Here is a 61,163-nt window from a genome sequence, read left to right as displayed (position 1 = left end):
CGCGGCACCGGCAGCGCCCGGCTCGTCCCGTCCCTCGGGCAGCCGTCCCGGACCGCTCCTCTCGCTGAGGGGATGGATGGCTCTGTGGGAACCGGCCCCTCGGGGTCGGCCTGTGCCTCTTCGGCCTCGGCAGGGCTTGGTAGAGGGGAAGGACCAGTGGTCCTGTAAGAAACATGACTTTGTTTTGAAGTGGATGAAAATTCCCACTGAAATGCCAGCGATCGCGAAGAGAACAGAACTCGGGAATTACCCTCAAAATGGTAATTGGTGTGAGACATTCCAGTTATCCCAGCTGCTGTGATTTTTCGCTGTCCAGAACTGTACATTTCAGAGCTAAAAGCATTTAACCAGAAAGAGAACATCGTGCCCGTTCATACAGTTTGCATTTTTAACCTGAAAACAGATACTCAAGACAGAGGTTAGCACTCGGCAAACCCTGCCCAGCATACACAGGATAATCAGAATGCCTCATCTAGGGATACAGAAGTTTCTCGCTTGCAAGTACTACTTTGCCTCTCAGACGCAAGCTGCGTGTGCTGAGAATTCAAATCCAGCCTGAGCAGGATCGGAGCGAGTTGTTCACTCAAATTTAATCCATTGCAGCTGTGCAAATCCACAACCTTCAGTGGGGGCTTTGGAGAACCAGCCAGAGCAAGCAGATTGCGCAGGTGGCTTTATGAACACCAGTCCCACCTTTGCTTGGGTCCCAGCGGTGGCTGCCACAGCGATGTGCATGCCTTCAAGACAAGGGTTTTGCCGTAAAGGTGTATTCTGGAGGAAGAAGAGCGTGCACATAGGCTGCGTCCACAGCTGCTGCAATTAACGGTGAATGCAGCTCAAGGTCAGCAAGTACATAAAATACATTTTCTTTCAACAAAGCTGCTAAGCCAGAAAGGTTTGCCTGAAAAATGGGTGGGTTTACGTAGTTAGTTGCACACAGGTGTTTGTACTCTGAATTCTACCAACCCTCTTGTAAAGATCAAAAGGGAAAGATCGTGTGCGAAAGTTTTCAGTACCTTTAACTCTTGTTTAACACAACAAGGAAAACATGGGTGTTTGTTCTGTCTGTCGAATATTTTAAAACATAGGGGTTTATGTTGAGATGTTTTGTTCAGTGTGCAAAATTAGACAAAATAAACATTTTATTCCAGATTGATCGTTTCCTTCATTTTATTCATTCACAAATGAATTCTACCGTGACGGACTTGATTTCACAAAACATTTTCATTTTGCATGTATAAAGTGCAAAAGTTTATTGAGCTGCTGGACTACTGAGAAATAATACTTTAATTGCGGGGCTGAAAGGAGGATGAAAATAGATGAAAATGGTTTAAAAAAAAGCAACACAAAGAAATCTACCATTCTGCCTACATGATTTGACCTTTGTGTGCACAGAGAGTTTTGCTTTGCTTTTTTGGATGTTCATACAGATTTTTTTTCTCTTACATTTCCTGGAATTAAATCCCAAGCTTTGACCCCAACTTCCTTCAATTAAATAGCCAGCTTTTACTCTTCCACTACACCAAAATCTTTATTGCTATCTATCTACTGAAGTGCACGTTTACATTAGAAATGTTTTCCTGTCCAGAGACAGTAACACTATGTTTCATAACAGGCACTATCAATACTAGAGCTGTTAAGATCAGTGTGGGTAATTTGATTAGTCATTTCAATTGTCTAATAATGCCTTTGTGATTGTTGCAGTTACGGCTAAAACCTGGGGAAGTGTGTTGGCCATTTCACAGTCAGTTACTAGAGTCGTGTTCTACTCTGCCAGTTTTGCAGCTGATCTGAGTTTTCAGAACAAACTGAGCTCAATCCTTGTTTCTGATTAGATTACTTGCTTGGTTTGGGAGGATGTTTTGGCCCAGGCTCCAGCAGCCTGCAGAGAACAGCAGCAGCAGCAGCTTTTGGAAGGACTTCACCAGCAGGCTCATACTCAGAGCTCTCGCGGGTGTTGGCTGAAGGAAGGTGCCAGGGGGAGCAAGGAGGGTGGCTGTACACAGTATGTCTCATCTTACCCGGTGGCAGCTCTGGCTTTTAGAGAGGCTGATATCCTTAACACAGCAGGAAGAAATCAAAGGTTTCAAATCAGAAGAATAATTAACCTGAAGTTCATTAGGTGACGGTCCCTTCCCCCCACCCTGCTTTTTGAATGGACCTGAAGCCCTCATGGAGACTTCTGTTTAACAACAACATTATCTGAAAGTTACATAATGCCTTATCAAGCAGCACATCTCAGTGCACCAGCAATAACAATGATTTAACTACAACTCTGGGAATTTCATTAGAAGAGAGCCGCAGCTTACTGAGCGCTAACCCTCCACTGCCTTGCACAGGGGCAAGGGGAGGAAATGTGGGTGCTCGGGAGCAGCTAGCACAAAGCCCCAGCCTGGCCCTGTTTGGCCAGAAGGGCTGTTCTTCTGGAGAGACCCCTCTGCTCCTTTGCAGGGGAGAGCACAAGAGAGGATCCCTTGCCCTAAATGGCAGCAAGGATGAACTTGGTGTCTTGTTCCCCGGTGTCTTTAGCCCTTGAAAAGCCCTCCTTTTCAAAATCGGTTTGTTAGCATCACGTCCTGTAGAAAAAGCACTATTGTGCTTGCCACCTGGTAGGAATATTTGGGGATGTATTTACAAAGCGTACCTCAATAACAAAATCTCCAGAAAACAAATGTATACCTAACATGCTATTTTCTGGCCTGCTTGTTGTCCTTCAATAGGTTTCTTGCCTCATCTCCCAAGCCTCACGGCTCTTTAAATAGCACAGACAGTTATTACTGCTTCATTCTTCACATAAAATTTCATTAGTGGGATTTGGGGTTGGTTTCCACTGTTTAGGGTTTTCTCATTTTGGCTCCTCTCCTTTTTCTCTGTTGCTCTGGGTGCTGAGCACCATAGGAGCAGTGGCCCATTTTCCACAGTGGCTTTTCTTTGATCCATCATGTTGTCTCAGGGCCTGATACAAAATTGCTTCTAATTACCTGACATTTATTCTTCTATTCTTCAAATCTTAACTAATTCACTAATCATATAGTGATGAAGGAGATTTCAAAATTAAACACTGACATCTTTAAGGATTTATATAGAACTGTAAAGGAAGGCTCTCAGATAGTAAATACGTTGTTGCATGAAGACAAAAACCCCATAAATTAAAGCTGTTCTGTATTAATAGAAAGCATTAAAACGAACACACAGTGAGATGTTACTTCATGAATAGGGGTAGCATCTTATCGCAGTTAGTGTCATCCTGCAACAGACCCCCTTGACAGCAGGAAAACAGCACCGTAGAAGCCTTGTCACGTGCAGAATTTAATTTAGCTTCTAATGTGTAACTGCTGGGAAACCGTGGGGCAGGCAGGGAGGTGGCCAAGCGCTGCCTTACTGAGCAGATTCAGAATTCACAGTACTTGCAATGGAACATTTACTCCTTGGGAAATAGCAGGGCGGATTTCTACCGCTTGTTCAGTGAGATAAATTCAATTATTCTAGCTAATTTAAAAGCCATCGATAAAAAGTTTGACAACCGACTACCAAACTTGCTAGTTAAAATTAATGTTTGTATAGATGACAGATATTTGAACATAACATCAAGCCCATCACCAAAGCCACAATTGTCATTGCACTTTACCAGCATTTTGGATAAACTTGCTCCCTTTAATGAGAGAACTGGCATTTGAGCTTATCTTTTATATGCCGTTGCTGTTCACTGTTAATGGCAAAGTAATTTAAACACAGTACCACCCAACACTGTACAGGCATAGAGGGAGACAGAAACCCTGCATCACGTGCAGCAGTTATGAGCAACCTTTCCTAACAGTGTTTTACTGGGATCTATGCTCAGCTGTAGAGCTCAGTGGTAATTCTTTTTCTTTAATGTAAAAGGTACTGGCTTGAAAAGTAACAGTTACTTGGAAAAATTTGCACTTGAATTTTATGATCATTGCCAAAGAAAGTGATATATGTAACATATCCACCATACCTTCTGTTTTAAATCACAACTACCACATTAGAAACTCGCATTTGGCGTCCTATCCTGATCAATAGGAACTGCACTATATCCCGTAACAGCTTTAGAGCAGTTTAGTACACAGTAGGTGATGTACATCAATGAAATGAAAAATGGGCTTAACATGCCTGGTTTTGGTTCTCTGGGTCATGAAAAAATGTTTAACAGACATAGGTGACAACAACAACCTTTAGAGCCTGATTGTTTTCTGGTTATGCTAGAAGTGAATGCCACAGGAGCTAACGGGAAGCAGCACAGGAGCACAATCTCAATTTTAAAACTATACTAAAGCTGGTTGCTTAACATCTAAACAATTTGCTCTGTTTAGACTGCTGTTCTGAGACATTATGCCATTTTTGAAAGGAACTGCATCAAAGGAAAAAAAAGCTCCTTCTTGCGTATGTTTCCTGAGCAAAGTCCTTTCTAAAATAAATCTTAAGGACTTTGACATTATGGCTCACACTTAATTGGATTTCCAAGACACACACAAATGTAATGAGAATTACATCATGAACAGGCACTAAGGATGGGGTATAGTAGATGCTATCTACGTATCTTGGCAAAATCATAAGATCCTAATCTTTGATGTAATTTCCATTAAAAAGAAAACCTGCACCTGAACAACTCTTCATAGCCAGCTTTTCCCACGCAACAGATAAAGCCAGCAGCACTTTCCAAGAACATCCACTTTTGCCTTCTGCAGTAACATCTCTGCTTTAACACTGCTGACACAAATAGGCTGAAGAATGGAAAATGCTGGGCTAGCTACATCTGAAGGACACCTTCTTTTCCCCTGAGATAGGTGGCTACTTTCAGGTTCTGGCAGCTATTCTGCCCTGTCTTTCATGTCAAGAACTACCTCATTCCTATTTTCTTCCAAACTTTCACCTTTACCTCATTATTCATTTAACAAATATTGATGAACTCCTCTAATACTTTCAAACACAAATTTTCAGGCACTTCCAGCACTACAGTTGTGCCAAGGAAGGACTGATCTTCCCATCTCCTGCATGCCTGAGGGTGGAGGCTGGAAAAGGATAAGAAAATGAAGTGTGCTAAAGGGAAAATCCAGAGCTACCCAAATGATCACTATCACATAGATTGCTAGATTTGACCAAAACTAAGACTTACCTTCTGATAGGGTGTGAGCTTCCTGAGGTGCAAGCACACAAACAAGGTGGTGGTCACCCTCACGCTCTCTGGGGATTGTGGTTGCTCAGCGTGTTGGGGTTTGTGCTGACACTCAGAGTGAGCAATATCAAAATAGGCGAGTGAATAAAGTAGTTATAACTGCAGAAGGGCATTTGCAGCTGGTCTGAATATATTTCAACACCAGACTTGTTACAAGGTTTCTTGTTACTCATGCGCGCACTTACCAGCACATCCCATCAGCACAGGCTTCTAGTGCAAGATCAGTTATTGATAAAATTATTAAAATACTAGGAAATTTCAAAATTGGTTGCACTTGAGCTCAGATGTAAGTGCTGCATACTCTAAGTTACGTTTTTAAGAGTCCTGCATATGAAACACAATATGTTTTTGATTGCTTGTTTTATTAAGTGAAATGAACGGGCTAATTAAAGAAATTCCAGGAAGTTTCTGCTTTCTGTCTCCTAGGGACAAGCCTCAAGTGTCAAAGGAGATAATACTGATGGCTATAAAACACCCAAGTGTGTTTATACTGGCTGTAAAATGCAGCTTATAGCTTCTATTTAACTTTCATAATATTTCCTTTTTATACCATGCTTAGAAATACGTATTAAGGAATTATTTGAAGTAGTGCTTGTATATATTTGAAAAAAAAATAAAAAAGTGTAATTGCAAGTTAAAAACCAGAAGGCAATCCATTGGCAAAATAGTCTCAGGAATAAACTGTTATGAGTATAATTTCATCTATAAAGACTAAAACCAAGAACAGGATGGATAGCCATCAAAAAAAAGTCTGTAAGATACATCTAGTCCTGACTTTCAAAATGTCTTTAACCCTGAGTGGATGATCTCCTACTTGGATATAACTATGTGACATATAACTATGTCACAGCATTGGTGGTGGTGGTGGTTCTTCATGTAATCAGTTGAGGTATCTAAACCCCAGATGGCTTTGAAGAATTGCTGAAGAAATTAAACCTTTTCTAAGCAACCTAAACCTGCAATTCTGAAGTGCTATATAGAACTCGCATGTTCTTAGTGCAATTATTTGATTTTCTCATACCAGAGCCCTCACAGTGATTTCTACATTCTTAGAGAAGTCAATGTATGTGTTACTGAAGCCAGCCAACCATAATGATTTTAATGAGGGCATTAGTTATCCCATGCAACTTGCTTCTCAGACAGAGTTGCATCTTCAAGGATACTTAGGGTTCTTTGAAAGACCATCCAAGTTTTAGAAACATTTAAGGGTACTGTAAAGATCAATAATGTGCTTTATATGAACAAGGGTGTATGGACCCTGGTAAAGCAAACTGTGTCAGATTTGAAGCTGAATTTTATGTGATAGTTTAGAAAATGGACTATATGAGTAAGAAGTGAACTTTGGTAATGTTCTGAGAATTTCATGCTGTATAGATATACACAATCTAGTTATCAAGTGCCTTTGTAGAAAGAACTTTAATGACCTGAAGATACTCCTAAGTCCAAGTCTCAAAGTGTTGAGATAGCAGGAGCACTGGATAACTAATTTGAAGTTCAACATATCTCTAAGAGATGTGTGTTTTCTTTCACCAGGAAGCCTTTTGAAGGAGAATATAAAACCTTCCAAACCAAGGCAGAAAGCACACGCACTAGTGGTACCTTTCTGCTTTACTGCACTTACCACAGCCAACACTGCAGCAGGCAGGTAATGGCACTAGGGTGCAAAAAGCAGCATAGAATAACCTTGGAAATATCTTTCAAGACCAGCATTCTCTCTTCAGGATTGTAGAGAGCTGACATTAACCAAAACAACTTCAAAGAGCTCAAGGAGATTAAAGATTTTCCTCTTAATGATTCTGAAGTGTTATTGAAGGGATCAATAGCTTTTCCTGTTAAGCAATCAAGTATTCCTGGAGAGGACATAAACAAATCCTGGAAGTAATAGTGAGATTTAATTAAGATTTGAGATTTTCTCTATTCATTAATTGATCTGTCAGTCTCACAATAGTTTTAGTGAGCGTTAAGTTTACAACAGTAAGATTCCTTATGAAAGGACAAAAATGACCTGATTCCTTCTGAGCCCTTGTGTCTCTGACAAACCCCATAATTTACTATATGGCTCACATAGAAAAAAATCTCTCTTTTCTGTACTTGATGTCACTGTTTCTTCTGGGGAAGGAGGGGAAAGGAAAAGGAAGAAAAGAATATTATTTCCCCTTTCTTTAATAAAAAATAATTACATCCCATGGTTGTGCACATTTGCTTATTGCTAACCAAGACACGTGGAAAGCCCCTCAACGCAGCAAAACTGAATTAGTAGATATCCAGGTCCTAAACTGGTAATGCCATAGACAATTACTAAGACTTGGCAACTTTTCAGCTGTACATGCAGCAGGTTTAAACAAAATCAGAGATCACTCAACTGATATTGCAATCTGGCTTGCACATCACTGCACCCCTTCGGATCTGGAATTCAACCTCATGTATTCAATTGTAAAGTCATGCAAATTCCAATTCAAACAGATATATAGGAAACTTATTCCTAGTTTAGTCCTTCCAAAATTCAGTTCCCAGTGGTAGAAATGTGACGCCAATGCTTTCAGCCTGTGCAAATGCAATGACTTCAGAATTCAGAGTTTATCCGCAGCAGCAAGTCACTGATAAGAGGAGCAGTTTCCAAATACTTTGTTGTTGTTTTATCTTAAACCCCAGTAAGTCAAGGAAATAGGTGCTGAAAATATGCAACCAAAGTGCAACCACTTGGGCAAGCACTGTACAGTACTGTATGAGCAGGGGAACACAGGCTCTCACCATTTCTGTATGGGCTGCAGCAAAGTTTCCACTGCCAATTTGCTGCTTGTTCTTAGAGAGCAGCTTCTTTGGTCCACCAAGGGAAAACTGCTCCTTTCTGCTCCCAGATGGACATATTTTTAAGAAAAATGTGTCTTAAACTGTTTTAAGTGAACATGGAAATAAGAAACCCAATTAGTTTATTCTCTGAGGGTGTGAAAATCAAAAGCATTAGTGCAGATTATCACGTTGTACAGCATTAAAATGAATTTGCTCTTTATAGAATATAATGATTATCCATATAAAGATAAAAATCCCCATTAAAAGCAGCATTGCCTGTGCCCTGTCCAGCTCTTTGAAGGAATGAAAAATGTGTCGGCACTATACACTGATTCACATTTGTATTTAGTTTGGTAGTTTCAGAAAACATAGATGCAAAGTTCAGATGGATCATTACTAATCAGTCTGTTTTCACCATTTTTTCCCCTTTGTTTCAAGGTTTCATCACATGGCCACTTGCTCTTCAGATTTCTTTTCTTTCCTGTGCACACAACAGAACACCATCCTTCTGTGCGTGAAGAATCATATCCTCTTCAAAGCATCCTGCTGCTCTGAAAAGCTGAGAGTGAAGGGCAGGTGCAGCCCCAACACCTGCAAGACTGCAGTGGGTACTCAGAGAAAGCCACTATTGTAGCTTCAAGAAATTGTGCCAGATCTAGGGATTTCCTCATGTATTTTTAGCCAGGACAAACAAGGCACATCTCTTCATACTTTCCAGACTGTATTTGCCAACACTCCCCAAACTCTTCCTGTTCCACCTACCTAAACCTAAAACTTCCATGACAAATTACTCCCACCTAAACCAGTGCTGCTCTAGTCCTGTTTCTGCTCCCTCCTCTTTCTTTGCAGCTGCACTGGCTGATGTTCCAGCAGCATTCTGGAGGGCCAGATGAGTGCAGGAGTGCTAGCGCTGGCATCACCGCAAGGGAAGCAAGCCCACAGCAGGGTGAACTCTCAGATGACCCTCTTGATGAGCTGCGCGTGCCCTTGTTAGTCAGACTCTTCACTCTGCTGCAGTTTACTTCAAATATCATACAGAACAAGAACCAAAATGAAGGTTTTCTTCATCCATAAACTACTTCACAGCCTGTCAAACTGATATCATGCCATCTTCATTGACTTCTACAATAACATCAACAGGACAGATAAGATTTCTGCATCTCAGAGACCCTCAGTCTAATTACAACCCTGGCAGCCGCTGCAGTGAGCGTCTTTCAATGGAACAGGGTAACATGGACCACTAGATGGAGAAATTCAAATAGTGCATGGAAAAAGCAGACCCATAAACAACAACAAAATCCCTATCACAATCTCAAAACAATAGAAAGATGACACACTGCAGACTTCTCTTCAGTAAACTCCGTGCCTAAAGCCAGAGTATCTCTAGCAGTGTTTGCTGTCTCGTATCCCCAGTTTACATTGATGAATGAATTTAAATGTCGTTATGGGTATTTATTATTTGCTCTCTCTGTGCAAGCAAAGTCTGTTACTCAGCTCTTGAAGCCAGTTTATGGCAGTTGCTTTTTGGGGCATCTAATTCTAGAGGCCAAATTTTAGTTTTGATATGTTTTTATTTAGAGTTTATATTCTTCTGTAAGGAGTTGAGTAAGCAAATAGTACTATGAAGAGGCTTATACCATTCCCTGGTAGTTAATTAGAAGAGCAGAGGGAATAGCTTCCCATTAGCTCCTTGGAGAATGATGAACCAGAGGGAAAAGCTTCCCACTAGCACAGTCAGTGAAGCAGAGGTGGCTTTCAGCAATTTTAGCACCAGCCAAATTAACATTTTTGGATTTTATTATGAAGTAACAGTAGGGTGCAGCCTGTCAATGATGTATAAAAGTTTATTCAATGGGGAAAACACTACCTGTCTGAGGCCCACAGCAGAGGACAGGCTGGCGTGCTTAAGCAGTGGGGCAGCAGGCAGAGTGGCATCCCATCTGATACAGACACAGACCCGAGGAAGCTGCACCTTCCCCCAACCTCTCTATCTCCTTCTCTCAAGAGTTTGATGTGCTGTAAAATGTAGAATATCAGGAAAATAAATATATGAAAACTTTATGTCAATATATAAAGAGTATTTGCCCAAAGTATTCAGCAGTTACCACTAGATGGCATTTTGTTCCTGAGAAATTAGAAACTCCCAGGTTTCAAATTACTTGTTACAGACAGCAGGAAACAGTAGGAAATGAAATCACTTACCTCATTCGGTTAATAATTTATTATCCATTGTCTTGTATGAAGCAAGATATCACTAACACAAGACACTTTGCAAATGTAGAAATTCCCTTCATTTAACTATAGCTTGTGACTCTTCAACCAACTGGTCAGTGGGTAGGGGTTTGAGCTGTAGTCAGCACTTACCAAAAATCTTTTCCATGCTTTTAAATGAAAGACAAATGTAGGCCAGTTCACAGACTTTGAGCATGCCATGGATATCTGCCAGAAATGCCTTGCTCCAGTAACTGTACACAGTATTTCCTGTGTTATTTTTGGATTAACTCTTAATACAGATTGCAGTACAAAAATAATTCCTGTTCAGGAATAGAGCTGTTACAATTTGGTTGTTATGAAATAATAATTTCATAGTATTAACTTCTGAATGTTACACTTCGCACAGGTTCATTTTCATTTCATCTTGTACAAGCTGCATCAAACTCCTTCAATAAATGTGCTTAATTTAATTTTGCATATATGGAAATATACACAACATTGTAAGGATGTTTTTTCATTAGATCATCATAAGCACCACTCCTCTGAGCATACAGCAGCTTGTTTAACAGTTCATCGCAGCAAAATTCAGCAATGAGGAGTATTGACATCACTTCATTTCCCACTGGAATTCTGAAGGGAAAAAAAAACAGACCCAAAAAAACCCAGAACAGAACCCAAAAGTTGCAAGTATGCTCTTTGAAAAGCAATTAAGTTTGTATGTAATATAACGCCAGAATATACTGTGTTGTATATGTAATATACCAACATGCTTCTGAAATACATCACTTTCAAGTGTTTTTTAATGTAGGTTTTTTAATGTATGTAAAGTCTAGGTCTCACGTGAAGGTCTCTTGCTCTTAACAGGTCTTCACCTCCACTGGCAACAGCAGTGGCAACTGCCGCTAGCCACAGACAAGGGGCAGAATGGCTGCTGGTAGATTAGACAAACTGTCAATATCTTTCATGGAGGATGGAGGATTATGACAGCACCCAAATAACCTATAAACACAATATAATGGATTTCTGAGCACTTGAAGAGTAAAATTGAGAAAACATTCAAGAAAAAGGCTTCCCTGCTTCGCCTAAGCTACAGTAAGGCTGTAGGTATGACAGTGACTTCCGAGAAGTAACTTTGGGCCTTATAAAGAAATGCCATGTTGAGTTAGAAGTTAAAAAGAGAGCTCATCAGTGGATCATGATGCACAGAAAGTCTTTGCATCACTCAAATTTACTTGAACTAAATTATGTCTAGTGACAGAAGCATTGAATAGTGATTAGCAGCTGCCTAATCAGATCCTGCTCACATACTTGTTTGGGTAAGCCTCATTATAGCAGGAATCTGACTTAACTAGGGCAAAATTAATCTTCACCTCTTCATAAAACAGGCACAAGTTTCTTTGAAGTTGTTACTGTAGGGAAGCTGCTTTGCTTTAAGTCAACTGTTTGAAGAAATGGTGTACTTCAAAATTTTCAGTGGCTTTGGTTTAGTAAGTATATACATGCACTTTTAAAATTTAATTTACCCTAAAACTATCCTGCAGCAATGTGAGATGGACTGAAATAAATCAAAAGACATGTCAAAACAGAACTTTACAATGTCTTAAAGTCTGTGTTTATAACAATCTAACTCTGCCGAAGTGGTGGCATTTTCTTGGGTAGAGAAGACCCACAGGGTTTCATGCACCCTCAGGAACATGTTTGGGTGCCTGGCATATTTTAAAGGGCAGTTACGCTAAGTGGGGGTGTGTGCCCTTATCCCATAGCTGAAAACAACAACAAATCTAAACTAGATGTGAAGTTACAAGAGCAGGTAAAGATCATGCATTTTTTTTCCCAAAACAAAATGACTTTGCCAGACATTTGGAACAAGGAAAAGGCCAGAGTTTGTGTAACAAACTGGTACTTACGCTTTAAAGATGCTGTAGAAAGGAAGCATCCAAGTCAGTATAATGTATTTCCATCCCAAGGAAGCCAGTGCTGTGCCATATGATTGTCAGAAGAGACAAATGCAACTGTGCTGACAACTAAGAAACAGCAAACCACACAGCTGTGTGGTGACTGCAAACAAAGCTCAAAGACCTATGGCTAGCAACCTTTTTACACAGCTTTCAAGAGAGCGCTGCATAATTTGTAGAAGAAAGAAAGTGTTAAGGCCTATTGGAACCAGAGCTCTAAAAACCCTGGGTAAACTGTTAGAGACAGCACAAAGAAATTTTTATATATTCACACATACATGAAAGTCATAAATTGTAAACTTAATACCTTAAATTCATTAAATAGTCAACAAAATGATCAAGTGCTCAAAATGTTCCTATCATCCAGTGAAATATACAGCATCTGTTCAGCATTTACAAGGAATATCTATTTTTTTTTCAGCAAAAATCATTAGCCCTTTAAAGCAATTCTGCTGAAAGGGAGGATAGAAAGCTGAAATATTAGCCTTTTGCTTGTTTTGAAATCATAACCATGCTGACTATAAAGCTTGTTGGCATTTTATAGGCAGCTGGAATGACTGTACTATACATTATATCGCCTTTAAGAGTATCTTTCTCAACACACAGCTATGAATAACAGGATGTTTATACTACTTATCTCAAGTGGGATCAAAACATTCCTACCATCACTGTAAACATTTTGAAGAAATAGGTCATCACAGAACACATCTTCGTGTCAGAGAGAGTGTCAGAGAAGAGGGCTGGTATAACTGAGCAGTGAAGCACAGCACTTCCAGTTCAAGGGAATAGTAGGCAAAAAATGCAGACTTTTTTCTCTGTTTCATTTTCTGTTTATTCAGAAAGGCAATTTCTTTTGTTTGCTGCTAAAGCAGAGGGCTTGCTCTCTCTGCTTATCTCCCTTTTCTCCCGATTAGAATCCTAGATGTAGGATATGGATGTAAGTTCCCATTTTATTTTTAAACATGAGCAAATCAGTAGGCTTTTTGAAATCTTTCGGTTTCTAAAATGCATCAGTCCATTGATTTATCACAGACTTTTGCCTTCTGTAATGGCCTAGAACAAGTGATTCAGCTAAAGGAAATATTATTTATGTACCATGCCAATACTGGGTTGCAGTGAAACAAGAGTGGCTACTTTTTAGGCAGTGGGGAAAAAAAATATACTTCAACTTTTATCATACGGTAGCTAAATACCCTCATCAGACTTGCATTCACTGCATGCAATCAACCTGGGGGCAGATGGTATTAAATGGAGTTGTAACAGATGATGTTTGTGCTTTGAAGTATTAAGGTAGCCACGTGAGTTAGGCAAGAACCTGGTTACCTGTGATTCTGTTCTGAAAATATCTGTGTGACAGGGCACTCATTCCTCAGCACTGACGCGTCTCCCAAAGCTAGAGAGCACTGTTCTTTTAAGCTCATCAATTGTAAACTGAAGTATCACCAGGCCCTGCTGTCCAAAGTGGTTACAAATACTGCCCACATCCTACTCTTGTTTCTGCTGCTGGTATTGAAAACAAGCATAAGTTCCTAGAGACATGACTCCTTTTCTTTGCTTCAAGCTACTTTTCTTTCTTTTATGCTTGTTATAATTTCAAACCAGTCTATGCAACTTAAACTACTGTCTCTTTACCTATGGATTAAAAATAATAAACATACTTGCATAATGATTTCACAACGCTTTTCTGATTAAGAATTAATTCCCAGATTAAATTCTGGAAATTAAATTATAGGTAGTTTATTAAAAAATTTAAGAACCTTCTCTCCCCTCACTCCTCTTCCCCAAAAATGAATAAGAAAAAAAATGCTTGGAACAACATACATCCTTATTATAAAAATGGTAATAGAAGAGGGATAAAGACTTTGAGCAAGGCTTAAAATAAAATAATTTCATTAATTGAACCGAGTTTGCATGCCTTGTTATTCTACTGACAGCATGTCATTAGGGGGTAACCACCCCACACCTAGGAAGTTAGAAACTCTTTTCAAAGACAGTTACCCTTTGCAGAATTCCGACGCCACCAGCATACAACCTGCACTCATTAGTTGTGCAGAGCACGTGTAAGGAAATCTTTTGCAATACTAGAAAACCCATACTGGAGATTCAGGTCATCCTTCCAGACCTAAATAGCGATTTTGTATTATATCTAGTTCTAGGAAGATGTAAATGTCAGGCTTTCACAAGCTTCTCATATCTATTTTAGCTGAAGATGACAAGGTACACAGCGTGCAGAAATTCCTTTCCTAAGTTCTTAAAATGAATGTTTGCTATAGAGTTAACTCAACCAAGGGGGAAGCAATACGCAAAAAGGAGACATTCCATGCTGAATAGATAAGCACTTTCAGGGGCTCATCACACAAAGAAAAATATTTTGAAGAGGAAGAAAGTGAAGAACAAAGAAGGTCATGATCTTAAATTCCATGGCGGAAAAAACCCCAAATAATATTAAAATCTAAAATTAAAAGGATGGGAGACTTAGTATTGAAGAGTATAAAACTTGAAAATTCAAGTTATTTCATGATAGTGTCATCTGGACCTACCCTACACAGTGTTATACAAGATGGGGTTAAATAAATCATACCTGTATTATTGTTGATACGATGGTTAAAAATAAACGTGAAAAGACTGCCGTAAGCCAATCTTACATTCACTGTTCTGCAATGTAAATGAATGCATTTCAAATTATTTCTCTACTGAGAGAAGCAACAGGCAGCATATAAATGCAAACAACCTTCATTAGACACATTGTCATGAGTATATTAATCATGTCAAGAAGCATTGCTGAGGTTTTCTTTTGTGCAATTTAACATACCTTACTTTATTAGGATGCACTTAATTTCACTATGTTTTCTCCTCATTATCATTTATGATGACCAATTAAAATGTTTGTGTCTGTCTCCAAGCAAATTACTTCTGTAATTCAGGTAGCTGAAATCACTGCTCATCCAACACTTGTGTCACCTTGTTCCACCAGTGTAGTATCTTTCTTTGCCCAGCCTCTATTAGCATTTTAAAGAGAAAAAGCTCACTTGGGTTGGATATAGGTAGAAAACTGGGTCTTTCTACAGTGCAGACATTAAATAGTGGGTTTCCCTCCCCCTTCCCCCTAGGTTGCACTGTTATACAGCCTTTGTGGTTTTTTCCTTGGGGCAACAAGCATTAAGTCATGTAGGCAGAAAAAGAACACAATCAAGCAATGGAGGCCTTGGGCATTATTCTCATTCTAGGCTCAAAGTTGTGCACAGCTCAACTTTGATTTCCTTTGGTCAACACATGCAATAAATGCAAGTGCACAGCAACTTTACCCTTTTTCTTTCCTCCAAAGCCTCCATACCAGGGTTCTGTCAAGAGCTTTTTCAAATGATGATACAACAGAACGTGCTACTCCATGTTTCCAACATCTGTAAACAAGCCCAAAAAACCATTTTCAATAGTCTCAAAATCAAGCGTGAGGGGATGATTTTTTTTCCGCAACCTCTCACAACACAACTGTGAGCAGTTCATCTGACTATACCTGTTACTTATAAGATGAAGATACCTGGAAGTTAGCTGGAAATTCAGATGCTGCTGGAGCTCACTGCAAAGAAATGGAATTTGGCTTATTTTCTAACAAAACATTCGTGTTCTTGTTTACATAACATTACTTTGACATTGTAGTAATGACTCCCAGAAAAATGCTGATAATTGCAAGGATGAAGAAATGTCTGAAGACACTGCTGCCTTTTAGAACAATTATAATTTCATTAAAATAGGAACATAACTTAAAGATAGATTTTATTCTCTTTGATGATTTACTCATGCAAACTGCACATAAAAGAAAACAGTACAGTTTGTGAAACATGTCAAATGTAAAGACCCAAAATGCTAAGTACAGAAGTAGTGTGACATACGTCTCGAAACGGAATCCATGGTAGTACGACTAATAACTTTTCTCTATTTGCTGAACATAGATTTTAATGGTTCTTTTTCCAGCCCCACTGTTAAAAGTCATTAACTGTTTACACGTCTCCTATACACGTATGTAGACTTATTTTACAAGCGCGACAGTTTTGTTAAAAAAACCCAAAAAACTCCACTTATATAAATATGATTTAAAAGCCTTTGTGTTTAGGAGAGCAAATTATAATATAATCAACGAGGCCTTATCTAGTCCACCAAAACTACAATGAAAAGTGACTGTATAGCTTTCTTGCAGAATTCACATTTTGTGCCTTTGTAACTAATTTCCTTCTCACAAGAGGTCCACTGTACTTCACCATCCTGGAAACACTCAGTAACTGCTACAGCTTTTTATCTTGCAATTGGGAAAGTAAGACTTTTAAACACATGAGGTTATCAACTCAACTTTCTTAGTTTTAAAATACAAAATATTTAGAATCCCTATTATTTTCATGCTTAAAGCCCTGCAATGATACATATATGACTTAGATACTTCTTTGTCCAGTTTTCATTATAGCATGGTTGTATATATATTGTAGAAATTATGATTTTCCTGTGGATCAATTGCATTTTTAGATTTCAACTGAATCAAATAGAAACTTGATGGCACTGACACTTAAAAACACATAGTATAGTGTGGAGAAGGAAGAGCAAATGAATTACACAACCCATTATAAATGCATTAAATCTTTGTTATATACATAATGGAATCCTGCTTTACTGCCAGTTGCTACTATGCATCTGTTTTTGCTATTATACAAAGTTTTCCGACCTGAAAGCACACATCTACTTTTTTTAAACAACTTAATCTATTGTAAAATATTGTACTGTATTTTGAACATGATTACAGAATCAAAATAGATAATGGCACATTTAAAAAACTCAGTATCCTACAGATGATTGGATAATGAGAAAAAGTGTACCTACAATCATCTCATCAGAAACAAACTACATCATGGAATGTTAGTTATCCAAGTTCGCACAGTAAATAACATTTTAAAACTGCAATCACCTATCAGCCAGCATCACATTGAAGGCATCTTTAAACATTCAAGCAAAAGACTGCTGGCATAAACTACTGAACCATTCTCACGCGCACACCACACACACCACATTATAATTACATTGTTTCCAAGATACGGTAGATACTGATTTTTTTTTGTTGTTTTTCAGGTTTTTTTTCCACAAGAAAGGTATCAAAATTTTTGCTACTAAAAGATGACAGTGCTTACACAAGAATTAAGTACAAGTTAGCTTGCAAATACAAGACAATGACAAAAAAAAGTCTTGAGTTGTCTGAAGAAGGATTTTAGGCTTTTCTGGCATCCAAAACCATGAGTAAACTCCTTAGTCTGCGACTCAAAATTCCACAAAATACCAACCTACTCTGGAATACCAGCATTCCACATTGGATAACCCTGTATTTTACAATATGCTTACTGGTTTCAGCCTAGCAACAAAGGGTAATTATAGATATCCATTCTGACTGGAGAAATAAAGCTCTCCTCCCCCCACAATGAAAGTGTTGGAGGGAAAAAAAACCCCACCTGACATCAATTTAAAATAATAAAAAAATCAAATCTATTTAGTAATGATCCTCACCTAGGATAGGTATGTGCATAAGAGTACTGTATCTCGTATACTGTACTGGCCCTATGAAACAAATTAAAAACCTCAACAGTTAAAAAGCCAACCAAAAAGCTATACATAAAACAACCCAAATGTTTTTCCCCCAATGTTCTTCCTCTCATAATGTGCAAAACAACAAAAAGGCAAAAAGACTAAAAGCAAATTTACTGTTACTGTCTTTCTCTTGCCTAGTGCTTTATGACCTTGCTAACGTTACAAAGTCAATAGGGACTATGCAGAACTTTGGTATAAAAATGTCACATAATATTACTATCACAGTCTTGGGGATGACCTTTAGTAAATTCACCCCAATGTTTGTTGAAATAATACCAAATTAAAAATGAAATAAACCACATTGTACTGTACACACACTTTACACATTAAGCACAAAAAATAACTAGTAAAACTAATACTTAAAAAAAAAAGTCTTTTGCAAAGAGACTAGAACTGATGTTCTGTCTCATCTTCACCTGCCAATTGTTAAAGCCAAATTTAAGTTGGAGTTTTAAAAATGAATAATTTTAAGCTACAATTTCTCCTAGATGGAGACTGGTCTTTTGTTGGTTTCCCTTTAAAGTCACATATGTATATCTAAAACTGATGCAATGCAAGTTTTTAATCAACTTCCTGAAGGCTGTGACTGGGAGGGAGGCGCCATGACGATCTGGGAAAGCACCGGCTCCGTGCTCTGGTCCGCCATCTGGGTGAGAACGGAGGTGGCCACCGCTTCTGCCTTGGAAGTTGAGCTTACGCCATTGGAAGTGCTGACTGAACTGTGCTGAATAGCTTCCGTGTGCGGACTGCTTGGCACTGATATGTCTTCTGAACTGTCGTCTTTATCTGCAGCTGAAGAAGAAGAATTAGTTTATTTTTTTCCCCTGGAATGCAGCCCACCACGTTCCTGGTAACAACAATCACTCCCAAATTCATGGTGTAATGCAGCACAAATTGCAAAACAATCTTATGTTCATTTTTAAAAGAAAATACTACTTTGTAAGCAAAAAAAAAAAAAATATGGACTGCAGTATGGAATATTCCGGAAACAACATTTTTCCCATCTTCAAATTCATGGTTAAAAGAGCCTGATTTCTTGCCTAGTAAATTAGCTGGTGCGTACCACATTTAACTCTAATGATGACTGCTCATGTCAATAAAAACCAAAGTTATAGATTAAAAATGCCACCAGATCTCTTGGTTCTATATGAATTGGCATTAGATTTTTAATATATGCAAGTGCCAATCCAATTAACCCTATTCAACAGGCTTTCAACTTTGTTACACCTCTATCAAGACCTACAGCATCTCACGTAAAAACGAGTGAGAAGGAACACATGCAAACTTTGTTAACAACAGAAAATTTAGTGCCATTTCCTGAAAAATACTGCATTACTGAGAGCAGCACATTGTTCCCCCCAGACAGAATGAAATGGCAGTAAGTAGGATGACATGTATTGAATACAGTCTCCCCACTGTAACACCTGCTGTTGTTATTCTCATTCTTACTATCCTGCTTTTGCTGATCCCCAATTTCCTTGTTGGCCAAATCTTTAGACTCGAGAACAAGGGTTAGTTTTAAATGCTAGAAGCCTGAGATAGAGAGGAAGTGAAGTAGATCATCAACTTTCAGACAGAGAAACAATCAAATAAAGGTCTTCCATTGTTCTGCATCCCTTAATATACATGTTGTTAACTCAAAAGAAATGCCTGTAAATAATATCACAAGAGTAAGGAACATGAGAAAGGCTTGATTTCCTGATTTTGATGGGCTCAGAAAGACCACATGTAAAATGGAAGAAACAGTTATGTAGCCAACAATGTAGAAAAAAAGCCTAGGCATTTTAGCTTTTTAATGGCTCCCCAAGCTTTGCCTCAAACCAAAGAAAATGCAGTATGGTCCAAGTTAGAAAAGAATCTATGGAAGTAACATGTGCTGTACATTAGAAGGCTGAAGATGTACAGACCTACATCACCTGAACTTTCCTGAAGGCTATAGAGTTCCTAGACATGCTGCGTCATGTGAAGAAGTGAGCCATTTTGGTAACGGAATGCAACATGAGCTACACTGAGCTATAGAAAAGATACAAAAAATACCAAAGAAAGCACAAGAGGGCACTTTTGAGGATGTGCTATTAAGTACCCTTTTAGAGTAGTCAAGCATTGCTGCTATTTGCTTCCAACAGCATTCAGTCATGTAAGGAACCGAAGAAAGATTCCAGTCTTCAGAAGAAAAAAACCCACCAAAACTAAAATGGCAGTGAGTATGCAGTGCTGACATGTGATCCAGAACGCCTTTTGGTCCCCTGACCAAAGGGGGGCTTGAAAGCAAGCCTCACGGTAATTCTCGTCAGGCCATCCATTTTTTTTTTACCACTCTAATTTTCACAACACGTTTTTTTTTTCCTCACAAGTTTTCACCTTTTTCCTGCTCCAAGCCCAGAAAAAAACCCTGAGAAAATATAGGAGTGTTGCAGAAAATTTTTAGAAATAATCTGGTAGAAGAGCTAAAATGAAAAAAAACCGAACAGCATTTAGATTTCTCCTATACATGGCACGTCCACACACACCCCTACCCCACCTCCCCCAGTGTTTAAAGATGCATTCAGAACCAATAAAAAAAAGTTTAAATAACCATTTCTCTGGTTTCTCTGTCCTGATGACACCCTCTTTTGAAGCAGGCGCAAGACTTTTTCAGTAAGGAAAATATGATCCCAAGAACAATTTTTGACAGAGAAAGGGTATCTGTACTATGCTTTTCACTTGGCTTGAGACAAAAATGTGAGTGGGAAATCCAAAAGATCTTAAAAGATAGTAAAAGTGCCAAAAATACCCTGAAAAGCAATAGACTATTTGTGCCTATTGAAGTGCATAATACATGAAACCCTATTAGATTGTGGACTTAGCTGTTAAAACACGGTCTGCATGGTATGAACTAGCGCTGTCTCAGCAGTGCACAATATTCAGCACTGCAGGAGCCCTGTAAGCTGGTGTCTTCAATTTCTTCCACAGAGACAGATTGTTAAACCACTCAATACACTTTTGAAGCAATTCAACTTAGATTAGTTGATGAACATAATGTTTATTTAAAAATACTTTCTATGAACACCATTTTCATGAACATACTAACTGAAACCATTTTTCCCTCTCATAAATTGTACTGTGGTATGTCACCTAGCCAACATGCTTTCTTAACTATATTCACACAGAGATAGTATGACAAAATCCTTTCAGAGGGATGGCATTACAACTATCATTCATGTTGACCTTTTATTTTCATGATACTTTTCCAGAAACTAGGTGAGCTATGCTTCCAATCTCCTTACTTATATCATTTTTTTCTAAAATGTAAGCTTTTTCAGTATTTTAGTTCTTACTCATTTGGCATTCTTTAGTAAACTAGGAACATCATAGTTCTTTTCTGAGGGCAGAAAATACGCATGACTAAACAGGCCAATCATCAATTCTTCAATGAAGAAATCCTTAGCATGTAATTAGTTTGCCAGTTCAAGACTTAGGTTTAAATATTTTTCATGCCAATTCAGGAACACACATCCTCCAAACATCAAAATTCAAGAAATCTACGTTTTTTTGTTGCTTTGAAAACCTTGCATGCATAATGTTATCCCCTAGTAGCTTCCGTATGAAATTATGTTGTTCTGTCAGATGGGAGCCATAATGGCCTCATCCCTGCAGCAATCATTGTTAATATAAATCCCAAACATATTTCTATACTGTTCCAATTTACTCTGAGATGCTATTTTCCGTCTTGTCAAATGACTGGAGATCAAAGGACCAAGATTTATAAGCTCAAAACTGACAAAATCAGTATTCTAAATATATATGGCAATAGAGAGTTGCTAAATCTCCTGAATCTTTTAAATTAAAAAATATTGCCCATTCTGATGAAATTGCTCACAATGACTACAAGTAAAGATGGTGGCCATTAAGTTTTATCGCAAGCACCTGAGGATCTGTTTGCATGCAATACAAAATGTTCCTTTATTCTCCTGAATTACTGACACTGGCAAATTAAAATGAAGTGGCTACATATGGCAGAAACAATCTTCACATTTACAAATATCCTGAAATATCACTAAATCATAAAAACGAAAGCTGTGGGTTATATATTATGAATGTTGCCTAATGCATTCCCAGCTCAGTTATTTGTAACAAATTTGTGTACAATGGACAAAATTGGCCATTTATTCTACAGCACCAGCAGCTGGTTCTGGCACAGTGTATCATATCCAAAAAGGAAGTTACAAGTCAGGAAAGCACAATTAACCTTTAAAATGCTGGAAGGATGTAAAAAAAAAAAAAAAATCAAATAAGCAACTTCAAGTAAAAATATGTATTAAAAAACCCCCATGCTGCTGAAATTCTTGTTATTCCCTTCAGTATTAGAACTGCTTTTTATAATACTCTGTTTATAGAAAAGTAGTCATCTAATGTGGAAATCAAAACAAGCTAGAAGACATTGTACAGTAGGAGCCCTGAACCTGCATCTTATTATTTTAACAGTTTGACTGATCCTGGATGTAATGGTAAATGAGGACAGCTGTTATACTGCCTCTACTGAAATCTCATTACAATGAAGAAAAAAACCCACAAGGACCTTTCACTGTACTAGGCTAAGTATAAAAAAATGGTTTATCATGTGCTTTTAATGCTAAAATTACATTTTCCAAAGCAGGTGTAGTAACCAATAGTCCTTGAATGCTAATTATCACATGTATTTATTAAACCAACATAAACCCTTCAATGTTACACAACATTTCAACTGAAAGGACTTAAAATATATTTCTAAATCTCACATATACATTTTTGTCTTCCAATAACCTTCGAGATTTTTGAAAAAATATCTTTAACATTACATTAGAACTGCACTTCTCAATTTTAATGTTCGTTCAGTTCACTTTGGCAGTATTTCATTGATGCAGCCTAAGGCTATAGGTAATGGAACATTACTCACTATGATAGCCAGATTTCTTCTGCATGGCGGTTACAGGGCAATCTTTATGAGCCAGAAGAAGCTGTTTCAGCTGTGCCACTTCATTTCTCAGCAGGGTGACTTCATTCTAAAGGAGAAGAAAGTTATGTACTTTACCAGGCTCGAACTACACACATTTTGAAGGTAAGTATTAAGTTTTATAGGATTTTCAGTTGTTCATTTAGGGGTAGATAAAATACAGGAAGTTTCCATTTGGTATATATTGCAAAAATGCATATATTTCTTTTATCGCAGAATACGTAAACATCAGCTGAAACTTGGCTAACTTTATTTTATGATTTTCTTAAACTAGGCAATGCTTTTTCTGGAAAATACAACAGATGTTTTTCAGTTTGCAGATGCAGAGTCTACATATAGTCTCATTCACATGATCCAGCTACTGTAAGACTCTTCTGCAAAGTTTTGTGATGAATCCTAATCAGAGTAAACCTACATTTAACTACCCATATTTTAACAGATGCCACAGCCAACATTAAAAAAGTTAAAAAATAAAATAAATTATCAGCCAATGCAGAATGAGTTTTGGTGATTATATTTGTACTTGGACTTTGAAAAAGAAAATCTCATGTACTGGAAAGTAATTTAGTAAATGTTAGTTGATTTCCCGATGCATTTTTCCTTTGGCATCCATACATAAACATGTCGCATGAAGGAATCCTTGATAATACTGACAAAAGCCTGAAAAGTCAGTTTATGTCACTAAAGCAGAATGTAATCTAGGAGACAGCACCTGCAGAATCTAGTGACTGGGTTTATTTCCAGGCTGTGCCTTTCCACTACTGAGCGACCTTGAGCAAGGTCATTTTACTTCTTTGTGCTGCAATTTCCTCATTTGTAAAACGGAGGACAGTGATACTCACCTCTCCCGTAAAGCAGTTTGATATCTATAGATGAGAAGTGCTACATAACTGCATCATATGTGACAACCCAAATTAAGAAGGGAATGGCGTTTTGATAGACCCATTTTCACTTTAAATAGTAGAAAAATGTTTATGCATCTAGAGAATCAAGTTATCTGTAATGCTCTGTGATCCCCTTCTCTTGTCACAATATATGCTTTTCATAGGTTATTTTAAATATAAATCCTTTCCATTGATACTTGAGGGTTACTCAAACTATAAGAACCTTTGTACTTTAACATAAAATACCACACACACGACATAATTGTTCGGTAAATGCATATTTTTATGTATTTGGGAGCAAGTTAAAGAAAAAACAAACAAGGGAAAAGTGGACTGCAACTAAAAGTATTTGGAAAAAAATAAATGACAGGAAATTCAACGTATTTACTTGCAAGCTAGAAGTAAGGTGATGGATTCCAAAGCAAGGAAAACAATTTTTAAGAACAGAATTGACTAGGTTTAATTACACTAAGTAACACATTTTATAAGCATCTGTAACTAAAATAACAGATTTTTAAAAGAAAAGGCTCCTCTTTGTGTCCTCTCTTCCAATTTAGAAAACAAAAAATTTCAAGTCTTTGTACTTGCAAAATCCTCTTAAGCTATTAAGGACTACTTTTCTATTCATTTTGTTGTGTCAAAAATGTCTTTTACCAACTTTACATCTATAACAAAAGCACGAGTTGAAATAAAGCCAAAAATCTGACTTGATGGACATTTCTAATCAACGAAAAATGCGACTGCAAACAAAAATAGTTGCAATTAAAAAAACCCAACCAAAACACCCACAAATTCTCTACTAGCTGGCATTCCATGTCCTGAAATCTTGGGCTGTTAAGAAAGCACACTACTTCTGCCTCCAGCTCTCAGTTTCCTCTTAGTCCTCTTATTACTGAGAAGCCACAAATCTGGATGCCAAGCAGGCAGCTGCTCAGAATTGACATAGCTGGGAAAAAACCAAAGAACTGCTGATCTGGTTTTGAGACACTTCTTGATAATCTATGGAAGCAGCAATGTCCAAGAATATGAAACATGCATCTGTTACTTCCTTAGTTTAAAGGAACATTAGCAAAATAAGTGATTAAATTGGGGAAAGCTTTTCAGGAATTTTCTACCTTAATCTTCCACATTTTAAGGAAGAATTGTATATACAAGCAGCACATACAAATATTACACTGATGAACAGCGATTTCATAAAACTAGTGTTTATGAACATTTTTTGAAAATATAGTTTATAGATTAATGTAAATGATATTATAAATTAGAAGAATTTTGCTACCAGAAATAGAAAAAGCAAATATATTATCTTACATTAAAGCAGATTTAAAGAAAAATGGAACAGCATTCCTATAGTAAAAAAAGAAAAAGGTTGATGTATTCTCATTGAATACATAGCTAGCACTATTATTAACATGAACACTGTGCGCCCAACAGTCCTACATGCAAAGCACAAATTATCCCTGAAAGTAGAACAGAGATGTCTGCTAGACACATGGTACATGGGAGTGTCACAGAAAGGCTGTCATTTCTGTATTAACAGTAAGAACTGCTTCTAACTGGTAATAAAGTGAGGTGGCTAGAACCAGCTCCCATATGCACTGTAATTTCTTATCAACTATGTGACAATGGCAAGTCTTTCCATCTCATTCAAAACATGTCAGCATGTGGTGGTCATTAAACATGTTGAAAACAGGCTAAGAAGAAACACATGGAATAAACACTTCAACAGTTCACATTAAGAAGGATTATTTCAAGTTTTCACACTGGAAAAGTTTACCTCATTAATGAGATACTAAGTCAAGTGTGTGCATCAACTTTCTTTAAATAAACATGAAATATACCTCTCAAGCTGTCTAGAATAATTTTTATGTTCCCAGGTTTCAGAAAGCGCTAAGATTAGCAAGCAGGTTTCTGGCAGAAAGTATATCTGTTTTTATCTGCACTCCATTTTTCAAAAGACACTTTCCCTTCCATATTCTTACAAAGGTACACCACATAGCGTACAATACGTTCTTCTGTATCTGCCTATTTCTCCCTGGATCCAAAATGCATATGTAATAGTAGGACGAGATAAACACTTACTCAGCAAGGTGTGGGACAATATTTGTGAGGTATATTTACCAAAACTATCATCAGACAGGTAGATGTGACTTACAGGGATAGGGGATTGATGTGGCTCAGTCAAACACTGCTCTTCCTGTTTCTTTTTGTACTACTTCAACAAGATATCCCTACATGGCAAAGGGCCTTTTATTTATTCAAGGCCAGGATGGATGGGATTTGAGCAACCTGGTCTAGTGGAAGGTGTCCCCTACCTGCGGCAGTGGGGTGGAACTAGATGACCTTTAAGGTCTCTTTCAACCGAAACCACTCCATGATTCTATGACCTTTACTTATGGGCATTTCTTTCACAATTTAGCCTTCTGAAAGCAGCTTCTGCAGCATTAGTACAAATCACCAATTGACTGCTGATTCTTTAAAACCTACGATGACCTTGTGAGGCAGATAGGCCATTCTTCTACTACTACTTTGCCCTCTAAGATTATTAAAACAACAAGGACCAAATACAGACCACATAATGAACTTTGGCATCTGATCCTGCAATACGACTGAGTGGCCACTGGGGACACACTGTCAATACTTCCTTAACATTATATAGCATGCCATACCCTGCAGTGCTGTGCAAAGGCACAGAGGCAACCCAACGTGGTATATAAAATTTAAGTTCAATGAATAAGTTAACACGTTAGTAGAAAACACAGTCCACAAAAAACAAACAGTAGATAAGCTTTAAAAGGTTGGATGCATGAAAAAAATTTACAGGGCAAGCCTATAATAAAAACAGCCAACCTAACCTACACATATTGCTGGCATGATGCAATGGATGGTAATTTTCTCTTAAGCAAAAATTTGGAAAATAATGCTTAAAAAGGAAGTTACATTTAAACACAAGAAGAAAGCAGACAGAAGTTAAATCTACAGAAAGCTGAAAACTACATAACAAAATATGTATGTCAACCAGGTAAACCTCTTCAAAATCTGTATGTACTGTTAGAGAGCTTCCAGTCTTAAAAACCTTGACAATGACGTCAGAAGCTCTGGTATAGACATTAAGAGAAAGCTACTATCTGTGTTGAAAGAAGTCAGAATTGTTATGTGAAGCAATGCAATGTAGTCATTTTGTTATTACCCTGCTCTTGGAAATGTGACATCTCAGTAAATTCAGCTGAGCAGGTCATTTAGATATTAAACAAAATATGAACTACTAAACCCTAACACTCAGTCTATAAAACTGTAGTAAGGCAAAACTCCAAACTTATTAAATTTACTATTAAACATAAAGTAAGTAATCATGGGTCATTACTGCCCACTATGCTGATCAGCTGTGTTAGCCTGTCAAGTGAAAAATTATTATGGAAATACAGGATTGATTAATGTTTTCACATGAAGCACAGTTTAATTATTTCTCTGACATTCAATTTTCTTTTCAAGTCATTCTGCTCTTCACAGTTAGTGGGTTTGCTTTTGGCAGACCACAAGAAAATTTTTCTTGAGTTCACTATTACTGAGTTAACTCTTGGAAATCTGGAAATCTTTTGGCTACAGTAATTACATCATTTTTGGTTATAAAAATTGGTATGTAGAAGTTCAAGGCAGTTCACATTAATACCAGAAATTACTTCCACTAAAAACACTGAAATATACCCAATTTTTGTTCTTTGTTTTTCTCCCTGTGGATCTACCTTCACTTATTTCTTAGGCTGTTGAAGCTATAGTGCTACATACCATTTGTAATTAATGGATTTACAGAGAGGACTGTGGCTGCATTAGAGGAACATATAAAGACCATGAACAGGTATGAGAAGACTATGTATTTGCAAGAAGTTTATCTAATGCTGGTGCACAGTGTCATGATTTTTTGAATACAGGAAACGGTTAGGAAAGGTAGGAATTTCTTACATTTTACAGTCTAGGATGCTGAGTATATACTCAAGACATGAAGACAACTGATACACTGTGATTTTGATTACATGATAAAAAGTAGTCTCAAAACTCCCTACTTTCCTTTTGGTCAAACTGGAACATTTTCTTTATCAAACAGCATGAAAGAGAAGTTTTAATAGGGAGGAAAAGATCTGTGAATTTGACTCAGTGAACAGCTCTGACAAAAGGAAAAGTGAAACTTTAACGTATCAAAATAATTTCCACTGCATTTTCTAAATGAATGCTTCATTTAGGAAATGACACTATTTTTTCTCTCCATGATTTCCAAACAAAGTTTTCATACAATACTTCGTGCCAATTCTCACTTGCTGCTGGAAAACATTAAGAAAGCATGCTTTAACATTTAATAGTAGTGTAAGCAAAAGGGTCATAGATTGTTCTACAGGGGGAGGAGTGTGTCCACGTGACAACTTTCCAAGATTGATAACCTCAAGATGAGGTGGAAAAATTACTTGTAATGTATACTAGACTACCCTCTTACAGTCGCTCACTATAGGATTTACGCACACTAGGAGGGCAGTGTGGGGAAATTTGCACTGCCACTGCCTGAGCTGTACCTGTTCTGTGGACAAAAGAGGCCTTCAGTTTCCAGTGATGTCAATCTGGCACCTTTCACGAGCACTACATTCACTTTAAAGGAAAAAAAGTGAAGTTAAAAAGAACCAAAGGAAATCAAACCAAATCTTATTTAAATAACCCAGGCTGTGATACAAATGATTGAGAGCAAGATGTTTGTAAGGTAAGGCTATTACTTTGATAATATGCCTTTACTGCAACAAATCTTGTCATGCTTATTTAGTGTCACAGTCTGAAAGTTATTTAAAATGGAAGGACAGAAAGGTACGATCCTAACGTTTACACATCTTGAAATCTTAGTATTCTTATATTCTTATTCTACTGCTATATGCAATTAGTGCTGAATTATCAATTCTGACCTGAGCCACCAGCTGCAAAACCATTTAATTTTAGATTTCATTCAAAGTTTAAGTTCCACCGATAAATGATCAGTAAGAATGGGAAAACGTAATCATTTTTACTTGAAATAAAAAAGTGTACCTGTAACTGGCCATTTAGTGAGCTCAGGTCCTCCGCTTTTTTCTCCAAAGACTGCACCCAGACTTTCCGTTTCTGTCGGCACCTGGAAGCAGCAGCCCTGTTTCGCTCCAGAAACTTTCTTCTTTTTTCATCAGGGTCTTCATTGGCAGCTCTTCTTCGCCGACCACCTGTATTTGGTGTTTGTGGAGTAGGCTGAGCTGGTGATGCCTGAAAACAGTTAAAAGCATCAAAGTATACACATTTCTTCAGTGGAAAGCTATGTCCTTTAACTCTACATCTATGTTTTAAAATTTTAACTGTATTTACACTCCTTACCATGTTACATTAACATGTAATATTTTAATCATGGCTCTAGATTTGGTTTAAAATTGCTCTAAAAGAAGCCAATCACTTCACAGAGTTAAATTTGTATGACATTTACATTTGGCAACTGTATAAAACCTGGAAGCAGTGTTTCTTTAGGTCAACTCTCAGACATCCTTTTACCTATTCTGATGACAGAAGTATTTACAACAGGTAAAGTTTAAAAAGCTCTTCCACTCAAAATAACTTTTAAGTTACATTTAGGAGGAAATAGATTTTCTACTTTTGACCCTTCCCAAATACTCCTCCCACAAACCTAGTCACAACTGAAATACTACATAATTTTTATGCCCAATATATAGAAGCTGTTTGACTAATGCTGTCAGTACTGATACTTACTGATCCCTGAATCTCCAGATATCAATTTCCTACTTGTTGATGTGTTCTCCATGGGTGCATACCAATTTCCCTTATATCCACCCACATATTATGAACAGATCAAAATACTGCAATATTTTAAATTATACATTATGCTCCTTTCATAGCTGTATAGAGACCCTAGGCAAAGACTTAATGAATTATGATAATATAATGGATCTCAAAATCCTTTAAAGTTATAGGATAGACAGAATACAATTGTCTACATGACATATTCACACATGCACCTGCACATTCAGTCTAGCACAGTAAGAAAGCTTTATTTTAAATTAAAAACCCTAAACATGTATCAATTGCCATATTGATTTGGCATGAATTCTAGATAGCTAATAATTAAAAAAACACCTGGGAACTCACATCAGCCTTTTAGGAATGAAACACTTGCAATCTTCTTTTCTTTTAATAATATTTTTTTAAATTTAAAAATAAATTTAAATTTTTTACTGATTTCAAAGTAACCACGAAATAACTAAACAGCAAGCTTTTCATCTTGAGAATTCTGCCATATGAGATTATGAAAATATTCTTTTAAAAACTGTAAGGTAATACGGGATTTCTCATCTATCATCCCAAAGGGACAGCACATCATTCATAAACTCAGAGTCCCCCCTTTCAGTACCCAGGATAGCACAGTATACTTAATCACACAGCTGAATCTCTTTGTACGGCAGCCCAGACAAGCAAATTAACATAAGCATGATACCTGATGCAGTTAAAAAAATTTCCAAAGAGTATTTATGATACCAAATATTCAAGAGATGGAATATAAATACAAAATAAAAGCCCTTAGATTTTTCAAACGTATATTAACCAGCTGTACAATTTTCTGTTACCAGAAAGAGTCCTGTTAGCGAACAGAAATCCGGAGGAGCTGGCTTCACATTTAAGCAGATAGATAATACCTATTTTGAAATTAGCATCTTGGATAATACATTTTAGAAGCATTTAAAGAACACCTAAGAACTATAAAAGTTTTACTGCTACATAATTAACTCCTAGGGGAGTTTGTAGCACATGTTAATCCCTGTTTTACAAATCAAGAGTAAAGGAAAAAAATATTGGGTTTTTTTGCATAACAAAAAGGGGGCAGGAAGTACGTGTCTACTCTGTTGTCATACCGGTGTTTCAGTTGTTGAAGTTGCAGGTTGCTGTAGTGATTGTGGTCGTGGTTCCTCTGACTGAGTCCTAACCAATCCACTTGGATGTCCCTTGGCAGTATCTCCATTTGTTACCTGAGGGTGCTGCTGGGTCAAGGCTGCTTTCAATCTCTGAAGCAGGAAAAAAAAAAAAAAAAAGAAGGAAAAAAAAAAAAGGAAATATTCCATCATTCTCACTTGAGGAGTTATTCATTATTTGTATTAGTAGTTACTTCCATTTTGGAAACAGCAGCTCAACTCTAAAATAGCTGTTTCTTTTTTCAGGCTTTCAACAGTGATCTAGGCATACATCTAATTGGTGACAATTTCTTACAAGTGTGACAATAGCAATGAGGCTTTACATAGGATCTCAGCAAGACAATGACGGTAAGCTGTATGAAGAAGTAAACAAAAAGCCTCCTTTGTGATGAATCATGCCCACAGAGAGATGACTGGAAGGCCACGAACAGACAGTTGCTGAGGCTGGTATTACACAAGGCACAGATCAGTAAGATAACCACCACACACGGTAAAATAGGCAATAAAAAAATAACACAAACTTCTTTCAGGTTTATAAATCTTAGCTTTTTCTCTCCATTTTTTAACTAGCTTGTAAACACTCTGCATTTTCACGGTCTTCACAAAAACTCACCTTTGCAACCCTTCAAATAAGTCATTATTAAATAAAAGCCAAGGTTCTTTGCTGAAACATCTCAATAATGCACAAAATAATAACAAGATTCAGATTATATGTTAAGATTATATATAGAGAAATATGCAACCTGTTACAGCATGCTATTTTACATAAAAAATTTTTAAAACATTTGAAGTTCTTCTTTTGTTGCACACAGCCACTATGGAGAACAGTAACTTCAAAGTTCAGCTGTAGATAACACATTCAAGACCTACTGACAGCCTTACAGATTATTTTAAAGCATTTTATTGACTACCTCTTGAAAATTATTTCACTCCCCTTTTGGTGAAATCTATTAAAACTATAACAAATAATATAGTCTATTTACAAATTCTTAATCTTAAGTGATAAAGGGTCATACTAAATCTCAGTAGATACAACTGCTTGCAATTCCCAATTCTTCCTTAAAATTTCATTAATATTGTATAATTCATCATGAATTTTCAGTTTTAATGAAGAATTTACATTACTAGACAAATGGTCTTAAATAATGGTTTTCTCTTGAGCATTGGGACTTTTAAAGAATCCAATATAAGTTTAGGAACATATTAATGACTTAATACCTGACACTTTGTTAAAACTCTGATAACTTGTAACATCGTATTTTGGAACGTGAACAAAGTATTGCCAAAGTACTAATATTAATACAATGTCTTAAAAATGTTGGAGCTAGGCTGCATTTGGCCAGCTCAAAATAAGCAAAGACTTTGTACCTATTTATGTAGATATTCTCTATAAGCTGTAGTATAGAATGTCTCTCAAAAATTAAATCACTGGAATATAGCAAGAGCTCTCTCCTGCTTGTGTGATGATAGGCTTTCCTGGATCCTATTCTACAATTAGAACAACAGACTGCAGATTACCTCTGTCAGAACTGCAAAAAAATCTTTGGGTCTCCAATATGGCAGTTATATCAGCTAACAAATCAATATAGTTGACTGTAGTATCTAACCACTACCAGCAGATATCCCATTTAAGGACTACAAAGACAAACGAGAAACTCCATTGCTCCTCTGTGTGCTTGCTGTTGAGGAATCTTTCGCCAGTGACTTCTGTAGCAAGTTTTTTCTGTGGTGACTCCTCTAGATTGAAGTAGAAGTACAAATTATCTGCAACGCACCAGGTACAATGTGTCTGGGTCAATCCACCACATAACCAAGACACAGTAACTTAGTATATCTATACTTCTCTTCCACTGCCATAAGAAATAAAAATGATGAGGTTTCATCCAACTAAAGTGCCTGAATGTGTAAGTTCAGTGCTAACAAGTTAACTTCTGATTTTCATGGCAACAGAGCACAAGCATTTATATGGTTAGTATGTGCATGGCCAGAATATCTGATCTACTCTGCACATGACTGCGTGAGTAAATATTTATGTAAGTATCCTCCACAAAAATACGTCAAAACAACAGAATCGCTGAACTCCTAAAAATGCTTTATAATGTTTGCTTAAACTTGGTTACTTAAAGAAAAGTTTCCTTAGCATATCCATTTCCTTAATGAAACACAGCCCAAGTTCAGAAGAGCTGGGAGATGAAACAAAACTAATTAGGGTTTGTTTAGGGTCTTGGGTTGTCGTTTGTTTCTTCTTGGTTTTGTTGTTTGGTTTTGTGGTTTGTTTGTTTTTTTTAATGTGCACGTAAAGTAAGTAACTTATTATTGTCTAGCTCCATTCTTTCTACTTCTGCATTTCTTTGTTAAAGAAATATATGCAAAGTAAAGCTAAAAAGGAAGTTCATGCTATTAAATATGTATATTTTACATTTAATTTGAAAATGACAGTAGAAAGTGAAAGAAACTGCCCAATACCAAGTTATACAAGATCTATCACTGGTCATAATGGATGTACAGTTGAAGTAGGACCTTCCCGATTGTAATGCTAATGTTTAATCATTATAATTTTGTAAACTTAAAAGTAAATAAACTCCTTTTGAAAATTACGTTGTTAAATGTAAAATACTATGGAAACAGAAGTAGGTAATAACTGGGTTTACTTTTCTGTTACAAAGTTTAAAAGCTGAAATTTAACTTACACTTAACATTATCCATGAATGCAGAAATATTGTGAAAATCTGAGGAATATCTACAGATTTTCACAAGAGGATTTCCAGCTCATGTATTTAAAAGGTTTCATATTGTAGAAGGCAATGCTGGAGTAAAATATTACATGGATAATGGGCTTCCTGTGAGTAGGGAGTTCGTTACCCGAAATACAATAAGAATCTTAGTTTTAAAAATCAAGTACATATGCAAACAAATATTAGAATAAATGTATACAGGCGTTATTATGTGGAGAAACCTGATGACGACCAAGGTTTGTTTGATATTATTTGATTATTAGAGGTAAAGTAAAATAGGTGTTTTCAAATAGCTTAACAGCTTTTAAAGTCTTTATTAGCAAGGTTTTATTGTTCATGTATATCCTTGAAAACAAATCCTCACCACATCTGTCAAAATTTGGTAGGACTAGATCATTCCATCAAGAGCTCACAGAAACAAGATAATATTCTCCACAAACAATTTGTGAAAAACTCAGATCCATATTTCATATCTGCCACAAAAGCTCATCAGAGTAATAACCCTCCTTCTCCTGGGTGTTATCCTACCATCTGCTGCTCTATTACTTATCTTTATTTTGCAACTAATTAACAGCATAATCTTCTAAATTCAGCAAGTTAATTATCATTATTGTGGTCTTTGCAGCATCATCAGTCCTTATGAAGTCTTGTCTTTCCACCCCCAGAGAACATATGAAAATGAAGTAGGTTGTGAGAGGGCCTGTTTCTTTAGAGTACGCTCATTAGGTGTTTGCTGATTAGCTCGGCACACAGAGAGACAGGTCAGAAGAATTCTGCTGAACACAAGGTCCCATGCCGGGCTCCAGCAAGTTAATGTCGGTTTCTGAACATTTGCCAAGCTGCCCTCTGTCACTTCTCAGTAGTAACCTCCTGCAGAAAGCCTACTGGTTGCCCACTGTGTGCAAGGTATTTCTCAGGTTGTGACGAAAGGTTTATATGGGTATAAATTTATACAGGTATTTATATAGGCAGGAGGAAACAGAGGGAAATATCCAGTGTCAAAGCAATTTTTAAGTTCTTCAGAAGCTTCTGCAATCTATGCAGAACGGTCTGAACACTAAGTTTGTATCCGCAAGCTGTACACTCAAAAAAAGGATGTTTTACAACTACCTCATGTCTCATGTTTCATATACAGAAAGCATACAATGACAGATCTTCTCACAAAAGGATCAGAGCAACTCTGTAATGTTTAGAATCATACATCCTTACCTTAATGAGGAAGTATTTTTGTTTTGGCTCTTTTTAAATACAGATATTGCATCTACTTCTAAGCTTCTCTAAAATACCACAAAACTGAGTTATTAATTTGATTTCTTTAGCATAGCAACAAATATGGTCTCACATAAAAAAATTACAATTTATATTATTCAGTATGTCACAGAAACTTGGAACTCATTTTTACCCCTATTGAATGCCATTCTCAGTACAAGATACAAGGACATTCTGAAAACAACAGCAGTAAAGGGTCTGGAGCTCAAGCCTCATGAGGAATGGCTGAAGTAACTGGGGTTGTTTATAGTCTGGAGAAAGAAGGGTCAGGGGGAAACCTGACTTACCACTCTCTGCAACTACTGAAAGGAGGTTGTAGTGAAGTGGGGGTTGGTCTCTTCTGCCGAATAACAGGCAGTAAGACAAAGAGCAAACAGCCTCAAGCTGCACCAGGGGAGGTTTAGATTGGGTATTAGGAAAAATTTATCCACCGAAAGGGTGATCAGGCATTGGAACAAGCTTCTCAGGGAAGTGGTGGAATCACCATCCCTGAAAGTGTTCAAAAAATGTGCAGATGAGGCCCTCAGTGATACGGTTTAGTGGTGGTCTTGGCAATGCTGGGGGAACGGTTGGACTTAAAGATCTTAAAGGTCTTTTCCAACCTAGCTGATTCTATGATTCTAAAAGACAGCTTGTGTCTGAATAAAATCCCTAGTCATATTTCACTTCAGTTCTATAAGCAACAGGAGAAAAAGGATCCGAGAATGTTCAAAACAGTGCCTTTCACAGGTGTGAATGGACCAGCTATGTTCACTACAATAACTTCAATATTGGACAATAAAATTAGATGTCAGTTCCCTTATCTTTAAAGAGTTTTAAGACTTCTAGGATAGCTGAATTAAAAATTGAATTGTGTTACAGGAAGGTGCCTACACCCATTACGAAAGACATTTTCTGCCAGTTATTTTAAGCATTAGCTTTTAGAAATAAAAATGTCAATTTTTATAAAATTATGAATGAACTTCAGTAAAAGAAAGATATGATGCTCTATGTACAGCTTGGCATGTGCAAGTCATAAGGAAATAACAGGTACGTATCAAAATAGAAGTGTGTTATTTTCACAGTAATAAAAACATAGAAATTAAGTTCCCCAAACCCGTATTTAAATAATTAAACTCCATAGCATTAGGAAATAATGGCACTACAATCTCTAATCTGATTTTTATCAAATTAGTTCTCACCTTCAGTTAATAACTAATGGAAGTCTACACAACAACAGACTTTTGTAAGAAGGTAAGAGAAGAAAGAATGACTGAGATGAGAACTGAAATCAGAGCATGAAGAGCTTTTCTTGTTACAAAACTCTACAATCCCTTAGTTCCTTGAAACGCCACACAAGAAATGAACTACAGAAATAGCCTCTGTAGAGGAAGGCACAAAGCACAAATGAAAGGAAGTGCCTGGCTCCTGCCTGGGTTTGTGCCAGGTATTTCATCCAAAACATAAGTAGTTGTGCCTTCTGCACATGACAGATCTCTATCTGATAACAATTCAGCAATCTGGGGATATTGTATCTTAAAGTGGTAGTTACTGCAAACAGTTATTCAAGAATTTCACTCGATCTCTGAAGTAGGTAGACCTGTGTTAATTAACAATACCTTGAAATAGTATAATCGTACTGCCGAATGCCTTATTAGTATGATCAAAGTATGATCTTTGAATAAAAGAAAGATTCACACAATGATGGCCAAAAGCATATGACAAAACCCTTTGGAGATACAAAACCACACAATAACTTTCCAAATTTTGCATCCCATACACTTACCAAATTTACTTCAATATCTGAGGAATAGCTGCAATGTTAGAAAACTTTTGAGCATGTTTTTTGTATTTGCTTCATATTCTATTTCTGTATTTCACAATACAATATGAAAAAAATCTGTGAGACTGCAAGGTCTGTCTATAAAGAACAATAAAAAGTGTCTCCAAATAATAAACAACAAATAAAATAAAGCAACATCTAAGAAAGTTCCAAAGATCTATTCCAAACCTCCTTCCAGGTAGTTGTAGAGAGCGTAAGTTCTCACCTGAGCCTCCTTTTCTCCAGGCTAAACAACCCCAGTTCCCTCAGCTGCTCCTCAGAAGACTTGTGCACCAAGGTCAGGCTGAGAGGCCTGTAGTCCCCTGGGATCCTCCTTCCAGCCCTTCTAGTAGATGGATGTCACATTTGCTAACTTCCAGTCAACTGGAACCTCCCCAGTTATCCAGGACTGCTGCTATATGGCTGAAAGTGACTCAGTGAGCATTTCTGCCAGTTGGGTAGATCCCACCCAGAACCCTAGATTTGTGTCTAAGTGGTGCAGCAGGTCAATAACCATTTCCCCTTGGATTATGGGGGCTTCATCCTCCATCCTATCCCTGTCCTCCAGCTCAGGTGGCTGGGTACCCAAAGTATAACTGGTCTTACTATTAAAGACTGAGAGAAAGAAGGCATTGAGTAACTCAGCCTCTTCCTCATCCTCTGTTCCTGTGTTTCACCCCACATCCAATAAAGGATGGAAATTCTTCTTAGCCATCCTTTTGTTGCTAATGTATCTACAGAAACATTTATAATTGTCTTTATAGTAGTAACCAGATTAAGTTCTAGTTGGGCTTTGACGCTTCTCATTTTTTCTCTGCATAACATCACAACATACTTGAAGCCCTTCCTTCATCCTAAGGTCATAAATTCTCTTCTTCCAAAGTTTAGCCAAAGCTCTCTGAGGCCAGTCTTTTTCCCCACCAGCTTGTCTTTCGGCACACGAAGACAGCCTGCTCCCACATCTTTAACATTTTCTTCTTGAAGCATGCCCACCTTGCCTGGGTTTCTTTGCCCTTCAGGGCTACCTCCCAACATGAGGGAGCAATGTGGCTGTGGTAGGCCAAAGGACACACGAGGCGTACTCCCAGTGTTCTGCTAACATACCAATAAATCCACAAACTGCAGTATGCTATTAATAGATGAAACATATACTGTGATGAAACATACAGTGTTGACGTACTAAAGTTCAGTGTGATAGCTTGTACTTCAACTTTAAATGTAAACTACTAATGAAATAAAAACCAAGCAAGTAAAACTAAATATTAAGTCTACTGTTGGCTTAACAAGTGACAAACAAACCTGACTACCCTACCTTTCCAGAATTTAGTATGTAGTAAGTAAAATTATTTTCAAAAGGTACATGAAAAAGAAAGAATTTGGCATCACAGGCTTAAATTTAAAAAACTTGAATGGAACTTTACAGTTAATAAACCATCATGTATCTGCCAACAATGCATCACATGGGTGATGTTAGTCTTCCTGTTGGAAGCTTTTCTACATAAAGTTTCTCATTAAATTGTCTTTACTTTAGAAGCAATAAGAAATTACGGTTTTTATTTTTGTGAATAGGCACTATATAAAAGCAAATGAGCATAAGTAGTATATGGAATTCTGATATTCTTGAATTCTGTTCATGCTTTATATTAAGCAACAAGAAAGCAAAGAAGAAATACTGCAAATACCCTTTTTTACAGTCTCACTTAAAAAAAAAAGATAAGCAATCACTGAAGTGCATATATTTGCTAAATTCTAACGAGAAGACTAATGAGACTGTTAAATTGTAAGCCTAATGATCTTTGTTTTCCTTTGCATCTCAGCAATTGCTCCTTCCAATGTGAGATCAAACTCTTCATCACATACGTGTATTTCCTTTCCCCTTTTAAAGCTCTGTAAAAACAAATCACTCAGTTACATGCTTAACAACCTAATTCCTTGCTCATCTAAAAAAATTTATTTGGAACCAGTTCCTCCTAGATTTCAAAGCAGAATTCAATGCATGAGTCTCCTAAGAAATGTGTGATTTCTGAGAAAACAGTTCTTGTTTTCACTTTCTTGCACTCTTCTCCCCTAGATTTAATAAATTCATCTCATCAGAGGTGTTTACATTTAAATACTCAATTATTAAAAGATCCCTTTTCCCATTCCCAGGGGTACAAGGATGTACAGAAACAGACCTTCCCTTCTGTCCCTCTTTACGCTATTTTAGAAGTCATCATGTTCAATAATGGAGGAAAATGAAGACCTGACAGCATTAGGAAAAGTCACTGCACTAGTGACCAGCTCTCCACGACAATTTCAGTATTTGGTGAATGTGGTCCAGTGTACTTACTATACTGGAATCCCATTACTCCAAACAGCAGAGTAATTAGTATTCGAAGACTCAATGGTTTCTATATTGTGGTTTGAGGAAAGAAAATGGGTAAGGAAAGAAAGTCCGCAGGTTTAGGTTGAAAGAAATTAGGTATCAAAGGATGTTAAGGGCATCCTCCCATTTAATAATATTGATGTACAAAAATATATTTTATCTAGCAGGTGTTCTGATTCTTTTTTAGCATGCAGGAAAGAGTCAGAAGAGGAACACTACTTCACAAGATATATATCGTTTACAGGGGCATCTTATAAATACATAAATGGGTTAATTATTGTTTAATAGTAGATTTTCTATTGCTTTAGAACAGTTGGAACAAGAGAGCAAAATCAAAGAAGCAACTACCTAATGTTGCAATGATTTTTCAAGAAATTGACCAAACTACCACCATAACTGGATCACTATTATTGAAAAAAAAAAACAAAAAAAAAAACCCCAACAAACAAACCCAAACTTTCTTTTCCTTGTTCTACTCATGATTTTCCCCGATAATCCCCAAGCCCCCAAAACAGCCCCAACACAAGAGAAACAACCTCCACACAAAATGATTTCTTAACTATGTCAGTACTACATATCTAATTACAAAACTCTTGTCAAATGAACTATGTTCAGCTGAGATTCTGAAATCATTGTTAAGAAGAAACCTCTTCCTAGATTTTTAAAGAAATATCATATCCTTTGGGAGGAAACAGATTCTGCTTCTCAGAAGGTGATGTTCACTGTTAAACATGCTACTAATCTTATCTTTCTTCCAACTAACATTTCTTGCCCTCCAATACAGGAGTAAGGAGTTTATTTTGAATTAACTAGATTTTTAACTAATGATTGAAAATAAGATCAAAATGACCATTAATAACAGAACTAACATAGGCTGGAATTTGAAATATCTGTAAAATAAATGCAGCTGTTATTTTTCTGTTTTTCTTAAATTTGTACTTGCAGAATTTAGACTAACAAAAGAAAAGTAGAGCTGTTTTAAAAAGCAATAGAATTTAATTAATTGCTCAAGTTACTCTTCTTGAGGAATAATGGAGTTTTTCACTTACCAATTTAGCCTCAGACTGCACTGGCTGTGGGGAGGAGGGCCCTGGGATTCCTGGGATACTAGGCACCATGGTGACAGGTCTAACAAGCTGACCAGATAAAGTATAAAAATGAAGAAAACCTGAGTATGTTATCATAACAGAGAGCATATGACAGCACTACCCTCTGAAGCCAAAACAGCTATCAAGCTGCTTAAAACTAAGTTCTATGCTGCACTTATGCAAATCTGCTCCACTTTCAAATTAATATAGCATCATGCTTACTTACTGGAACTGCAGCAGGGACATGCACATTAGAATTTGTGATAGATGCAGGAATAGCAACAGGCATGGTTTGTCCATTAGGAAGATGTAACAGCAGAGGAAAAGGACCTGGAACTGGACTGAAAAAGGAATGAACTATATAAAAGAAAACTTATTCAGAGAAGAGAACAAGTTTACACATTATTTTAAATTGGTTTGTTTGTTTACAGCTGTAATGTAGTATTTATTTGGAGATCAAAACCATGAATTTAGTGATGGGGAGAACATGGTATTATATTTCACATGTAGTGAAAGTTTTATGTTTCGTACGTAGTAAAGCACCACATTACACCAAAGCCTCTGAAATTTGTACATTAACTGCAGAAACAGTAACTGAAAGTAAACAAGACAATATTTTCCAGTTCCACAAGAAAACATTTTACTAAGATTTATGTAACTTACACGACTGGTCTGTTAGAGGATGGAGCCTGGGTAATAACAGTACTAGACGTTGGTGATGGTATTGCCTGCTGAATAATAACACTTGAGTCAGAACTCGTAAGTAGTACATTAGGAACCTGCAGCGACGCTGGACGAACTATTGTTGATGTAGGCTGTGCAGTCTGCTGCAGTGACACTTCCTGAGGGAATGAAAAAAAAGTCATCAGTTTGTAAAATACAATTATAGACCATTAATTCTGACTATTAAATGAACACAGTTTGACGGAAAAAAAAAAATCAGGATTCCCATCATATTACACAAGTAGAATGAAAACATTCAAAAACAAGCCCTCTCTGGATGAATAATTTACACCATCAAAGTGAAATTGTTCTAATGACAATGATTTTTGTTTATGACAAACCTTGGCTCAATTTACGCTAAGGCTACTATTACTTATAATTCAGTTTTGTCCAGGTATTAAGGATTTCTGTGCCAAGAAACCCACAGCACTATCAGCACCACCATGTCTACCCATACTCTGAATAAAAAAACCCCAACGTTTTATGGTGTCTTTAGGTACCTTTCAGGTACAGTCCATTCTTCTGAATTTAAACAAGAGAAACAAAAGTTTCATGGTTCAGTAAAAAGGAAAAAAAAATGACACCAAACCAAAATTTGTCTTTTTTAATAAGTCTTTATCCCTATCCATGTACTTCTCTTTAACTAGAGTGCTATTAAGCTAGAAATACTTGGAGTGTTACTTTCATAGCTTTGCAAAATACACACATATCCTGATGCAGAAGAAATAATTTGAGCACAGAAATTAAAATTCCTCAGTTGCATCTAAGTAGTAGACAGAATTGAATATAGTTCTTAGCTTAGCAATCAGGTAAAGTACCTTATCAATTAGAATGTAGTACCTGCATTTGCTGTTTCTGAAAACCTATAAACGTCTTATTGTAACCAATGCCTTCCTCCTCAGGAAACCCTTGATATTGTCAGACTTCAGATTTACCTTCAGACAGGATTTTTCCTAGTTATTTCTTCTTTTGACACTACCTACTGCAATCAATGGCACATAAAACTACACTCCTAAGGCCAGCAGCATTTAGTTACTCCACTGTTAAACCATAATTCAAACAAACATCTCAGACCTGTCTCCTATAGGCTACGCTGATTACCGTTTGCTCTGAATTAAGCTTAAGTTTTTAAAATACATCCACAAAGCTTTAAGTAGTAAGGTCTCCACTGTCTTACAGATTGTTTTTATTTTATACATCCATTGCAAAATACGTGTGCTCCTCTGAGCACTTTATAGACCTGAAAGTGGGCTGGCAAACTAGGCTTTAAGAAAGAAAGGCCATTAGGTGATAAAATTTTCTCCCCTCAAAAGCTCAGAGGCTAGATTTGCCATCAGGGTTCATTAGTTTGTTCTGGCTTTTCCCCAGGGGACCTAAAAGACTAGTTACAGCGAACAAGAGGTTTTGGAGAATAACAATGAGCTCTACTGAGGCAAGCAAGAATTTTTTCTTTAGTACAATCTGGTGTATTTATAAATGTTATAATATCTGAACACGACACCTTGAATTACAGATAAGCATTCAGTCACAAGAAGAAAACATTCAGTATGGAATTGCAGAAACAGAAAAAAAATTGACAAGAGTCGACTAATACATACTCTTAGGACAGGATTAAACACTGCTTTGCAAACAGGGAATTTGATGTAACAGCTATACAGACCTTATTCAGTGAGAAGAGCCATAGAAAAACATAAAGACTGAACTGTTGATTGTGGGAAATTAGAGGAAAGCATAAGGGGAGAATACTTGCCCTGATAATCTTTTAGCAATGGTCAATTCAGAAATTAATATTGTGTCATTATTCACCGGTTTCAGCTTCACCCTTTCCTGCTTGCTGGTTGCCACTATTACCTGTCTCATTACTGTGAACAAGGAGCCACTAGAAAGTCCATTTCCACTGTAGGGGTCTGACACAGGAGCACCCATGTTTACTGCCAAGAGAGGTCTAGGACTTTTTTTTGTTCTTCCTTTCACCTGAAACATCCTTATAAATGGCAACCACAAATATATGAAAGTATATGTATAAATGTAAATTTAAATATACGAACACCACAAGAAATAGCTATGGCAAAGTAATTCTAATTTCCACAAAAAGGGGATGAAGACTGTCAGCTAACAGCAGCCATGAAGCCATGTATATAGCTTTAATCAAAAATGTAAACTAAACAGATATTCGCACATTCTCAGCAACAGTAATCCCGTAACAGCCCCTTCTGTATGGGTTTGTGTCAGAGGCTTCTGTAAGTACCTGTCTGTGTGGATGGGGAAATAGCTACCAAAATACAGAAGGCCAAGAAGTGCTGAGAGGCAGTGTGTGAAAGTCTCCCAAGAATGGATAAGCTCCAGAGAAAACCATCCCTGTTGATTTGCAATGGATCACGAACTCAGAACATCAGCTGAATCTGCATGCTAGGATAAACAGGCTATACAATTAACACAATATCCAAAACTGCAGTGCAAACCATATTGCAAGTATTTCATATCTGAGAGTAAACATCATGCAGTAATTTCCTAATGCTATCGATGAATACACAGAAGTCTTTATACAGTAAAGTAGATGACCAGAACTAATAGCATAATTGATTATTACTATACAAAAACAATAGGGTTTAAAATAACTAAGTTAGGCAATTAGCTATTTGACAAGAACTAAGCAACCTGGAAAACTGTTGAGGGTCACCCTTTGAAGTACTGTTACTAAGAAACTATAATGAGTTCAAAAGCTCTTAAAGAATAAATTAGGTTTCATTTGCTTATTTTAAGGCTAAAAGGCTTAAAATACTTCTAATGATACCTTGGTCTGTTCAAAGCAGAATATCAACTCTTACTGAAGCCTAATAGAATTCCGGGAACTCTCAGAAAACTAGGAAAATAATTAAGTAAAATTTTTCATGTATCTCTAAGAAATTCCTTTGACAACTACAAGGAGACTTAGGACGTCTTGCACATACAGTAACGGACTGTAATCTGTTAAGGCTACTAAAATATATTCAGCCAACAAAGTGGTTACGGTGGCATACATAGACTTATTAAAACCAGCTATGCCCTGGAAGAAAAACCAGCCTTTCCTCCTTCCATACACATACAGAAGAAGAATATAAAAATCTAACTGAGAAAACAGCAACACTGCAGTCACATTTCTCAACTTCTGCAGGCTGCATTCAGCAGCAGCACACTCCAAGCAGCACCCTCATCCTTGCTCAGCTTGTCTCTACAATCAGACATTAGAACAGCATTGAGCAGCAGCTTTTCACTTCAGCACTGTTAAAGTGACAACACTGAAATTACATCATGAATGAAACAAGTTTATAAGTACTGCCAAGCAGTGAGATATAATTTTCACTTGTAATGCTGCTAATGAGATACTAAACCATTACTGTATAAAGACATTATCTCCTGCCAAAATTAGAGTACTTAGAATAACTATTTGCAGCAAAAAAAAAACAAACTAACTTCTAAAATAAAGATGAAATAAAGACAGCTTAAGATTTGGACTATGATTTGCTTAATATAAGCAGCTCTTCACATCTATTCCTTTACACTACTTTTATTATTTTTGAGACTACATGATTGCCTTGATTACCTATGATTACTCATCCTTACTAACTAATAAAACTCAACAGAGCTTTGTAAAAACAAATCTGAATTGAAACTCTCTTAAATTTCAGTCACACACTTAAGGCTCTTCTCACGCTGGTGGCTGTTGGCAGGATAAGAGAAGGGGTGCAAGCTGAAACCAGAGATGATCAGACTGGATCCAAAGAAAAACACTTTCACCACAAGGTCAGCCTGGCACTGGAACAGGCTGCACTAGAGATTGTGCCACCTCCCTTCTCAGAAGTTTCAAAACCAGACTGCGTAAGGCCCAGGGTAACTCGGTCTGATATCAGACCTAGCCCCTGCTTTGAGGAGGAAGTTGGACCAGGAAATCTTGCAGTTCCTTCCAGTGTGAATTACCTCTGTGTCCTGCTGGTTTTTGGGAATAAGGTAGCCAAGTCCCTCAAACACAGGCTGCCCACTGAAGATGCATATAGAAAAAACACTGACTAGAACAACCACATTGCTTTATTACGTTTTGCTCCTAGTATTTTTATTTATTGAAGTAGGAATAGAAATAATGAATTCCACTGATTGTGCTTCGTTTTGTGTTCAAGAGAACTTGATATGACAAAAACAGTGCAAGTCACATATCAAAGTTACCATTATTATTTAACCATTTAATTCTTATTTAGAGAAACAGTTCTAAAACTGATCTGACTGCAACATCCTGTAGTGACAGATAATCCCTCAGCCATTTGTGAGCATTCACATAAAAACTAAACAAGCAAGTGACCAGGATCACCACTTTTAAACAATACTACTATAGCTTAAAGAGTGTAACATTTGAAACAAAATTATTTGGTCCTCTGCTTTGAAAGACAGTCCATTCATCCCTGTACATTTCTGTGGAGCGTCCCCTGTTGTTCTACAAAACAATTTATGGTAAAACTTAGGGTAAACATAGAAATGTACACAGGAAGAGTCACAAACTGTTGACATTATTAAAAAAAAACCCAAACCACCAAAACCAAAGAAATTGAACTTTTCTTGTTTACGAATGATGATGCATAAAACAGTTTGACGAGCCCCTTCAGCCTTTTCTAACATAGCATGAATATTAAATTTTACTTCCTTTCTAGCTTTACTGGATGGCCAGTGTAAGGAAAAGAAATAACTGCAGCGAGCAGAGCTAACTAAAGAACTGAACAAATGAAGCACATATCCACAGGAATACGCCAAATGAAAATTCTTCTCCTTTCAATCAGCTAATTAGTGTGGCTATCATCATGTAAAATAAACTTACAGATTATGAGAAGATTCAAATATAAATTCCAAAAAGTTAAAAAAAAAGGTCTGACCTTTTCATCATTGGTAGTAGACTCTGGATGAGGTAAAGGACTATCTTGATGAGTTGTCTCTACAACAGAAGGTTCTTCTATTTTATTCCTTATAATTGGCGTGGCAAGAGGCGACAGATCTAGAGGCATCTAAGAGCAACAGCGTGAAACAACATTACTCAATCTCTAAAAAATTAAAACACATAAGAAAATGTAAACAACTAAAAAGAAATATCAGTCAGCCTTATCAGAACAGAGAGGTGCTGATGTTTGGAAGATCTTAATGCACTACCAGTCAAAGTCATTCTTCCAGCAGCCGCATGAACACCAATATTCAATACACCTTTGTCTTTTAACACCAATATTCAATAAACCTTTGTCTTTTAACACCAATGTCAGACTAAGTATTTTCTTCTTGCTAATTAAAATCTCTCCTAAAGTTTTCCTTTCCCAAGAGTCACAGGAAGAATACAGCTGAGGAAGGACTATGCTACACACAAAAACCACAGTTATAAGAAAGTATTATCCTTCTATAAATTATTATATCACATGTCACAAAGGACAAAATCCAAACTACATTTCCAAATTAAGAAAGCTATTCTGGACAATTGATTTCAAACTTATTGCATCAAATGATTATTGGAAATGCAAGTTTATATTATTACACAGATAAAACCCACCAGGACATCTGAAACGCCACGAAGAAATTAAATTGCAGAAATACTTAAAGCAATACTGTAGACTTGGAAGCCTCTATTCCTGTCTAGTCTGCTAACAGGTACTTTAGGAAAAAACTTCCCCGCAAGCTCATCTTCTATTTATGTCCTTCTAGATTTTTTTTCCAATTCAATTCCTGGTTTTCCTACAGAATATATTACTAATGGGCAGGGAAGACTGTTACAAGTGGGATTGCTCTTCATACCACAGCTAAATATGATATACTATAGGAAAAAATAAATGACTAACCCCTAGAAAGTGTGGTATTACTGCAGATTTTTCCACCCCTTGCCATGATTGCTTAGGTATAATAAACAACCAGAGATATGTCAGGAGTTTATTTCTTCTCATAATACAAAAGGAAGTTTGGAAAATTAATATCAATTAACAAAATTGTTAAAATGTTGAAAATATTTTGCAATACCTATAACCTCCTGGGAGGCAGGGAAAATTACACAGGAAATATAGTATTAGTAAATTCAGAATCAGGATTACCATATGCAGTGAAGAACAGTCAGCATACACCAATTAAAAAAAAAATAAAAATTATGATTTTGTGTGGTTGCAGTAACAAAACAAGTGTGAGGCTTTGCAAGGCATTGATAATAATTCATCCTATTCACACATACCTATTAAAATCTTTATTAAAACAAAGAAAATGCAGATACTGATTCTGCAAAATCAGTATACATGAGTATAAAAATATATTTGTTAGCACTGCCTATGGAAGTTAGCCAGGTAATCAGCCACATACAGGCAAAAGTATTCAAAGGGGACACTGAATAAGATTTTTCATTTGCAGAAGTGTTTAAATGTTTGGGCCCCATACCAGTTATGACTGGGAAGTGCTAAAATAAACAGAAGAAACCACATTTAAATGTACGTGAAGTTCCTTATAAAATCATGAAGTCGCTGAACAAATAGACTCCAAATTTTCTTATACTTTAATCTGCACATTAAAAAAAAAAGTAGATGTTTAAGTTGCGATCAACAATTTCTACTTAAAGGTGATTTCGACACATATTGAATATAATCATAATCAAACTACTGATGTTTCCTTAAATTTAGTCAGTATTTAACTCTCATTATCATGACTATTGATTCTTACAAAAACATGGATATTTTAACACTAATCAAAATGCTCAATGTTCACATATTATCCTTTTGACATTGGTTTCTTGCAACGTTTTTCTTTCTGCAAAAACTCTTCACTTTTCAGACTTATTTTTTGCTTATTCAGAGCACAACAAAATTTAAATCAAAGCTAATGATTAAAGAATTAAGACAAAGTCAATGTGCCCCACTGTCCCTGCTAACTTTGCAAGATTAATCTACTTTAGAAGAGCAATCTTAGATTTGTATTCTCCCATACAACATATGTAAGCAGCTGGCAAATGATTACTGGTATAGCTTAGAAGGCAATATATAAATCCAAAGTTTGCGGTTTTTTAATGGAAATTCTGATATGAAAAAAGTAGAAGCTCTCAGAGAAAACGGTTTTGAACATACTTTCTTAATGTCATCTTCAGAAGCCTTTTTAAACTCATTTTCAAATGGACTTGCTAGTTCATTGAATAAGCCCACTTCTTCACAGTTCTTCAAGAATCGAGTTGGCGTTGGTGTCTGATCTGAAATGAAGTGTATAAACAGCCCACAATTTTATTTTGAAAATACCATTTATAAACCTACTTATCGTAAATATTTTTCAGAATAAAAGCAAACAGAAAGAGACGACGTGGTTAAGAACTCTCCCAGGCTTCACAAGCAGGCCCCTTTCAACACTGCAGGGAGGCCCACCAGAAGGCAGACTCCACCTGCTGGAGACAAACAACTGAAGTTTGCAAACCACTAAACCCCTTACACTTTTGGAAGGGTATCAAAGCATTTCTTCTGTCTGTGTCCAGAAACCAGAGGGAGCTATTCTCAAGTGCCAGTCTAGCACAGCAGATCACTTCAGTGAGCAAGCAGGCTCTGTTTTCAAATAAAGGTAAAGCCTATATACAGGCTTTAATTTAAAAAATAAAGAAGAGAGAGAAAAGTGCACAGCTCACAGACAGTTTGCTTCTTTCTTCTATTGTGAAGAAAGTAGTCATTACTTTTAAGTGTGTGTAACTTCTGAAAAGAAGGACTCCTATGATGCCTGCATAGTCAAAGTGGAATCGTAAGACTTCTGGTACCTGCATGATGACTGCAGATAGTAGTTTCAAATAAGTCTTTATAAGAAAGCTTTTAGTACTATGTGCATTCCCCTTATTTCACTATTATTACCAGGTCAAAACTAACATTTGCCACAAAGTCACCTGCACTTAAAATACTGTAAAATGGTATTATGTGCACCCTACTAATGTAAGCTGGCATTTACAACTAACAACTGGCTGCAAAGATACAGACACTGCCATGGTTTCATTCTCAAACACCTGATTATTTGTTAGGTCCCCTTTCTTCCAGTGTCATTGCCAGGGATCACGTAGATCAACTTAGAATTTTAAAATACGTAATTGTTGGTTTTAAGAGTAACCAGGTTTTTTGTCTGCTTGTCCTAACAAATCAGCCTCTTACAAGTAAACAAAAAAAATCAAAGTGTCTGAAAGCCCTTGTGAAGTTCATTTAGGCTGTTCCACCAATGCAAAAACCCACAGTCTGACCATAACATTAGAGTAATTAGCATGTGCTATCTTCATTCAAGAACTTTAAAATTTATAATACAATCAGTCATCCACTGGTGATTACTCCTAACCCTGGACAAACAGAGTAAGTTAATTACAACTGACCAAGGGTATACCATGAATTCAGAGGTAGAAATACAGTAAAAGCGTTTTAAGCTAAAATTAAAACAAATTTTTTTTCTTTCTTCTACTATCCCATTTAAAGAATAATTACCAATTCGTTCTTCTAAAGTCACCATAGTGTGTAAAAACCACTATGTATTTTAAAATTTAAGAGACAAGTAATACCAGTGAATAACTAAACCTAAATACAATTTAATCTGGTTATAGACCCTGTTAGGCAGAGCCTTTATTAGTGTGTTCTTACTGAATGCTTCTTACATAAGTTAATCAATTATTAAAGTATTGATAATTGAAAAATACTTAGATTATACATCAGATCTAACTAAAAGTTATTTCTGGAAAACAGTATTGGCTTCAAATTCTGACAAAAGCTAATTATGCAAGAAAACATCGCCTAAGCACACACTGCAGACAACTATAGTGAAGAAAATGTTTCATATTCTCTTAACAGAAGTCTATGCATTATGTACAGGAAAAATCTATGCATTATGTACAGAAATAGTCTATGCATTACGTACAGAAAATAAATAAAACATATGCCCATTCCAGCAGAAAAGTGAATAAATTAGTTATAAAAGTATATACTAACCAGCCACAATGACACTATCATTACGAGCCGGACCAAATTTCAGTGTCATCTCATGTTTATGTTTATGGACAGCCAAATGATCCTCATTGGTAAAACGCTGCAGCAGAAAGTTTTAAGAAATAGTTGTAATTTTGAGTGTGAACAAAGTCAATACAATTCTACAAAAAGTAAATTTTCAACATGTTAACAGACAACCCTCTTAGGCAGATATATGTTGTTCCTTGGTCAACAGTACCAAGCAGAAATATTACAAAACTCTGATGATGTTCACAGTAACTAAATAGTAATGGTATGAGGGCAATGGTAATGCAAGTATCTGCATTCATCAAAAGCCTAAGATAAAATTTCAAAGTGCTGCAGACTTCATCAACTGTTCACAAACAGCCGTTTGCCATACTAATGGATCATGATAATTTTTAACAAATGATTACCACTATTTGATTTCTGTACTGTGTATATTATCACAATAGTGAGAACTGATCTGTAATCGCAGACTTCACTGTATTTAATAGCACAAAAATATAGATCCTGCCCCTAATAATTTACTATATAAAAAAAGAGGCAAACAGAATGGGAAACACTGGAACAATGTCAGTCAACTGAAAAGCTGTTAATGAAATAAACTTATGAGAATTTTAAAAATCTCTTAGGTTTTCAGAAGTATGCCAGTTTTCTGCACATATGACCCAGAATTTGGAGTACACTCCCCCCCCCCAAAAAAAAAAAAAAAAAATAAAAAAAATAAAAAAACCCGACCCAGAAGCAGGAAGCAGACAAACTAGGTGATGTAAAACAGATATTCTCGCTTTTACCAACTTAAAATTTGCTATGCCTCTCTAATTCTGGGTAAAGATAGTGTTTCACCTGAGATAATCCAAGAAATCATTTCCCAAGATGCAGGTTTCCTAAAAAGAATATATTTTATGAAATATTCAAATCCTTACTTTTCTTTGTGAAGTTGATACTGAAATTGTTTTTTATTATTCCTCAGTAATTTAAGCCATTCCACATACACCTTTTAACAGATACACACCAAATGCCATCTCTCACAAACAATACAGAAAGCTTAGTTGACCTCTGAGTACATTCACCCAGAATATTTCTGTGAGAAAGGACATGTATACATGGAGCTGAGAGGAAAATTCAAAATGCAGGATCACTGAAAGACAGGGTGATACAAGCCAGGCACCTTTTTTGTTAGAAATCTGTTGCCAAGGGTTCCAAATGCCCAGTTCTCCATAGCTCTTCTGCCTTATCCTTACCCAGAGCATAAGCCAGAAACTTCAGTGTTCTATCACACTAAGAGATTTAAGTACATCCTTCTGTCTCACTATGATATGGACAGGCTCCTTCAGAGGGAACAGGATCTCCAGATCCTGCCTCTCTCTCCCTATTCTATAGTATGAGCTAGTATCTGGAGAAGCCTTGCCTGTTTTTCAGGGACACTTTTTTCTTCTTTACTGGTATCAAGGATTGCTGTAGCCCCAAGGTGCATCTTCTATGAGATTTAGTTGCCAAAACACTCCTGACAGAGCTTACATTGACATGACATTCAAATAGGATAGGGATAAACATGTTGATTAGGAAAAGGCAGTTCTCTTCTGTTACTTTTGATGTCTCTGAATGTATCTGACAGAATAGGAAATCTTAGTCCTTTCCTGCCTTAAATACAGAAGACTCCATTAATACAAAATCTGTGCAGTCATTCATCCTAAAAACTAAGTTATGAGAATAAAATTGAAAATACTTTGAACTCAAAAACCAAATAATTCCAAGTGCACTAATATAATGAAAAAAATACAGCCTGTTCAAGAAATCAACTCTATATAATGGCAGGAAGACATAATATAATGAAGAAAATCAGCTTAAGAAATTAATTCTATATAAAGGATGCAGGGATGTCCATCTCATGCAGCAGATAATGCAAATTCATCTATTTTCAGGTTAGTAAATTCAAGTGTTAAGGCAGTTTAAACCATGGCAGATCCCTAGAAATATGTTTCACTATTTTACTTCTATTTTATCAATGTTAATAACTTCAAGTCAGACCATTACCTGGCCACATCCAGGGGCAGTGCATAAAAAGGGTTTGTCATCACTCATATTCCACAGGTCGTTGTGCTACCTGTATTAAAATGAGAATGGAACAGATTTTACAAATATTGCAACAAATTATCAATACATCAACATCTACAGGATATTTTAATATTCCCTAGGCAAGAATTTCTGCCTTCTGGCTAAACTAAGAACCAAAATAAAGTCTGGATTCCAAATTGTCAGGGAAGTACACAAAACCCAACAGACACGCAGTAGGTTTTGAACACACATCCCAATTGGAAAGGCAAGTATTTGTACATAACATGACTGAAAACAGAGTAAGGTAACTTGTTACTGAAATTAAAATACTAGGTAATAATGATCCAATTCCCACAATTAAAAAAGGAACAAAGAAGCAGACAATACCAAGTGGTTGATTCCTTAGTCTTTTCACAACTTTTAAAGCTCATCTTTAAAAGCAGGTCAGCAGATAGCCCTTTATGTAAACTGTTACAAATTTAACTAAAACCCCCATGTACTCTAGTAATGTTGCAGGTATACAACTGAATTATCAACGGGCTAGAAACTACTTAAGAAAGAAGAGATACGAATAACATTTTGTGCTATTTTACATACTCACCCCACATACTGATACACATACCTGCCAGATCTCACATATAAAACTGTTTCATAGGGCAAACTATCATATCCTCCTTTTCATGGCAATGAACTGTAATTGGAAGAAGATATTTATTACTGTGCATGTTAAACATGTAATAATACATGGGTTTGTAAAGACAAATTATATAATGCCCACTATTCACCTATGAAACACAACGGTTATTCAAAGAAATGGTTTACTTCAATACAACCTCTAATTAGTTATGGCATCTGTGGTTTCACCCTGGAGGAAATACATTCATCTTTAAATATGAATATTTGTATGGAGTACTAACAATGTTAGTTCTAAACACTGCTTAGCTTGATGAAGCAAATAAAGATGAATAAAGACATCTTTATAATTAAAGATCATAAGCAGGATAAATCCATCTTTCCCACCACAGGCTGGTCATGAAAAGTTGCAAGGCTTCTGAAAACTGTCTAACCATCCTAAGAATGTATTCTCCAGATACACTGTTCAGCACTAGACACAAGACAAATCAAGTAAGCATAAGCAAATAGTAGATCTGTAGGGAACACATTATCTGATCCTTCTGCCTGCTCCTGTACAGTAAAAAAAACTATTGTATAGACTTTCTGGATATTATTTCAAGGAGAAGGATAGCCCAGTGTCCTTGGTCATGGGCACTGAATAGCAAAGAAGCAAAATATGGTGTGGAGGAGATTCCTAAGTGTCACTTCTAAATATATACCTTCAACAGAATGAGGATACTGAGCTGAGATCACAAGCCAAGAAGAGATGAATGGCTGCCAGAAACTTTAGAGCCTTTGGCACCGGTACCTCAGAGAAATTTACATTCCCAAAGAAAGGATGCCAAAGCAAATCAGGAATGGAGATTGTTCTGCTGTTCTTTGCAAAGAGTTCATAACCTGTCTCAAGTTTCTGAAGGGATTGAATATTTCTTGATCTGTTCAAATTATGAACCTGGTACTGTCGCCAGTACAGTATTAACAAGGTTATAGGCAAGTCTAAATTCTCATGACTAAGGCTTTAGGCCTCAGTCTGGAAAATAAGGCCCTTATCAATGAAGCTTTAGGATTACATCCTTATGTTCTCTGGAAATTCAACAGATGCTTAAAAACTATCCCATGAGTTTACTATCCTTGTTCAGCTATGCAACAGTCAGATTTTTTAAATGCATATTCAAAACTAATAAAGTCAGTGTCCTTTAGAACTCAATTTGCTTTGTTAGATCTTGATCTTGGGATACCATGTAGTTACATATAAGTACAATATGCACAAACGGATACATATTATAAGCAGAAGAATTACATCTGTATCAGAAATGTCTGAAGGTATAAGAAACAATTCTGTTTGGGGTTTTTTATTTGTTTCCTTGTTCATTTTCGTTTGGGCTTTTTTTAATCTGAAGGGTGAAGATTTTGATGTGCATATAGGGCATTTTTGCCAACTCCATTACTACAGCTTCTTGTCATCTTTTAGTGTTTTTCTTAGATCATAAGCTATAATTTTTTCCAGTCATCATATGTACTCCTCTAAAGGAATATTACCAAAACATGCATTTGCATATGAAGTTGTTATCTGATGCCACGTTTTGGTTTGCAAAGCCTGTGAATTTTGAATGTCTGATACAAACTAAAGATCAATCCTCGTAAAAAAGAAAAATAATGTTGTCCTCCTGGCAAACTTACTGGAAAAAAGTTGGAGATAAATTCATTTCCTGATATCTGTAATATTATTTGACTGCAGGCCACAAGGAATTTTGTGAGGTAATGCCTTGTAAAAGGATTCCAGCTAACATCTGAAGGGAAAACAGAAAAGTTCACTTGTGCATTCCAGCAAGACCTCGGACATTGTGTATCTAACCAGAAAGCAGATCTGACAGCATGGGAAAAAAGAGCTCACATTCATTAATATAGCCACATTGGTAAGGATTTTATTTACCTGTTACAGAGACAAATGCAAACCTTGCACCTAGAACGAAATAACTCCATGCAGCAGTGCAGGCTGAGGGCCAACTGGCTGTCAAGAAGCTATGGGGCAGAACCTGCAACTCCTTGTGGACAAACTGAACATGACTTAGCATCATGTCACTTTGCAGCACTGAAAGCTAACAGCCTACTGGGCTGAATTAGCAAGAACACAGCAACCAGATGAATGGAAGTGATTATTATTCTTTATCTGGCACTCATGAGACTACAGCTGAAGTGCTGTGTCCAGATTTGAGCCCTTCAAGACAGATGACAAACTGGAAAGAAGCCAGGAGGGATCCCACCAAAATACTTAGGAGGCAGGACTATTACATACAAGATGAGTACCAGGAAGAAAAGTTCGTTCAGCATGGAAAAGGAAGGCTAAGGAAGGATCTAATTATGGTACTACATTACCTAAATATTGTTATAGAGAAGATAGATCCAGACTCTGGGTAGTGTACAACAAAAGCATGAGAAGCAGCATTCACAAGCCACACTAAGAAAGTTAACAGTAAGTATAAGGGGAGAGGAAAAAAGAGAAACAAAAATCACTCAGTGAGGGCAGTTGAACATTGGAACAGGTTGCCCAGTGGGGCCGTGGAATCTCCATCCTTGGAGATAATAAAAATTTCAGTGGATGAAATTCTGAGCTATCTAGGATAACTCTGAAATTTGAAGTGTACCATAAAGATGCCATAGCTAGAAACAGAGGTGAACAGCCTCTCAACTCTGCAAAATCTGAGTAATGTTCTGACAGTTTAAGAAGACTTAGTGTGGTTAACTTTACAGCCCAACAACTAATAGTGTTGGTGCTAGGGAAAAAAGACAAACAAACCCTATCTTTTGCCTCCTCTGTGTCTTTCGCACTGTTTGTTGCCTGACAGGAATAACAAGACTAACACACACTACAGAAGGCAGATTTTCAGAAAATAAGTTTATGATTGCCAGTCTGATTTCAAAAGGCTGTTGGAGACTGACTGCTCTAGAAGAAAATATCACACTATTAAAAATAAATAAATATAAAAAGAATTTAGAAAATACTCTTCCCTGAAAACCAAAACAGCAACTTAAAAGCCTCCTTGACAAAAATGTTTCTCACCTCACCAAATGAGAAATAAAGTATGTAAACTGCTAACCCAATTGCTAGAGATGAATTATAGCCACCTTGGATTGTTACCCAGGCAACAGCAAACACCTTGTCCCATAGAAAAAAGATGGCTCCTGAAGCAACCCAATCTGAATGTGAAACTCCAGCCTTAATTTATCTCTTCAGATAAACTAAACAATTCAGTGCAATGATTCTTACTACAGTCCACTGAACTGCAATTTTCTTCTGTAAGCCTTCCAGTCCTAAATTCCTTTCACTAGCATAAAGACACCCATACATATAATTCTCTCAAGTCACATTGAGAAACAGGATCAGTGCTGAACATGAAAATACCATGAAATAATCTCAGCAATATAATCAACTTTGGTACTTAAATCAGAAAGCAGTATCTCCTTTTTGATGTTTGCTCTATTCTTTAACACAAAGATAGAATACTTTCACATCATGTCTATTTAACGTGTTGTAAGATCTGCAAGCAAATAAATAATATTTAGGACAGTGTGCTTATTGAAAAAATAAAGATGTTTTCTATGAAATGACACATAAATGTTTATATAAATGTACCACAAAAATAGCTTGAATGATTATTTGCATATTTTGTTAAGATTTTTAATTGAACATCTTAGGTACACCTTCTGGAAACTATTACTACACACTCCGAGGCTTGCTTATAAAACATCTTCCTGTAGACAGTTTGTAACAGAATAGAATCATATGCTGACTTAAGCAATGTCCTGTTGACTTATTTACCGGTAAAGGTTTTCTGTTTTCTCTTAATTTTCTACGTACAGGAACATGTAAAACAGAACTGACACCTCATTTAATTTTTTTCTATTAAACATTGAAATAGCTGTTTAAAATGTGCACATATTGATAAACCTTATAAAAACCCCTCCAAATTTGATGAGAAAAATCATACCTAGTAAAGATTCATCAGACTTGTAGCTAAAGCCTCTACACACTTTACCTGTATAAGGCATGCTGTATGTCAGAAGGCCTCTATGCACTAACGTGCCTGTGGGCTGTGCAGTCTTACCCTGTAATTACTTATTCTAAGCACTGTAGCAATACCGAGGCTGCCCTCCTGTAACATTAGGGCTGACATAAACAGCATGGAAGAAAATAGACTGAACTCAATACAGAAAAGACAGAGAACTACAAACATAACAAAACTATAAACATAACAAAACCAACAAACTAACAAAACCAACCACCAAACCAGCTTTTTTAAGGTCAGCATTCCTCTACTGGCCATCAAGCAAGAAGCGATGCATATTCTCACAAGTATGTCACTCCCCCTAAGCTGGACAGTCCATAGAGGAAAATCTGACAGCCTGCCAGCTACTGTAGTATGCTGATTTATCTACTATTGCTTACATGTGATGCAAACCTCAGTTTTGCCACGAGACTGACCACCTGCATGTGGCTCCAACTCAAGAAACATCTGTACATTCTGGTTTGAAAAAATGGAAGTTCAACAAAAACTGGTTTAGGCCATTGAGACAAATCAGAATTACAGTAGTCCATCAGCACTGAGACTCCCCAGGGCCTATACGTTACAAAGTGCTTAAGTTACAGTATCAGTGGTATCTTTTCCTACGGATGTTTGCACTTCCTCAAGACCAATCATGTTTATTCAACATTTCCTTTCATTCTTTACATTTGATCTAGAATTGTGCCCCTTTTTACTGCACGATGCAAACCCTTACTGTCTACAGAATTATTAACGCTTAGGAAGCTTTTCTGTAGATTCATCACAGCATGTCGTTGCTTTAGGTAGTATAAGATTTTTAAGGTTTTACTTTAAAGCTTCATTTTTTAATAGGAAACAAGCATAAAAGGGCAAGGTCAAAAATTTTCAAAGATTTATCAACTTTAAGAGTTCTACTTGAGGTGTATACTTTTTCAAAGTGAAGTGGACTGAATATATTTGCCACAATAAAGAATGACATTATCTTAATGGTTATCTGCAGAGCTGAATTTAGTGTTTTCCTTGGCTCCATACAAAAATTCTAATAGATATGTTTCTTTAGAGTAAAAAAAAATAAATAAAAAAGTAGGTATTTTTGTTTTCCAAATTTAAGCACTTCAAAATTCAAAGAGATGGCTTTCTCATGCAATCAAACAAACCAATGCAAATCAAAACGAATAGGGCACCTTCTATACTTTCAATACTTGCACACAACATTGCACAGATTAAATTTTCATCACCTTCCACATTTAAGCCTATCTTTATTTCCACAGTTTTCTACAGAGGCAGACTTGCGAGTTCCACTTTCAGTAAAAATCAGAAGTTAGTATGTAGAATACACCACTTAATAAGAAAAAACATAAATAAATAAAACCATAATTTGCTTAAACCATGACACTATTTTAAAGGAAAAAATAATTGCTTCACTTACCTGGAGGGACTGGAACAGCTTTTTTTTTTTTTCCTGTTTCCTATAAAGCAAGAGAAGAAAGATGAAGCAAAACTGGTGTAATTAATACTTGACCATTACAGCCCACTTTCAAACACATTCTGACTGACTGTATTTGTGTAATACCATAGAATTTAGCATTCCTAAAACTTAAAACTGAATGATGAAGAGCATGGAGGAGAAGAAAACCTGAAAAATAAAAATATTCCGCCTGTTAAAGAAAGTGGGATCACCAGAATGTAGCTCAGTAGATACTGCAAGAAAACTGTAAACTGTAGTCCCAAAGATTTGAAGGTTGTAAACCTCAAAAACTGGCAAGCAGTTAAACAGGAGCTCCTTCTTCACACTTCATTGCTTAACAGAATGGTCATGCTATTTCCTAGAAGACACATGACCTGTTTCAGAGAGTTCTGGGGAAGAATAAGAATGTAATGCCTGTAGCACAATGCTCATATTTTTTCTGTCAAAAAAGTCAAATGTTGGACACTTTTTGCTGATGCTATTAGTTAACTGCTTGTAACTGATGTCTACAGTTAATTCTGTACCTTTCATGATTTGTTTAAGATTCTGTAAAGGGGAGAGCATCTGGACAAGACGAAAAGATGCAAGTGAGGATGACTGACTTAAGTTCAAATAGGAACAAGAAAGCCAGCTGGACAGTCACATGTACAGAAACAAAGCATTTATGTCACTTCAGCTTTGTGGAAGAAGCAGACTTTTTCCACATAAAGGTACATTTCTGGTAAACAGAGAGCACTAATGGAAAAATAAAAGTCCTTGGGCTTAACACTTCCTGCTGGCTGAATATGGCAGCTCCTAAGTCAACCCTCTGGCTTATTTTCAGAGTCACCTTGGCCTTTCTTTGACTTACTGGAAATTCATGCTCTGTGAATTACAGCTTTTGTAGGTAAGTGAAAGGCCAATGAACCCCAGAGAAGAAATATATGGGGGTTAATATTCCACCGATATTTGCTCACAATTTGCTTAGAGAGACATTAGGGCTTACCTTCCCCAGCTCATTTGTCTAGGTCTGAATGTCTCAATTTTGCCCATCCATCTAACAAACATTAGAAATCCAATCTCCTTTGCCCATCCATCTAACAAACATTAGAAATCCGATCTCCTTTTCCTACGCTACTTTCAACAAACAATAAAAAAAGCTTAACAAAAGGTTACTTCATTTTTACATTTTTTTTCAGATTGCATCCCTGAAGTACAAAACCGAATATAACAATTAAGAATTTACTTTAAAAAAACATTTAAATATATTGTAAGTATCCCACTACAGAACTCCCACTGCTCATTAAAACAGAATGATTTTCTTTCCTGCAAGGAATAATACAAATGACCACTGTCATTTACCTAGAAAGGGAAACACAGTATATTGCTTGGAATAGAAAGGAAGCTCCTATATGAACTGGAGCTGACTGAAAAGTTCTCAGGCTGAAATGAAACTGACGAAGAACAAAGTTGGAAACAGTCTGGCATAAACTTGGGAAAATCTTTTTGCATAATTATTAAGTATTGTCTCATATTTGTATCACTATATCAAGTGCACATCATTGATTTGAAACAAATGTAGTTACATTATGTAGAGACACAATAGCAAAATCTATTCATTATTCAAAAAATAAGTTAATAGTATTGAACCATGTTTGCTCCCCTGAAAATATCTAATGTGTTATTTTTATACAGAAATTAAAATTATTTTAAGGAACCATAACAAAAAAAAAATAGAAATAACATGATTTTTTAAAGTTAGTAAAACTTCTCAAAGCCAAAAATATGCATGTTTAAGTTAAGCTAATTAATAACGTAAGGAAAAAAAAAGAACAGCTGATAACAGAAAGGGAATTTTAGGCTCAAGATACACCAAAAAATTACATGAGATTCAAACGAATACTGTATCTCAGGCTGCCCAACACTTTGGTCACACAATAGAAGTAGAATGAAAACCAAAAGTATTTATAAAATGACACATGATCAAATGGAAGACCTGAAAACACATTATGTTAGATGCTGCATAGTCTAGAAGTCCCTGGAAAAAGACATACCAAGCATGATCACATTTCTAGACTTAAAAATCGGGATAGAAATTACTACTACACTATGAAGAAAAAAAAAAGGCTCAACTAGTTGATTAAGTATTAGCATGCAACATCAGTATTAAAACATAAACTCATAATGGATTTTAAGGAAAGCTGCTTCACTCCATACATACATTGATTTTTTTATTATTTCAAACTTTTTGATGCATTATATAACAAGCAGTCCCTGACAAAGTTACTGGGTTTTAATAAGACAACTTCCCAATTTTGATTCTGGAATGCTTAATTATAAACACTAAGAGAATTCAAGTGAACACTTGACTACAGTTTGTCCCTCTGAAATTATGCCTGCAGCCAGATGCCTGTTAATATATAGCAACTTATGTTTCAGTGGAAGGCTGAAGAAATCACATCTAGGAACACTTGTGAAAGACTAGGGCCACAAGGAAAGGTCCTCCTTATCCTATCAGCTAGTGATGAACTTAGCATCTAACACAAACCTAGCAGTATCACGACCTTAACTTCAGCAACATTTGTTTCTATTAACTCTATTTAGCTCTGCACTCAGCAAGAGCTTGGGACATTACATTCACTGCCATGAGTAGAATGTGGCAAGAAGAAAACAAAACCATTATTTTAAAATGCGGAAAAGAAAATAGAGCTTGGCCATATTCAGGGTCACTATTTCAAAAGCAGAAGATGATTCAGAATTTTGAGCCTTGTTAGAATTTATTAATCTTGTGCAAGGAGAAAGGTGTCAGTATCAGCATCTGAACATAAACATCTCTGGGAGAAAGCAACATAATGAAAAACAAATCAGTGACACAGAGTGCATTGATATGACATTGAAACATACTCATGGATCTCACTCCAAGAGAGTGTGATGCAGAAAGCTTGTAGCATGAGTAAGACTGCAGAAGCAACATGGCAGCACACATATTCCTTAACTCCAAGCATCAAGTTGCATTATGGCATAAAACATCTGTGCCTAAAACATCGTGCAGTCGTCAGTGCTTGAAGGTTTGTGATGTGTTTTTTCACGTGAAAGCTTAGGAGACCTTTTATTAAGACAACTCGAGAGGCATAATGCACAATAACAGGCAAAGTCAATGGGAGAACTAGCCCAAAAGGCCCACGTCCCAGGCAGGCCTCCACCTCCCTCTGGTGCCGAAGAGCTGTTCTTACCCTCCCTCACAACACACCCCACGCCTCCCCGTATCCCTCTCAACACCCTCCGCACGGCACCGGGTACGGACCAAGATATCCCTTCAGACCAGAAGATGGATGCAGCAGAGGCCTCCCTGAAGCTAAGCTGAGGCGGCAAGGTTAGGCCTGGCTGCCTGCTTCCTCCCGCACTCCTCCCGCTTTCC

General features: G+C 36.7%; 1 protein-coding gene across 2 annotated transcripts; it reads right to left on the bottom strand.

Moving 5' to 3' along the window:
• Window positions 1-15,872: 15,872 nt before the first annotated feature.
• Window positions 15,873-57,759, bottom strand: ATF2 (activating transcription factor 2). 2 transcript variants are annotated; one of them, XM_010014324.1, is made up of 13 exons: window positions 57,728-57,759; window positions 52,263-52,331; window positions 51,620-51,689; window positions 49,565-49,661; window positions 47,696-47,814; window positions 45,491-45,619; window positions 40,533-40,711; window positions 40,096-40,210; window positions 39,831-39,917; window positions 30,555-30,704; window positions 28,696-28,902; window positions 22,694-22,799; window positions 15,873-18,570 (listed from the first exon to the last, which is right to left on the bottom strand). In XM_010014324.1, exons 3-13 carry the CDS (start codon window positions 51,665-51,667, stop codon window positions 18,344-18,346), a joined length of 1,464 nt encoding a protein of 487 aa, XP_010012626.1. In that variant the 5' UTR covers window positions 51,668-51,689; window positions 52,263-52,331; window positions 57,728-57,759; the 3' UTR covers window positions 15,873-18,343. The 2 variants fall into 2 exon arrangements, with proteins under 2 accessions (XP_010012626.1, XP_010012627.1); XM_010014325.1 differs by lacking the exons at window positions 49,565-49,661; window positions 52,263-52,331; window positions 57,728-57,759 and having other exon boundaries at window positions 51,620-51,644.
• Window positions 57,760-61,163: the final 3,404 nt, after the last annotated feature.

This window comes from Nestor notabilis, unplaced genomic scaffold (assembly GCF_000696875.1).
Source record: "Nestor notabilis isolate BGI_N333 unplaced genomic scaffold, ASM69687v1 scaffold15445, whole genome shotgun sequence".
Classification (NCBI taxonomy): Eukaryota; Metazoa; Chordata; class Aves; order Psittaciformes; family Psittacidae; genus Nestor; species Nestor notabilis.
The sequence above is the reverse complement of the archived record's forward strand: the minus strand, read 5'-3'. Positions and strand labels throughout refer to the sequence as shown.

What these genes read in the sequence shown, in the direction of transcription:
- ATF2 (XM_010014324.1), bottom strand. Translation starts at nt 51,667, where the DNA reads ATGAGTGATGACAAACCCTTTTTATGCACTGCCCCTGGATGTGGCCAG. An exon ending in CTACTACCAATGATGAAAAG is followed by an intron (nt 40,712 to 45,490) that starts GTCAGACCTTTT and finishes TCATTCCCTCAG; the next exon opens with GAAGTGTCACTGCAGCAGAC. An exon ending in CTTCAACAACTGAAACACCG is followed by an intron (nt 28,903 to 30,554) that starts GTATGACAACAG and finishes AACTGTTTTCAG; the next exon opens with GCATCACCAGCTCAGCCTAC.